Below are 60,948 nucleotides of genomic sequence, written 5' to 3' on the forward strand. Positions count from 1 at the left end.
ATTACTTCATTTTTATAAAATTCAATAAGAGGCAAAACGAATCCATGGCATAAGAAATCAGGATAGTGGCTACCTTGGTGGAACAGAGTAGTAGCTGGCAAGGGGCATGAAGGGGACTTCTGGATACTGATAATATTTACTTCATCTGAGTGATGATGACACAGGTATGCTTACTTTGTGAAAACCCATCAGGCTATACAGATATGATTTGTATAATTTTCTGTAAGTATGCTAGATTTCATTTTTTTTTTCAATTTTTAAAAAAATTGTAAAAGTCACCCATGTAATTGTCATGCACAGCCAGGGTTAAATTATTTTTCTTCTTTTGCAAGTCACCAGTACCTTCTTAAGGACCCAGCAGAAGACAGCTCTAAAATTCTCCAAAACTTTTCTTTTCATTCTGTCATACTGAGCAATACCCCCCCTCCCCCTGCCCCTCACTGTTTTTGTTTGTTGCTAAACTTATTCCTGTATGATTCTGCTCAGAGAAGCTTCCACTTTTATAGCCAAACAAGTCCATTGAGGTGTGTCCCTAACAAAAAGACAGTTTTTTCCCCTTAATGGATTTTTGCTACCTTTCTAAGTAGCAATATATTTTTTCTTTCCATTACATATATAAAGTTCTTAACACAATCACTAGCATATAATAAGCATCCAATAAGTAGGGGAGGAAGATTGAGATCAGGAAACTGGAAAAATGGGATAAAAAGACCTGGAGCCAGAATCAGCTGATGAAGCTTCAGAATGGAAGGAACCAAGTGGTAGAGAGGGAGAGAAAAAGAGTAGGGGTCAGCAAGTAATATTTCTAGTGTCTGCTTCCCCTGAAATCCAAGAAAAAGTGAAAAGTGACTCCTTTAGAACCTCTTCCTGTGTTGATTTGTGTGTGTGTGTGTGGGGGGGGGAATCCCAGGAATTGTGTGATAGTGCAGCCATTGCATAAAACTGCCAGCATCTGGAAAGGCACATTCTATTTGCATTACTTTGCATGCAAAAAGTGTGCAAGCAGGGGAGCTCCATTTCTCCCAGATGCTCGGCCCTTCCTGTTCTCAGGTTTAAATTGTGAGAAGGACTCTGGCAGGGACTGCTGGTGCACACCGGCATCTACACTCACCTCTTCCTCCTGGGCACACACCTAAACTACACTTCCCAGCCTCCCTTACAGTTAAGTGAGGGCTTGTGATTGGACTCTGCACAGTGGAACATGAGGAGAAGTGATGGCGACCACTTACAGACCCGACCCATAAACCCCCCTACGTGATATTCAGTCTCTTTCCCACCTGCTGGCTGCATGGAGAGGATACCAGGGACCCTACCAGGGTGAAGCCTCAGGATGAAACAGCCTGAATAACTCTGGAGGTCCCTCACCCTGTCTATCACCAAATGAGAAGTAAACTTATTCATTATGTTAAAAGTTTGAGGCTGTTTGTTCTTGCAAGTAACTCAGAGGCTAGGGTTATCTCTGTGTCTTTCCTGATCCAGGAGTCTCTCTGCCCAATCTCTCAGGCTCATTTCTCCTCGGACAGCTACCTGGTGGCCCAGAGTCTCCCACAGCTAAGCCAGCTTGACTTTAGAAGAACTCCAGGATCTCCGATTATTTCTCCCTTTTTCCTTCTATCCTATTCAAGTAACTAATCAGGCATAAAACCATGGGGTTAGGTGAGAGGAGAGTGGAAATCATTCCAGAGGTGTCAATTAAACTTCCTGCCCTAGAAATTCCACTTGTGGGAATTTATCCCAAGGAGGTTAATCAATAGAAGAAAAAGATGTGCATTGAAGCATTAAGCATACTAACAAAATAATTAGAACCTGCCTAAATACTCAGCCATGGGGGAAAATGTTAAATTATGTTCAATTCACTCAACTAAATATTATGAAGTAATTAAGCATGATAATTAGGAAGTCTACATAACAAGATAGAAATTTTATTAATGTACTGTTAAGTACAAAAAAGCAAATTATAAAATTGTGTTTTCACAATAGTTAGCACTATGTAAAATTACATATGCATGTGGGTAAGACAAGCAGGCAATGAAAAAATCAAAACAACTTGATTTGTCAAGATGCTTAAAATATGGGTGTGTTTTTTCTTTTATTCTGATAACTGGTAATGCATTTATAATGTTCTTTATGCATAAAATTAAATTAAACTTTTTCCTGAAATGGTATTAGTTATGAGTTAGATGAGGTGATTATCAAATCAAAGTAATTTATGGGGCATTACTTTCCCAGTAGGTATTTATGTTTTTAAAAGGAGTTTCAAATTGATAGAAAGCATGGGGTTTTATATTTGTTCAGGGAGACCCTTCCTTTCTGTTTTTACTTCCTGGAAAAAAAAAGAAGAGTTTTGGGTCATTGGGGCAGAAATAAGACTCAAAGATAATTAATTTGCCTGGACTACTTCAGTGAAGATTCAATAATGCAGGAAAAAAACAAAGTTTTAAGTTCTCAGTGCACCCAGTAAGACTTTTCAAGCCAGGCACTTTCTAATGGTCAGGAAAACACAAATAACTTTTTAGATATTTTAAGCAGAAGGGGATTTAGTCCAGGGAATTCGATGTTTGCTGTACAGTTGAAAGGGGCTGAGGAGAACAAGTGAGGGAAAGCCATGACTGGCTCTGAGACTAACTTCTAGGACTCAGAAGCAGGAAATCACAGAAGGTGGAGGAAAACTAGTGATGATCACAGCTGGCTGCAGCCCTAGCACTGGTGATTCCCAGGGGAAAGTCTGGACCTTTGAAGCACCTCCCATCTGCTAAAGCCACACGTCTGTTCATCAGTGCCAGAGGAGCAATACCATAGCCTCCACCAATTTTCCGCATTCCAAATCTTGTTCAAGCACCTCTGAGTAGTGCAGTCTAGCACAGAACCCTGGCAAGGGATTCTGGAATATTCTAGTACTCAGGCTTCCATCCATCACAGTACAGGGGAGAGTAGATAAGATGGGGAATGGTGTTGAACTGCCAATAAACAATCTAGCACAACCGTCCTGACAGTAGAACTTATTTCCAACTTCACCAACCTCTCCAACCCAAGAGTAGTTCAAAGAAACCTTGATTGACATTCAGGACCTTAAAATAAAAGCCCTTTGCTTAGATCCAGCTCTAGGACGGGAAATATAGCATACCCTCCCATTCTCTTCCTTTCCTAGTAGTGCAAGGGCAAACTTATAGTTAGGACTCCCATGGCTGTTGGATCTTCTCATGCAGAAAAGAGTAAATTCAAAGGCAGATGTTCTTCTCTGGATGCATCCTGGCTGGCTGGTCACAATGGGGGTCACTTACATAAGTGACTCGGGACTTGAATGGAAAAGCAGGGTTCCGTCTGAACCATTGTCTCTCAGGCAGTTGGAAGATGCCAACCACAATGGCCCCACTCCTGGCTTAATTAGACCAATTGGCCATTCCTTTGAACCTGCACTTTTAAAATCAGAGATGGGACTGGGGGTGTGTGTCAGGTTAGTATAGTCTAGGTTGTGCTCAGTGATAGGGGTCACTGCCCCAAATTGTCAGCTTATCTTTGATCCTTTCTTAGAAGCACTCAGATGCTTTATCAATAAAAATAAAACAATACCGGGACTTTCCTGGTGGCACAGTGGTTAAGAATCTGCCTGCCAATGCAGAGGACACGGGTTTGATCCCTGGTCCGGGAAGATCCCACATGCCTTGGAGCAACTAAGCCCGTGTGCCACAACTACTAAACCTGCGCTCTAGAGCCCGTGAGCCACAACTGCTGAGCCCATGTGCCACAACTACTGAAGCCCGCACACCTAGAGCCCATGCTTCCCAACAAGAGAAGCCACCGCAATGAGAAGCCCGCACACTGCAAGAAGAGTAGTCCCTACTCGAAGCAACTAGAGAAAGCCCGCATGCAGCAACGAAGACCCAACACAGCCAAAAATAAATAAATAAATAATTAAAAGTAAGTAAATAAATAAAATAAAACAATACCACTATAGCTCATATTCCTGAGAGCTTACCTGTACCAGGTGCAGTGCTAAGCATTTTACATGTGTTGTATCGCATTAATTTTGGAAACAACCTTAAGATAGACATATTGTTATACCTGTTTGAGAAAATGGAGATTTTAGTAATTTGCCCAAGATTCTGCAGCAAGTTAGTGGAAGAGCCACTTTGGAGTTTGACTGATCTTTTTTCGGTTTGTGCAGTAGGACTTCTGGTCCTTTTTTCACTTCCCCATACATATTTGCCTGACAGGGGCATGTTTCAAAGCATAATACAATGCAGTGGGAGCTAAGCTTATCCAGTAATACACTCAGGACAAAGTTAATAATAGGTTACTAGCAGTGAGATGCATTTTTGTGTGTTGTGAGGAAGGGGTGGTCCCTAAGTTCATTGTGTTTTACTCTAGACTAGGAGTTCCAGGAAGTAGACAAGAGCCTAGCCTCCATTCCAGCCAAGGTTAAGTTCAAGAATGACCGTTTTGAGCTTCATGCCCTTGAGTCCATCCAGCCTCAACAGAATTTGAGAGGGATACCTAATGGGTTGTAAATGGAGGTATTGGATCTTGGAGTCTGATGGACACAGTCCTTGATGTCCCAAAGCCTTCCATTGCCCAATCAGGCACCGTAGGGAGGGCGTGTGTGATACCGCTGTGTTCCTATGCTCCTCCTTCCACTTCACCCACGTGTACACATGTTTGTACCTCCCAGTCTTGAAGGGGGTCCGCCCCAGAGCTTGGGGTGGAGGGCCCTGCACTGCGTAACTCCAGGAGGTGGCATGCATATTCTAGTCCGTGTGCACGGCATCCCCACAAGCCGTGCGGTGGGGTGAAGCTGCTGGGGTGAAGTCATTCAGCCAGGCGTTTGGACGGCCAGCCAGACGGGCAGCCGCACACAGACATCTGTCCTCTCAGCTGTCTGAGACAGTTCCTTGTGAATGTGCCCATAATAAGCCTTCCTGGAACAGAGCAGACAGTGCCATTCTAAGGAGGAGCCCTGGGTCAGCAGGAGAGCTCTGTGGAGGAGTAGCTGGCTGATTCATGTCCCAGGAGGAATGCTGAAAGGCAACTTGGTATTCTCCCAGTAATCAGAGGGGAAGAACCAAAAGTTCACATCCTCACCCTCAGGCACAGCTGGGACCCCACAGAGACCACATGTGTGGGATGGCCTGCATCTTTCCTTCCCAGGTCAGTGATAGGTCAGGAACAGCATTTGCTCTGCCTCAGCTGAGACTGTGAGATGTTTCCTACACCACAGGTCTAGGAGCTGAGCCATGTACCCAGGACACAGCCTTGGAAAGGTCATCAGTGCTGTTCACAGTGGCAACAGCTCCACCTGGCTGCCTTGGGGTGAGATTCATATTCTGATTGGGGCAAAACCAGAATTGGGTTCTGGGCCTACTGAGGGTTGCAACAAAGACCAGACCAAGTAGAGTTATTTATCCAGAGGTGGTAGAACAGCTTTGCAAGGAAAGCAAAAGATGAGGCTGTGAGTGTCAGGTGTGACAGAGGAAGGAGGAAGATAAATCATGATGTGAGAAGGCAGGGGATTGGGAGCCAGGTGGGGAGCAGAGACAGGGCGAACAGGAGGCTCAGGCCTGAAGCTGTGAACACTGCAAGAAGGGGGGCAGGCAGGGATGCTTCTGCAGGGTGTGCGTCCCGCAGTGTAGGGCCAGGCCGCTGGGGGGGCATCCGGTGCAGATTCCTGCCTCTTTGGTCGCATTCCCCGCCCCTCTCTGTGTGCAGCCTGCACCTGGTCTGAGCACACCGCGCTCCCTCCTGCTTCCCCGGCTTTCTCTCTAAGTGCCTTGGCCTCTTGTCTGTCTGCTCAGCTGGTCCCAGCTCTGTGAAGTATTTCCTGATCCTCCCCTCCCCATCACCCCAGCACAGTTAAGGGGACTTTCTGCCCTGTGTCCCCACAGTACCATCCACAGACCTCATTATAGCAGCTATCACATTGCTGTAATTATTATAAATGCCTGTCTCCCCTGCTAATCCATGAGCTCCCTGGGGCAAGGGTCACGTTCCACCCCTTGCATGGGGCCTGACATATCATAGGCTTTCAAAAAGTCAAGTGAATGAATTTTTTAAGAATTTCCTTGGATTCAGCTGAAAAGGCAATTGCAGTAATTTGAATTGTGCAATTTCTACTGTGTCGTCTTTGAAAAACAGTTTTACTTTTCCTCCTACTACAGATGACTCATTCCTCGGGCAAATAATGCATTTCAGAACTTCACTACAGCCAATCTTTTGAAAATCTTTTTGTGAGTGCTCTTGCCTAAAGACAAAAACACGACGAGCTTTCGTAATCCCTCAACTGGGTTTTGAGTGATGGAATACTAGAGAGGTTTTGGAACCCCTTTGATTACTGCAAAGCATCCAAAGACGATTGGGTGGGTGGATAATGAAAATAACAATGCGAACATTGGCTCCATGTACTGAGCACTTAATAAATGGCAGTGAATTTTGGGCATTTGGATATGTGTGGTGTCCCTTATCTCATTCAGTCCACGTACAGAACCTTACAACATGAGCATGATTGTCTGCATTCAGATGAGAAAGCTGAGAATCAGAAAATGTAGGTAACTTTCAGGAAAGTGGCAGACATAGGATTTGAACTCAGGTCTATCTGATTCCAGAATGGTGCCATTTACAACAATGCCCTGTTTCTTCTAGACTGAGTAAAGAAGTCATACACTGAAGATGGATGCTGATTTTTGACAAGACAGCGTGAAGGTAAGGCATTCCTGGACAATTGTTTTAAGTGGACAGAGGTGAAGACAAACATCTGTCCCCCATGACACTCACATGATACCCAGCCACCTCCATCTAGCTGTCCTTCTCTGTCCACCCACACGTAAGGGCATAAAGACCCTTTTCTGATAGGAGCAAAGATTCTCGCTCACTGCTTAATTACAACTTACTGCTCCTTGTTCCAGCAATACCATGGCAACAAGTAGCATTGGCACAGGAATCGAAAGGGAGAAGCGTTGCCTAGTAACAGAGTAGTAGAAAGAGCTTTAGGATTCTGGATGCTGAGTTCCAGTTCTGGTTCTGACTACCTGGGGCACTGTGGATAAACCCAGCTCCTCTGAGCCTCAGTGTCTTGTCATCTGTAAAATGGGGATAATAGCAGCAATCTTGGAGGGTGTTGCCATGACTGCATAAAAAGCAAATCATTCCATGCATGTAGGATTACTGTCAGGATCATTATTTTAGGGAGAAAAACATTATGCACATGGATTAAATCAGAAAGGGAAATTTTTGAAGGACTTACTAGCTTATCTGACTTATTTTAGCTACTTTGTTATAAGGAATGTAAATTGATGGAAAATTTCTGGAAGGTCTTTAAGAACCATCAGTCAAAATTTAAATATGGGTACCCTTTGACTTGGCGACTTCCCTCCTAGGAAATACCTGCACGTGTTCATAAAGAGACATACAAGGTGAAAAACTGGAAACCACATAAAATGTGCACTAAAGAAGGACTACCACAGATCAACACGATGGAACATTGTGCAGAATTTAAAAGAACAAGGCAGGTCCTGCTTCCCCACCATGGAGAGATTTCTAAAATATAAAGTTTAGTGAAATGAAAGTAAGTCATAGATGCACATCCATCCACAAATATACTCATAAAAATGCATCTTGAAAAACCTGAAAGGATCTATAATAAATTGTTAACAGTAGTTACCAACTTCTTGCCGTTTCCAGAGTAGTCTGTAGATGTTTTGGCCTCTCTACTTTTTTTTTTTTTGCTATGCCTCGGGTAATGGAGGGATCTTAGTTCCCTGACTAGGGATGGAAACCTTGCTTCCTGCAGTGGAAGCTCGGAGTCCTAACCACTGGAACGCCAAGGAAGTCCCAGCCTCCCTGCTTTTGCATATGCCGTTCTGTCTGCCTAAAACGGTAGGCCTTCTTTCCACCTGTGAGCCCCCGCTGGTCCCCAGAGTGTAGGTAAATATCATCTCCTCTCTGAAGCCCTCCGGGTTCCACTGGTGGACTTCACATGTCCCTCCAGGGCTATATTGCTTATATCATGACACTGGCACTGTAATTATTTGCTTGTGCGTCTGACTCCCCGCCTAGACTGTGAGATCCTTGGGGAGCAGAATCACATCTCATTGTCTTGGTTACTCCAGGGCCTACTCAGGTGTTTGGTAGCTCACCGAATTGAAACAAGTGGCTAAACATTAACAGAAATAAGAACAGCGGGTGAAGGCTTTGAGCCCCAGTTTTCTCAAAGACACCATCCCAAGCCATGCCTTTGTGTCCATTCATAGCTCAGGAGGTGTGCTGTAGGAGAAAAGGAGAAAAAAGTCACAGATAGGGAGCGAGCTAGGTAGAAATTGCTTGAAATAAAAATTCAGAGGCATTGGTGTTCGCAAGCCATTCTGCAATCTGAACAGCAGGTGGCGCAAGTGACCTAGATTTCTCCGACCGACACCAAAGGAACCCACAAGGTAAGGTTTTGGAAAAATTGGGAAGATGGAAGCATGAACATGAGCCTCTGTTTTCCCTGCCTTGTTGTGGCACAAGACATGAAAGCAGATTCAGTGTTCTCCCCTAGGATTTCAGTTCCTAGATATCTGGCTTTCCCGCCTCTGTTCTCCACCGTCTTCAATCCATCCTCACTCAGTTTTGTTCTTTGAAAATGCACGGACCCTGTTGGGGAAATGAGCATTTCCATTTTCACCAGCGGCTGTGAATATTAGTAAAACCCATTTGAAGGGCAATTCGACAATGCCTGTGAAAAGGAGAACACTTAGCTTAGAGAAGACAAGCAAGCACTCAAGATTTACTTAAATACTGCACTGCATTTATGGATGGGATGTTTGTCACTATTTGAATTTTTTCTGGAGGCAATTGATTAGTCAATTCTTTAAATGGTAGATAAGCAAACAAGTCTCTGCTAACTATAATTAATGTTCAACTTTATATATTAATTAGGGTAGGTAGTTATTTTGGTAAATTTGGTAGTTATTGTTATAACTTTATGTAATGAATTTATTTATGGCAAATGCAGGCATGCAAGTGCATAATAGCTAGACAGGCTAAATAAATACCATACTGTTGCTGGGGAGGGTTGTTATTTTTGTTTTGTGCAAAATACATTTATTATTTCAACAAATATTTAGTAAACACATACTATTTATGCAAAAACTACTTATGGAGTGACTACCACATGCTAGGCACTGTTTCAGGTGCTAGAAATAAAATGCATCAGTGGCAAACAAATTCTCTGTCCTCGTGGAACTTTCGATCTAGTGAGGGAGATAAACAAATAAACATGTACATATATGGCAAGTGATTATAACTGCTATGAAAAAGGATAAAGCTACCAAAAAATAAGAGTGATGGAAGCTGTTATTTTAACTTGGGTGCTCAAGTTCTGTCTTTTGTGCTGGAGATTCAACGTTGATCAAAATCAGACATGATTTCTGCCCCCCATGGAACTCTTAATGTCAGGGGGAGAGAAAGCCACTACTCAAATAATGACGCATACAATTGTCTACCGCTATTAGTGTCATGAAGAAATACATGCATGGTGTTATGAAACCTTGTTAAAGGGAAATTTGACCTCTTTGGGGAGGTCAGGATGGATTTCTCTGAGAAAGTGATGCTTACACTGAAGTAAGAAGATGCTTGCACTGCTTGATGTAAAGCATAAGTAGAAGTTAACTAAGCCAGGAGTATAGAGAATATTCCAGGCAGCGGGAATAGCCATTCAAAGGCCCTGGGGCAAGAGGGAACAAGGGGGAATAGGGAAGGGAAAGAAAGCTAGAGAGGGGAGAATAGGATGAGGGGATAGATAAAAGGAAAACTATAGGCCATGTTAAGGGTTTTGTCACTGTTCTAAGAAGATGAAAAGTTATCTGAGTTTTAAGCATATGGCCGCATAATTAGATGACTAATTCAAAAAGATGCCTACAAGTGCTCTGTAGGGCCTGGACTCGAGAGACGCCGATTACATGTGGGATAGCCCACACCATAGCAATAGTCCCTGCAAATGATAATGTTGACTTGGACTAGGGCAGTAAGTTGGAGTTCAAGAGCAGTGGGTGGATTTGAGAAACTTTTAGGAGGGAAAAGAAATAGCCTTTGGCGATAAATTGGAGATAAGATGTACAAGATAAAGAGATACCAAAAATAACTCTGAGATTTCTGGCTTGTGTGATGAGATGAACAGTGGTGCTGTCCTCTAAGACAAAGAGCACTGAAAGAGGACCACATGTAGGGGGTAAGATTTGGGTCCTGTTGGTTCTGAGGTGCCTTTGAGACATCTGCATGGAAATATCAAGTCAAAGTTGGAGTTATGGGCCTGGAACTTAGAAGAAGAGGCCAAGTCTGAAGGTCTAAGTTTCCATGTTCTTTACAGAGAACTGAAGTTGTGGGTAAGGATGTGCTCACCTAGGAAGAGAAACATTAACATTTGATGGTGAAAATGAGAAGGATAGACCTGCAAAGGGTACAGGGAAACCAGAGAAGAAACCAGGAGAATATTTTGTCTTTAAAGCCAAGGGAGGAGTGTTTTCAGAAGGAGTGAATGGTCCAGTGGGAGCCCCTGCTGAGAGGGCAAGTAAGATGAGGCTGGGAAAACGTCCCTTGGACATTATCACAAGGAGGTAATCGAGACCTAAATGGGAGCTATTCTGGTGGTGGGCAGCGCCAGCATCCTACCTTGAGTGACTGAAGGGGGAGTAGGGGAGTAAGGAAAATGGAGACATTAAGTAGAGACAACACTTTGGAGGAGCTTAACTGCGAAGGAAAAGAAAGAAACGGATGGGGCCGTGGAGTTGGAGGAGCCATCCACGCAGATACTGAAGTCAACCAGGTAGAAAGCAGAGATGGGGATGTAAAGGAAGACGATAAGCCAGGTACTCAAGTCTTCAGTGGATGAGAGCTCGTGACTGTGGGCTGGATGACGATGGCAACAGGGAGGGAAGAGAGCAGTCTGGCTGAACAGCATGAAGCTCAAAGGGTAGAGAAATAATATTGTGGAAGCAGCATTTGGGAACAAGGACAATGACAAACCTTCCAACCCTAAGACTGCGGGTGTGGAGGGCGAACGACCACGACTGGAGAGGGGTGCAGGGTGTGTGGTGTCCCCAGGGCCAGCCAGCCTTCATTACTCAGAAGGAGAGGGAAGGAACACACAGAGGAAAAGTTGAAGAGCTTGGGTGGCTTGGTGGTTGTGGAACAAGCAATTCCTGAGGGCTCAGTCATAGGAGTTTGGGAGGTCAGGGGCTGGGTCAAAGGCAAGAAAGTCCAGGGCATGATGGAAAGCATGGAACATTAGCAAAGTGATGGCTAGATAACTTATACTTGGGTTGATGACTAATTAAAACAGGGATCACCAATAGGGAGGATTTTGTATCAACTCTCCCTTTGAGGAGCATGGGCACCAGGTACTGGCTGCAGATGCGGTAGACTCTTATCCCCTGAAGCTCTAGACAGATGGGCTGGTAACAGCTACAGGTGTGGTGACCACACACTGTCCAGCTTGGGTGATGGTAGACCCAGGAGAAGGGTGTACAAGATAGAGGCACTGCTCAACCCGTTAGAGAAAAAACTCACCCTAAAACCTCACCATCTCACAAATCAGAGCTTTTTTTGTTTCTTAGCTTGCCTTCCTCCCAGATTTGCACTGACTTTTTATGGACTTACGACATACATGTAGTCTGAGGCTTTGTCTTTTTCTCCTCTTAACATTACGTCAAGAATTCTCCACATTGTTCCATCTTTATCACGGTTAACCTTCAATATGGCAAAAATAATTGTTGCTCTAATCCAGGAGTATTTTTTTGAGCATGAATATATAAAGCGCACCACCACACACACACACACACATAAATAATAAATTCTCCATGCAGACATCCACCCCTGCCTGCATCCTGGGTTATCCATGGCCCACTAATGTATCTCAAGATCCATTGATCCCTTCTTAATCTTTTTTTTCTTTAACACTTGGAACAATTATCAGCAAGCTAGCTGCAACCCCACCCCTTTCTTGCCTACTCAGAAAAACATGCGAGTGAGTGAAAATGACATTATTGTAAGAATAACTTTGAATCCACTCCAGTTTATAACAAAAGCAGCTCATTAGAAAACTTTGGTGCTTTTACTATTAATAGTGCAAATTACGTGCTACTCCGTTCAGACCCAAGTGTAACACGCCAGCGAATCCTGCCACTGTTGCTGAGGGCTATTGGTCTACTGGGGAAGGCAGACGCTAACTCAGGAGACAGGAGCGAGGTCAGCAGCCCACAGCGGGTCACAGAGAGTGCAGTCTTCTCAGAGGAAGTGACATCTGAGTTGGCTCTCGAAGGAGGTTGCCGATCAGAGCAGGAGGGAAGCCCATTCCAAGTAGAAGGAAGAACTCCTATAAAGGCTTAGAGGCCCGAGTACATGCTGCCCAGTTAAGGACCGGTGCACATTCTGCAGTGGCTTTAACCTGCTGCACAGAGGGAACCGTCGAGATGGGAAGGGCCTGTATGACTCATTGAGGGATTTCAACTTTTTCCCATAGGTATGGGGGCCCTGGAAGGTTTTTTGTTTGCTTCAGCTTTATTGAAGTATAGTTGACAAATAAAAATTGTGTATATTTAAGGCACACAGTACGGTGTTTGGATATACACATACCTTGTGAAATGATCACCACAATCAAGCTAAATAACAGAGCCATTTTAACACTTAAGATCTACCCTCTTAGCAAATGTCAGGTGTACAATACACTATGTTAACTACAGTCACCACGCTGTACATTAGATCCCCAGAACTCATTCATCCCGTATAGCTAAGCTTCGTACGCTTTGACCAATATCTCCCCATTTTTTCACCTGCACCCCTCCACCCCCACCAAACCTCTGACAACCCCGTTCTACCCTGTGAGTTCAACTAGTTTAGGTTCCACATGTAAGTGAGATCATACATTTTTTGTCTTTCTGTGTCTGGATTATTTCACTTGGCCTAACATCCTCCAGGTTCATCCATGTTGTTGCAAATGGCAGGATTTCCTTCTCTCTTAAGGCTGAATAATATTCCTTTATATAAAGATACACTCCATTTTTTTGTCCATTCATCCATCAGTGGACAGTTAGGTTGTTTCCGTGTCTTGGCTATTGTGAATAATGCTGCAGTGAATGGGAGAGCAGATACCTTTCCAAGATCCTGATTTCATTGCCTTTGGACATATACCCAGCGTGAGATTGCTGGTAGTTTTTAAACAGAAGATGATGTCCTCTGAATACACCTTGGTTTAGAAAGTTCCAGTAGGAAAAGTATAGAGGAAAGAGCAGAGAAGCTGGAGGCCAGGGTAGGAGAGCAAGGTGGGGCAGTGGAGTGTGGAGGAGCAGGTGGGCGGACAGACTTGGCAAGTGACGATCCTCTGAACTCGAAGAATTGAAAGACAGACGCCTGATCTCTGTATTATCCAGGGCAGTACGTAGTCTGGTGACTGCGCTGTCTGCAATTTGCAACACTGCGTCATCACACTGTCAAAAATCACTCCGTGACTGAGGACAGGGTCATGCAGTCAACGAGAAGGTTTCCTATAGTGAGGGGCTGTGGGAGGAATTTATTTTCTTTTGCTGAAAAATAAACAAAAACAATGTGAGGACTAGAGATTCCCCCAAATAACTCTCCTGCTTTGCTGGTTAATAGAATTTTGCTGGTTAGTAGAATTAGCAGGGGTCAAGGAATCAGATGGACTCCAATTTAAATCCCTGCTCTGCCCCTCACCAGCTTTGTGACTTTGAGCAAATTACATATAACTTGCTTGACCCTCAGTTTCTTCATCTAGAAAATGGACAATAATTCCTACCTTGAAGGACTATGGTGAAGATTCAACAGGATAATACACGCAAAGGCTCCTGCCCTAGTAAACCTCAATGCATATCCTTTCCCACCCCCCTCCTCATCCGACATGGCTGTGCAAGGGTTAATGGACTGAATAGCTACCAACCTGGAGCTGAAAAACAAAGGGTTTGGAGGGAGAGGCTAGTGGGTGTACTTCCAGGCAGAAAGGGAAGTAGGATGAGATGCTACCCATTAAAGCTGACTAATTCCACTGGAATTATGTGCAGGACAAAGGATGTTAATTCAGTGAAATCTCTGGAGTGCTTCAAAGAACTCTGTGTGTGTGCAGTGAGTCCCCTTCCAGGGCTGGCTCGCCTACGCTGGCAGGGGTGGGACAGCTGTGGGTGTGACAAGTGTGACAAGGGGCTTCTTAACAATGCCCTGAATTCAAATCAGCGCGAGCTGCTTCCCCACGAGGCACCTAGAGAAGGGAAGTGGGCGGCGACCTGGGCAGGGCAGGCTTCCCCAAACTCCAGCTGCAGGCTGCCCTGCTGGGGTTGGGGAGGCTGGATCGAGTGACAGCCCACGGCTGACTCACAGCCCGAGAGGCTGGCAGCTAGCTAGCAGCAGACCGGCCGGCGGCCCAAGAGTGAGCTCATTAACCACAGGGACCATGAGCAATGCCATGTCACCAAGGCCCACTCCATCTGTGGGGCAGAGAGGCCCCATCCCTGCTCTTCTTAAAGACCACTGGCTCTGGGAGGTCCAAGGACCACTTGTCCCTGTACTCCTGGGTGTCCCTGACATCCTGCCATTTTACCTTCCATAAAGGCAATTCATTACGTGGCTAGTGACAGATGATGTCATTTGTGTGCCTTGGTGAGAAGGTCACATGACTACATTCATAAAGCAGAACTCAGTGCTCAGCCAGACAGTGTGCCCCTATTTGAGGTTTGGAAAATATGGTTACTGTTAATGTGCTAAACTGGGGCCTTCCTGTCTGTGGTAGAAAAATCCACCAGGCATGGCTTAATTAACCTAAGAAAATTATCTCCAGCAGGCCTGCCTAGGCTGCAGAAATTGCGTCCCTTCCTGAGGCCGACAGCAAGAGAGAAACAGAACACACACGCTCACATGCTATCTATAAAACCAAAAAAGCATCCTCCTGAAGAAAGGAAACCATTTCAGTCTTCATTCATCTTAATGGTCAAATTGGGTCACAGAATAATAGAGATTAATGGTATCTCTTAAGAACAACCAAACCCGGAGAAATGTTTCAAAAGAGGTACCTCTTGAGTGTGGGTGACTTTTAAGTAACCAATACTCATTATAATTTGCTATTCCAAGGAAGTGTGTCAAGACTGGTGAATAAATCCATTGCTGGCTTATATACCTGGGCTCTAGGAAGCTCTTTCTACTCCCAAGAATTTCTCCACCCACTTGCGATGATCTGGAGTTTCCTTTGATTCAAAGGTTTAACTTTCAGAGTCCTCTTTCACAATATTTACATAATGGAATATTTACATTACCAGCACTGATTGCGTTTGAGAGATAGCTGAGCATTATGGCCTGTTGGATTTCTTTTCCTCTGTTTCTTTCTCTCCTTTCTTTCCTTTTTTCTTCCCTCTGTCCCTCCCTCCTTCCTTCACTCGTTCCCTCCTCCCTTCACTCCTTCCCTCCTCCCTCTATTTCATTCATTTATTTATACTGTAAATATCTACTGAGCACATACTGTGTGCTGGAAGGGAGTATAGAGCAATGTCTAAGAGTCTGGGGCCGTGGATCCAGGCCTTTTGCTTTCTTCTTCCATGACTTACACGTGACTTAAGATTCAGTTTTCCTATCAGCCAAAAGGGAACAATAATGAGACCTCCCTCCTAAGACTGTTGAGGGATCGTATGACCTATCACACATAAAACACTTTTCTCCATCCCTGGTCCTTCCCAAATGTCCCACAAATGTTATCATTGTTATCAAAATAATAAAGAATGTAGACTCTGTAGTTAAACAGCTCAGGTTAAAATCCTGGCTCCTACCTACCAGCAATGTGACCCTCGGCAAGAAAGTTCTCTGTGCCTCAGTCTCCTCATCTGTAAAATGGGGCTAATAATAGGTATTTGTTTCATAGGGTTGTTGAAAGGATTTATTAAGATAATATTTGTAAAGTACATAAAACAGTGCCTGACATATAGTAAGCACTCAATAAATCATAGCTATTATGTTTGCTGCTCTTATTATTGGTGGTTCCAGAAATATGAAAATGGGAAATAAGAAAGACACTCACTCTAGTAGAGAAGGCAGGCATGTAAATGAGTAATGACAATGGTGAATGAGTAGAAAAGCAGAAGTAGATACAGAGCACAGGAGGAAGGTTTAGCTTTTGGAGAGAAGGGCAAAGAAAGCTTCACCAAGGAGGTGTTCAAATAGGACATTATTAGGACACGTGTGAAACCTCATTAGGAAACACTTTATTTTCTTCGTCTTCCCAAATTTATTCTTGAGTCTCAAGTACGAATATCTCTGGCCAGTTCTCAAAGTTCTCTGTAATCTGGCCCAGCTCTATTTTCTTGCACACTCAGATACGTCAGCCTGCCTTACAGCTAAACGTCTCCCTTACTGTCCCTCAGCCTGACCTTCTGACCTTTGGCCCCGCTGGTCCCATGTTCTAGAACACCCTCCCTCTCATGACCCCCTGTGTACAAATCGTATGTGGTCTTCAAAACCCAGCAGAACTCCACCTGCTCTGTGAAAACCAAATTCCACATTGCTGTGCCCTCTTCTGCCTCTTTTGCACTTTTCAAAACCCTGCAATTGGCATTGTCCCATCGTCCACTGGGATTTGCCTTTTTCAGCGAGGCTCCTCCTTTGCCTTCCGTAACCGATTCCCTATTCTTGGGGTCTCCATTCCTGACATTTTACATTTTACTTGCTCTGCTCCCCCATCCCCGCTCCTCACTTCCAATCAACCTCGTCTGTAGTGGTGGTCCCATCAGCTCCCTCGGTTCCTGCCTCCTCACACCCTCCCAGGCTCTGACACTGGCCTTTGAGCTGAGCATCTGACTCCTGTCTCCTATTCCCAATCTCTCCCGTGCACCGTTGCCTCCACAGAGATTAGCTGGGCCAAGAAGAGGCAAAAAAAAAAAAAAAAAAAAAGACTTACTTTTCATTGTCTGCTCTTGGGAATCTTTCCAGTTTTGCATCATGTGCATGGATTTGTCTGCTCATAAAAAAAAGAAAGACATGTTTAAATAAATGAGTATATTGAAATAAAGCCTCTATGCTTTGTCCACTTTGCCCCACCTGAGTTGGCAACTCTCAGGAATCTCCCCAGCCTAGGGGTGCAGAACCTCCTGGCTCTGCCATGCAATGTTTTCCTTCTCATTGGGCGCAGACGGGCTGGCTCCTTGGCCACAGAGAAAGGCTTCAGACGTGCTTTGAGAGAAGAGAACCGGTAATGACAGCAAATCCTCTGTCTGAAGTCCAGCTTTGTTTAGACACTTTATTTGCTTAATTTTTAAGTGTTTGAGAAATTGGAAAAAACTTTTTCATCCCTATCCAGATAAGGCAAGAGAAAGTTGTGTCCCTGTGAGCTTGTGAGAGCCTCTCTTTGCCAAGGAAGCCCTGCCAGGTCTGGGGTACAAGTTAGGGGCAGGAAGCAGTGTAGGGAAGGCTGGGCAGTAGTGGGCATTGATTTTGATGGGAAATAAAGGGAGAGCGAGACCCTTTTACCCATGTCCTCCTTGATGTTCACAGTTCCTGTTTCTTTATGATCAAAAGGCTCCTAAGAGTACACAGGCAGCGCAGATTTCGCAGATCCTAACGCAGCTGATTAAAGAAATAGCGTAACTGCCAGACTTTTACAAAACCTGCACAATATTAGCACAAAGTGACTAAACAGCAGTGCATCTGGGTTACCACCACTGAGTGCTGAGATGGTCAATGGCATCCCACGGGCAGTGCCCTGGGGCTGGCACAGGGGGTAAGAGACCCCTTGCTGCTCCTAAGCGAGGCCCAGCTCTTCCCAGACCCCACTTTCCCACCTCCAGCCAAGCAGACCCCAGGTACACTCCTGCCAAACGAACAGCCAAGAGGTGAAAGAAGGCACAGTGTCGAGTCATCGGAGACCACAGAAACAGGACAGAGGTGGAGTGCAGGTCTAGGAAAAGATCATAAAGTCCACAAAGAGAGTTATCTGAGCTGCAATCAGCGGGAAAACATGCTAGCAACCGCCCTCCCCGCTGGCCCCCAATCTTTTGCAGTTGCCAGTTTATCTCCAATCTTCTCCCTGAGTTGCCAACTGACATTGGTCAATCCAATTCCAGGTCACAGACTTTAGCCAGTTACAAGCAATCATCCCTGCATGGAGGGAAGCTTTGAGCCAATTAACAGGTCATTTAAAAGGGCTCTTTGGCTTCTAAACAAAGTTTTCTTTGCCCATTGCTAAATGCTTCAAATAAATTTTTTAAACAAATCAAGGTAGCAGCTCCTATGGAGATGCTGACTGACTTGAAGTGGGTGCAGGGGGCTTGCCCTGTGTCCTGAGACCTCGGTGCTCATCACACATCCCGGAACTGAGGGGTCAGAAGGCAGGAGCAGGGTTCCTTCAAGGTGTCTACCCTCAACTTCTTTCCTGAGGCAAAAAAAGTTCCAAATTAGTGTTTGTTTTCTTTCACAAGTCAAGGGCTTTGCATTTCCAATGAAGTGCCTTCTACCAAGAGGAATTTTATAATCCGATTCAAGGGGATTTCAGCTCATGAAAGAGGATTAGGAGCCATTGGTTGGGTGACAAGTTCCAACGTATTTCCTATCAAGAGCCTCTTAAGGTTCTTTTCCCTGTCTGGGAGCTCTGCTCTCTTTACCGTAAGAAGCTCAGAAGACACACATTAGACACTCAGGTAGTTTTCTCTCCTGAGGTGCCCCCACCTCCTTCTCTTGCTCTTTGCTGTACATCATTTAAAAAGTCCATGTTGCCTTTTTAAACTTTGAGGCAAAACAAAAATGTTTGGAAAATGAAAACCAAAATTGTAACCAATCCTCGGGCCCCTGGGCACAGGTAGTAAAATGAACAAGAGCTGAATTTAATCCTTCTGATTGCTATGTCTCCACTGGGCCAGTCACCTCATCCCAGAAAAGGGCAAGACGAGAACATTCTTTCTCTCCAAACAGGAGCAGTGTTCCAGGCTGGCTTCTTAAGCAGGAGCTATCAGACAAGGTCTGAAGAGACACCACCAGCAGGACTCAGGCAGCTGGAACCCAGTTCCCTGGCAGCTGCCTGCCAGGCCTGGCTCTGCACCAGGGCAGGGGCTCCCGTGGCATTCTTCTGCAAGATGTGTAAGCTGGGAGGAAGGATGAGCGGACAGCTCTTTCCAACCTCCCTCTGACTCACAGGACAAAAGAGGGCTAATTGTTTTTCTCTTGAATGAGCATGTAGGCATTAAAAAAAAGGCTGCCTTGTGAATGGGAGACCTTGAACTTGGAGTCAGCCATATCTGGGTCCCAGTTCTTGCTCTGCCACTTTCTAGCCGTGCATACGTCTCCAAGCCTCACACCCTTCATCCTTCACTTGTAAAAGGGAAAAGGAATAATACCAATTTAATGGGGCATTATCAGGATTAAAGGCAATATGGTACAGGATAGGGCCAGACTCCATAAATGTCTGCTAAATTGGAATCGTCAGTATGGTCAATGGACATATTCAGGAATAACAAACCTAATCTGCACAATTCAGTACTGCTTTTATTTATTTTTATGGTTTCTAACTCCTTTGTTAGAAGGAGATGGAAACTTCCTCCTGGATTTCTTCAACTTCTAAATAAGGCTCCTATTAAATGCATAACGAGAAAGGCCATTGTCTAGACAATATCCTCTTAGCAACCCCTAGAAGACCACTGGTTTCGTATGATAAATTTTTCCTCACAACTAATTTTCAGGCTCCTGAGAGCCAGGGTGATCACTTCAAATCACCATGCTTCTGATGAGTTTAGGTGACATCTTGGTGTCTTGGCCCCTGATCCCATCAGGCTTTTCTCCATCAGCCCCTACCCCCATTGCAGGTGGCCTCTGAGCTTAGGATGGTCAGGACAAGTGCTTCCTTCCTCCCTCCCTCTGAATGCCCAGCCTGGGGCTTGGCTGCAACCAGGACCCCAGAATCTCCCCCTTCTTTTACAGAAATTCTGAAGCAAGCCGCTCCCTCTGCCTGCAGCTCAGGTGGAAAATGTCCCAATGTTACTGGTACAATGATTACCCTTTTACTTACACGGCTTCCTCCGTTGGGTATCTCCAACGCTTTTTGAAAGGAACGTTTTTTTAAAAATGTCTTTCTGCTGCAATTCCCTTGCTTCATTTTACCTTCTCCCCTCTCCCCAGCTTTGTTGTTTGCTGGTTCAGTTATTAATGTATTGGAATAATAGCCCCAGTTACCAGTAGAAGTGTAAATGGGACATGCTTCCTTAACCTAAAGAGTTAAAATAAAGAAGCAGGTGTTTTTCACTCATTCATTCCAGCACATTTCCTGAGCAGTGACTGTCTTCAGGTTACTTTGCTCAGGAAATGAAGATGAATAATACGGCACGTCTGGCTTCAAAGAGCTCAGAGGTTAGAGCAGGGACTCTGACCCCAGGCTTCATGGGTATGATTCGGAGGACCTACAACCCTCTGAAATGATAGACATAGTTTATGTATACGTGCCTGGTGAATTTTTCAGGGAGAAAATATAACTCTTATCAGATTCTCAAAGGCTTCCAGAATTTAAGAAAAGTGGGGTTGGGGAGGGGTGGTTAAGAGCCACTGATCCAGATGGAGATACTGCCATGCAAACAAATTGTTAAGCTGCTGTATCTTGCAGTCACCTTTGACGGATTGCATCTCTCTCTCCTGTATCCAATCTGTCAGGAAATCCTGCTGGCTCCACCTTGAAAATATATCACAAATTTTTCCTCTCCTCATCCCTGCCACTGCTACCATCCTGGTCCATGCCATCCTTACTGCCTGGAGAATTGCTTCTACCTTCATACCTACAGTATATTTTTACCACCGAAGCCAGCCTGATGCTTTTAAAGAACAAAGCAGGTTATATCACTCCTCTGATTAAAATGCATCAGACGCTTCCCTGTTCATACAGAATAACCCCAAAGGCCTCATGCTGTTCTGGAAGGACCAATATGCTAATCCTTCACCTCTGTTCCTTCTCTGACCTTGACACTAACATGTTTTCTCTCACTCACTCCTCTCCAGCCTCATTTACTTCCTGCTGGTCCTCATACATCTCTGGTAAAGGCAGCAGGGCATTTGCACGCCCTTTCCTCTGCCTGCAACACTCCTCCCCCAGGTGTCAGCTTGGCTTCCTCCTCTGCTTTATTCAAATCTCTGCTCAGAGGTCACTTGATCAAAAACATCTCTTATGACCAACCTAGCCAGAGCAGCACCCCACTTCCTCTCAGCCTTGGTTTTCTCTTTCATCTGACATTAAATGATATATTTGTTCATTTGCATATTGTACACCCACCCCACTCCACACACGCACATGCATGTAAATCCCTTGAAAGCAGGGACTTCGGCTGTTAGGTTCATCACTCTATCTCCAGCCGCCTAGAACAGTGCCTGGTTTATAGAAGCTTCTAAATAAACATTTGCTGAATGAATGAATGAACAAACTGCACATAGGGTTAAAGGCAGTGAGGTGAGTAATAATAGCTTTGTCTATAAAACACTATGGAAGAAGAAACCACTAACTCTGTTTTGGGAAGGTGAGGGGGAGAAACCTGCCAGCTTAAAGAAAGCTTCTGGAGGAGGTGATACACAATTTTAGCATGTTAAAGGCAGGGGCCTAGAGCCAGGGCTGTGGAGAAGGGTCTATCAGGGAGAGGAAATAGCATGGGCTAAAACCTGGGGAGGCATAGCCTACTGGGAGCTATAAGCAGCTCCTGTGCCTGGAATATTTACCTAAGGAAGAAGTCAGGGAGTGACAGGAAATGAGATGGAACAATGGACAGGGACCAGATCATCAAGAGTCTAATATGTCTTAGCTGAAGACTCTAGATTTTATCCTGTAAGTGATGGGGAGCCAGTTGAAGATTTTCAGCAGTGTGGGAGTATGCCTAGAAAAATTGCTCTGTGGCAGTGGGCAAGATGGCTTAGAGCCGAGAAGATAGGGAGCCTGGTGGTACATGTGATACAGATGATACAGGTAGGTGAGAATCAAGGAGGCCAGAACTAAGAAGGGACAGTAGAGATGGAGAGAAAGGAATTGGAACTAGGGAAGCAAGACTCTGTAACCCACTGCATTGGAAAGGTGAGAGAAAAGAAAGAGTCCAGGTGACTCTACATCAGGGTCTACTGACACAAGGCCCTGGTGTCCCCAGGCCCGGCCCGTCCCTTGCTCATCGCAAGGATCACTAACCATGGGACTCCTTCCCCCTGAGACATGACTTGGCCTCAGAATCCTCCTCAACACAGTGTACCAGGCAGACATCACCAACTGATTGGAGTCGATGTCAAGTGTTAATCTGTTTGTCAATCCTGATGTAAGGTTCTAGTTTGAGTGACTCTATGGTGCTATCGTGAATAAAAGAAATAGTATAGAAAAAGAAGAAGGCTCTGGCAGGAAGATTTAAGTTAAATTTGCCCACGGGGTCCAATGCATGCAGGAATTGTTCAGATGGAGGACAGCGGAGAGGATAGCTAAACAGCTCCCACATGCGTCCTAACTCAGCTTCCCCACATCTCCTTCCTTATCTCTGTCATCCTCCTATTGAGGACTGAGAGCACAGACCTGTCAGCCTCCAACAGTCGTCTGAACCTGCAGCCTCAGGCCCTGAGGCCTGTCCTGTTTGGGATCCTTCCCTCCTCTCTAGCTTCATCATGTGCTTCTTACCACACAGTTTATGTTCCAGCCCCCCTCTCTCTCCATCATCTTATTCCTTTCCCCTGGAACATTCTTGCCCTCTCCTCCACTCCTCTAGCTTGGTCCAGTTAATGCCTGCTTATCCTTCCCCTGCCAGTTTAGATGTTGCTTCCTCCAGGAAGCCTTCCCGGATGCCCTCTCTTAGCATTCTTGACTTCCCCATCTTAGCACCACTCCATCCCACGGTGTTGCAATTGCCTCGTGATTTGTCTGTCTCCTCCAATAGCCCCCAGTAGCCTATAAGCCCCATGAAGGCAGGGGCCATGCATCTCGTGTTTCTAGTTATAGAGTCGGAGTCTCTCCATACTGTGGTTTCCTCCTCCACGTTCCCAGATGAGTTCTAAGCCCACCCTTGAAGCCTAGTGTCACCTCTCCACACACAACAGTAGGTGTGTTCCCATCAGCCTGCCTCCCCACCTGGCACCCCGGGGTCCCTCCTGTCCCAGCCTGAATTGAGATGGAAGGAGATGAGGATGGGGAGTGGGTTTTGGGGAGGGTCTCAAACAGCTTCTGCGTCTCCAGACTTAAGGGAGCTGACACTCATGGCTGCCTCTCCACGTCCCAGGGGGAATGAGAGCTTGTTGGAAGCTGTTAGGTCTCTCAGGTACTATTTCCATAAATGGGTTGATCCTTCACTCATTGGTAGAGCAGAATTCATATGGTCTAAAGTATGAAGCAGGGACTTCCCTCGCAGTCCAATGGTTAGGACTCCACCCTTCCACTGCAGGGCACACGGGTTTGATCCCTGGTCAGGGAACTAAGAGCCCACAAGCTGCGTGGCCAAAAAATAAAAATAAATCAATAAATAAAATAAAGTATGAAGCAGAATTTAGATTCTGGTTGGTTCCTTGGGAGACATTTGTTTCCTAAGCTGGCCTTTCCAGATCTGGTGACAACACCTTCCATTTTATTCTTCCCAGGTAAATGCCTAAGGGTGCCTATTGGGAGAGTAGACAACCAAGAACACAGTTTCTAGAAACTGCAAAGAACATCCTTCTCTAATTCCTGTAAGGAGGCATTTCTCTAAGAAAGGCTTGTTGGGAAAAAAAAGGCACTGGGGCCTAGGGACACCAGCACCTAGTGCATCGGGCATCGTTTTTGTAGAAAATAGCAAAATAAGAGGATGCTACTTTGGGCTGGGGAGAATATCTGGGGAGAGTAGGAGGGTACACAGAGACAATGACACAGAAAACAAACAAAAAGGAACTGGCTGGGAGTTTATGAGTCACTGTAATTAAAGGGGATCCTGAGAATCTAGCTGGTATTCACCTTTTGTATGCCTATCTTGGGTGAGACATTGATTCAACAAACATTGCCTGAACACCGACAGTGTGCTGCGCACGGTGCCAGGTGTTAACAAGAAGCAGCAGCCGCGTGTGTGGCTGGAGATGCCTCAGTACAGGCTGAGCATGGTGCTTCCTGCTCAGGGCTCTCGTTCAAGAACATGCGTGCTGCAGTGTGACAGATAACAGTTCAGATCACAGCTCTGCCCCTTACTGGCTACGTGATTTTGAGGCAATTAGCAATCCCAGGTTTCTAATTTATAAAATAGAAATAATAGTACTTATCTCAAAATGTTGCCGTGGAGAATAAGCAAGGTGATGGCACCTAGGAGGCCTCCCGCAAACGCGTGCTTTGATTTTTTCATTCAGTAAATATTTATTGCTATTATTCTGGTCCACATTCTTGCTCTCTGAACTCCATCACCTTTTGTCTCCATTATTTCAACATCTCTGTGAAGACAAGCAGAGACAGAAGAACATAAGCCAATGTAGAATAACAGCTTATACTGACTTGTCTAAATAGGCATTTTACCTGCCAAATAATTTGGATTTTCCCCCCCAAAAGGATAAAAACCTCTCTCTAATTAAATCAGTGGGCAGAATGCCTTCCTCATCAAGTGACGACTGACATTGCTAGCAGCACTTCTGTATGAGTGTCTGGCAGGTGACCACTGAAGGCGGCCACAGAGGTGGTTAGTGCGCCCTGACGTGAGTGGCCTGGCAGCCTCGGCAGACACCAGCTGCTTGGAGCCCTCTGCTGCTGGCAGAGGTGACCAGGCAAGATCACACATCCAGACAAGGTTCAGGTTTGTCCCATTGTCACCCAAGGCCCAGGAAGTCTGACTCCAGTGAGAAAGAATGCTCAGGGCAACCGTAACGCACTCTGCAGGTTTGCACAAGCTCACACACAAACATACACACACGCACAGAACCAGAGCCAGGCTGGTGTTTCTAAGCAAATTCATTCTGCAGTGAACCTACAGTGGATCCTGGCTAAAAAAATAAATAAGCTATAAAAGACATTCCAGGCACTATTGGAAATTTGAGTATAGGTAGAATGTTAGATGATATTGTGCAATTAGGGTCAGTTTGCTTAGGTGTGAGAAGGGTATTGTGCATGTGGGAGACTGGCCTCGTTGGGATATGTATATTGAAGAACTAAGGGGCAAAGTGTCATGCCGTCTAGAAAATAATTTAAAATAGTATAGCAAAATAGAGAGATAAACGGATAGATAAACAAAGAGATAATGCAAATATGGCAAAACATTTACAGTTGTTGAATTCAAGTCAAGGGTTTATTGGATTATTCTTTCAACTTTTCTTCTCTTTTTTTTTTTTTTTTCTTTTTTTGGCAGTGGGAGCTGCGTTGGGTCCTCACCGATGTTCGGGCTTTTTTTCTAGTTGCGGCGAGCGGGGGCCACCCCTTGCCGTGGTGCCTGGGTCTCATCGCAGTGGCCTCTCCCGCCTCGGAGCACGGGCTCCAGCGCGCAGGCCTCAGCAGTTGCAGCACGTGGGCTCAGTAGTTGTGGCTCACGGGCTCCAGAGCGCAGGCTCAGCAGCCGTGGAGCATGGGCCTACCCGCTCCGCGGCATGCGGGATCCTCCCAGACCAGGGATCGAACCCGCGTCCCCAGCACGGGCAGGCGGACCCTCAACCACTGAGCCTCCAGGGAAGTCCCAACTTTTCTTTATGTTTGAAAATTTTCATAATAAAAATAGGGATGGAAAGAATTATAAAGTAAGAATTAGCCGCAAAAATACTAAAAAGCTGAAGTTTTTCACGACCATCCTGATTCACCTGAGTTGTACACAGGGTATTAGTGTGAATAAGGATGAGAAGAGTGTAGAGGATACTTAGGGGGCCTGCAGACAATAGGGGAAGGGACAGAGCCACACAGAACAACACGATGGCCATCTTTAAAGACCTTTATCCTATTCAGTTCCTCCTCTTACGTATTCTCACTCAGGCTTTACAAACGACCCAATGAATGAAGTAAGTGTTATGCTCTGGTTTTTATAAAAGTTACGGGAACTGTAACTCAGGGAGATTGGAGTCAGTTACCTAAAGTCATGTAACATGTGACAGAGCCAGGACTAAACCCAGGTCTTCTGCTTTAAATCTTGTGCTCTTTTCTCGACATCGTGTCTCTTACTGTGGGTACTCCCAGAAGCAGACCTTGAGACAGGAATTCAGGTTCAGTGAGCGTATTTGGGAGGTTCAGGGACCAGCAGTGGGAGAGTGGGAAAGATGGGAGCGCGTATTGAGCCAGTGACCACAGCGGCCAACTGAGGCTTAAGCCCATGGGAAAAACTGGGAGATGCAATATAAAACACATGCCTCATAATGATCCCACCAGGGGTGAGGAAGCTGGGATACTTATTCCCCTGTTACCAAGAGTCCTTGCTTGAAGGCTGCTCCTCGGAGTGTTAATTCCCTAGCACTTCCAGCCTGCTGAAGTTCTGAAAAAAAAAAGTCCTCAGACACAGAAGCACAGATAGAAGGTTGACCTGTGCACCCTAGCTCAGTTAGATTCAAGGGATGTAAATAGCATACTGACAGTCTGACTTTAGGGAAGCCCAGCCTTGGCTGCTGCCTTCCTGTCTTTACCAGCCAAGCACAAGAAGTAGAGATCATCTCAGACTCTAACACCAGCCAAGGAAGTCCAGCCCCTGCTTAGGGTGAGGTAAGATTTAAAGCCACCCATTCATTCAGATGGAGCCACATCTGGGAATTACAACCTAAGACGAGCAGCAGAAGACATACATGTGTACACAGCGTTGCTGATTTTGAAGATACTCCAAGCCATATAAGGCTAAGAATGAACCACTCAGAGGGAGAAGTTCAACAGCTGCTTACCAGAGTGTAAAAGCAAATGAATTGGGCTCCTCATACATTCAGACACTACATCAAGCTCCTTATTACAACCCAGAGATGGGTTACAGCCTGGAATGAATATGGGACCCAGTGGCATGATCCAGCATCCCTTTCACATCTCATTATTCGTGCTGCATGCAGTGCTCTGAACAATCAGACACATCCAGCTGAAAATCGCTTACAAATGGGAAAATACTGGACAACAATAATTTATTTAAAATCTTTTTTTTTTTTTTTAATTTTACAGCCACTGTAGCTCCAGCAACAGAACTCAAAATATTTCACTCACAATTCTGCAACTACCAATAAATCAGTCTGCTGGGTTTTTTCCATGTATGCTTCCAGAGAAATAGAAGTCTCTCAAGGAACTAAATTGTAGAGACAATACATGTTAGAATGGGGCAGGTCACGCAAAGGAGCTGGGATGTTCACACGTTTGGAAAGGAACCAGTCAATCTTGGAAGTGCTGACAAAGGGCAGTAACAAAAGCAAGCCCCAGACACTCTGCCCAGCACCCTCTTGGGAGGTACAGAGCTTTAGTCAATGGGTTTTGAGTGTTTCCAGTTCTGCTGGCAGGACAACCCCTACGATAGAATCAGGCTGTTTTAGCTGGAAACTACTAGATACACGATTTCTCTTAACTGCTTTTTTCTGGTTCCATGTTTGTCAAGCAACCTTATGACTCCCTGTAGATCTGCCGCACAAAGATAATACTCCAGTCCCGCTGACTTTGAGTATTTCTGAACCGCATCATATTGATTTCTCATGAAAAACCACGAAAGTTACTTTTTTTCTTTTTTTGGCTAGCAATTGTATGGGACTATGTGCCCAGCGTTGTTCTAGCACTCTGAACTTTACATAGACCTACTCATTTTAATCCTCATGACGACTCTAGGAGGTGGACATTGTTATGGCCCCCATTTTGCAGATGAGTAATGAAGAGTGTAAGTAATTTGCCCAACAATACATAACTAGTAAAGAGGTGGAGCCAGAACATGAACCCAGACAGCCTGGCATCAGAGCCCGTGCTCTTAACACCGTGCTACATTGCCTCTCATTAAGTTTTGGGGATTTTTTTCATGACAAAATATATATAACATAAAAATTTAAATTTTAACCCTTTTTAAGTGTACAATTCAGTGGCATTAAATACATTCACAATGTTGTGCAGCCATTTCTACCATCTATTTCCAGGAGTTTACCATCATCCCGAATGGAAAGTCCATACCTGTAAAACAATAAGTTCCATTCCTGCCCCCTTCTTCCCCCGACCCACCCCAGCCCCTGGTAACCTCTATTCTACTTTCTACCTCTAAGAATTTGCCTATTCTAGGTACATCATGTAATTGGAAAACTACAGTATTTGTCCTTTTGTGTCTGTTTTATTTAACTTTGCATAAAAATTTCCAAGGTTCATCCGTGTTGTAGCATGCCTCAGAATTCCATTCCTTTTTTTTTTTAAATAGATCTTTATTGGAGTATAATTGCTTCACAGTACTGTTAGTTTCTGTTGTACAAAAAAGTGAATCAGCCACATGCATACACATGTCCCCATATCCCCTCCCTCTTGAGCCTCCCTCCCATCCTCCCTATCCCACCCCTCTAGGTCATCGCAAAGCACTGAGCTGATCTCCCTGTGCTATGCTGCTGCTTCCCACTAGCGAACTATTTTACATTCAGTAGTGTATATATGTCGATGCTAATCTCACTTCGCCCCAGCTTCCGCCTCCCACCCCGTGTATGCTGAGTAGTATTCCATTGCATGTATATACCACATTTTTTTAATCTATTCTTCCATCGATGGACACTTGAGTTGCTTCTCTCATTAGGGTTTGATGCTCCCTATAATTTTTTTTTTTAAGATTTTTTTTTGATGTGGACCATTTTTAAAGTCTTTATTGAATTTGTTACAGTATTGCTTCTGTTTTATGTTTTTTGATTTTTTGGCCACGAGGCATGTGGGATCTTAGCTCCCCGACCAGGGATCGAACCCGCACCCCCTGCATTGGAAGGTGAAGTCTTAACCACTGGACCATGAGGGAAGTTCTGATGCTCCCTATAATTTCATCCCACATTGTGGCTTCTCCTTCTGCTTTGGCTTCCTCTGTTCCTTGCCTCTGGGAGAGAAAGCATCATAGTGTTTGGTCAGGTGTCTCTGTACCACATGATATTTATATTTCTCTCAGTAAGTAAATACATTGTCATTCTACTGTCTATCCCAGGCATTCATTAATTTCATTTAAAGTAAAGAGAGACTCTAAGTCTTGACACCTCTGGGGATCGACATGACTGAGTCTCCTTGTCTTGAAACTGGGAAGTCACAAAGTCTATCCTGAGACAAAAAAGATACACAGTTCCAGACACAAGCATTCTCTATGACTGACAGGCAGGTTATGTTTCTGGAGGCAACTTTTGTTTATATCACACTAATTTCCATAAGTGCAACATATACTTTGTATACTTAGCTGCTGTTTATTCAAACCTGATCATGTGTCAGGCACCATCTTAGGTACTTTTCAAATATTATCTCACTTAATCCTGACAATAAGCCTGCAATAACAAATATTATTACCCCCATGTAATAGATAAGAAAGGTTAAATAATTTGCCCAAGATCACACAGCTAGTAAATAGCAGATGGCTACATGTTACTCTAGCAGGTAGCTATACAATAATTTACTTAACTGTTGACTATTTTCACTGAGTAAAAGTTTCTGTTACTTTAAGTAATTCTGTAAGGAACATCTTTATGCACATAGCTTTATCTTTCCTTGATGTTAGTTCCTTAGGATGTATTTCCAGAAGTACTGTTACTGAATCAAGTAGTATGAATATTTTTCTGGCTCTTGAATTGCTAAGTTATTTTCCAAAATGCTGACAAAGATGGCTGCTCTAAGATTTTATGCCAAGGGTCCAGAATTGGTAAAATTGCAGACCAGGAAGGCAAATGTTGAAGCCTTCCCACCTCTGCTGTCTGGGTTTTTGTTTGTTTGTTTGGGGGGCTGGGGTGTTGTTTTTCTTGTATTTGATCCAACATCCTTAGTCTGATCCTAGAATTCCCAATTAATCCCATGGCACCAAGTCTTACCTTCCTCTATTGATGTTTTGTTTTGTGCCCCCAAGACGTTCTTCCTTCTGTTCCCTTCTTCTCCCAAACACCCGCCCACCCTCACCTGCAACAAACCTCCTTTCAGGACTCATAACTGTTATTTAAAAAAAGGAGCCTCTGAACAAATTCACACCGAGCTACTAAAGAGTGACTACAACACCTGGTGGTAATTTGTAATTTGTTTTTAAGATAGGGTGCCTGGGGAATTTGTTTTAAGGAATAATGGGACAGGTGCTCAGAGTGGTGTATATGAGGAATGTCCTGGAGGTGTTGATGACAACAGCAGCTGGTTAGGCAACCTAAATGTCTAACAACGCTGGATTGTTAAATAAATTATGATAAGCCATTCATCAAAAGACCACAGAGGTATTTAAAATGATGACATAAATGTGTACTACTGACTTGAAATGGTAGTATTAAAGGAAGGGGGACAAATTATAAAACATTTAATATAATCACAGTTTGGTAAAGGAAATAAATACAAACATACATGCATATACCTATACGTGTATATATACACATATATATCTGTGTGTATATATTACATCATATGTGTAACATTGTATATGTATAATATCAATACATATATAATCCACAACCAAAAAAAAAAAAAAACTGGAAGGCTAGACACCAAAATGTTTTCCTTAGGAAAGTGGGAGTAAGGATGATTTTTTTTCTCCCTTTAAAACCTATTTTCTAATTAACATGTATTACTTATGTTATCTTTCCAAAAAAACTTTTTCGGGATAGTTGCTTAGAGTTGGCACTGCCTTAGAGAGAATGAGCATGTAAGGGCATATTTCAAACGATGTGGCAGGTGGGTGGGAGAGACGTGAGGGCTGGGAGTTTGTCAGAGGTTGGGGGCTGGGAGCTTGGGACCCTCCAATCCACAGCACTGATACTGGCTACTCCACCTGCTCCTGAGCCTGGCCTCTCCTCACTGTGCCCCACCCAAAGGAGAAAAGGGCTCGCACTAATTTGCCCCTCTCTGAATGGCTATAAAAAGCAAGTTGAGGGCTTCCCTGGTGGCTCAGTGGTTAAGAATCCACCTGCCAATACAGGGGACACGGGTTCGATCCCTAGTCCGGGAAGATCCCACATGCCATGGAGCAACTAAGCCCGTGCGCCACAACTACTGAGCCTGTGCTCTAGAGCCCGTGAGCCACAACTACTGAAGCCTGCGTGCCACAACTACTGAAGCCTTCGCACCTAGAGCCTGTGCTCTGCAACAAGAGAAGACACCGCAATAAGCCCACGCACCACAGCGAAGAGTAGCCCCCGCTCGCCTCAACTAGAGAAAGCCCGTGCGCAGCAATGAAGACCCAACGCAGCCAAAAATATAAATAAATAAATAAATAAATAACTTTATTAAAAAAAAACAAAACAAGCTGATTTAGGATTCCATGAATCCCTACCTACTCCAGCATATGTTGAACATTTCTGTTGTGTGCTTTTGTTTAAAAAGCTTTTTAAGTGAGCTGGTGCCCATATGCACCAGGAACCTAAAATGTGGCTAGGTAGGCTGGCACAAGTCATGTTTCTTTAATTCACTTCCATGGGTTTCTAATGAGCTCAATCCCAAACATGCTGCAAACCGGAGAATGATGATCTTCCCTTACTTCCCCTAAACCCTCCTGGGGAAAAAAGGAGGAAAGGTGGAGATGTCTTACAGCAATTTTCCATTTACTAAGCACTGGGTTTTTTTGTTTGTTTGTTTTTTATTTATTATTTATTTTTGGTTGCATTGGGTCTTTGTTGCTGTGTGTGGGCTTTCTCTAGTTGTGGCGAGAGGGGGCTACTCTTGGCTGCGGTGCATGGGCTTCTCATTGCAGTGGCTTCTCTTGTTGCAGAGCACAGGCTCTAGGTGCATGGGCTTCAGTAGTTGTGGCATGTGGGTTCAGTAGTTGTGGCTCTCGGGCTCTAGAGCGCAGGCTCAGTAGTTGTGGTGCACATGCTTAGTTGCTCTGTGGCATGTGGGCTCTTCCTGGACCAGGGCTCGAACCTGTGTCCCCTGCAGTGGCAGGCGGATTCTTAACCACTGCACCACCAGGGAAGCCCCAGAACTGGTTTTAAACATGGTTTTGTTTTGTTTTTGCTTTTTGGGGTTTGTTTGTTTTAGCATATTCTGGAGCATGACAGGCGTTGGTGCAGGGGGCACTTAGCATGGTCTTAAGAACATGGGCCCCAAGTTAGACAGAGCTGAGTTTGAATCCCCGTCCTGAAACTCACTATCTGGGTGATCTTGAACAATTTATTAAATCTATTCTATTCTGTTTCCTCACCTGTAAAATGGGAATAATAAAACCTTACCTCATAGGGTCATTGTGGAGATCAAATAAGATAGTGTGAAAACCACCTAGTATGGACCCTGGCACATAGTAAGAGCTCAATAAATATTACTGTTCTTGCTCTAGTTATTGATGTGTCTGCAAGGAATTACATCACAGAGAGATGAGTGAGTGACGGAGGAAAGCCATGGTCCTGTGGAAAGACATACCAGGGGCACTTTCCACAGATGTGAGGGAGTCAGGGAGCACTTGCAGGAAAGAGTGACATCAAAGTTGGGATCTGAAGAATTGGTAGGAGAAGTCTGGTGAAAGGGAAGGGGCCAGGGGAGGAGAAAGGGTAAAGGTCACAGAAGTGTAAATATTCAGACAACAGGAACTTCATGATCCTGAACTTACAGTCATTTACATCTTTGCAACAACACTACCTCCATTTTACCAAGGAGAACACAGGCTCAGAGAGGTTAATTCATTTTTCTTTTATCACACAGCTAGTAAGTGATGGCTGCATTCTACCTTTGTATGAAGATACCCTCCAGCGCATCTTTATACTAAGTATGTAGATTCCTGTAGCATCCCATGGGTGGTGGCCCTCGCTCAGGAATCTTCTTCAATTAAGATGCAAGGACTGGGTAGCTTCTGAGGACACAAAGATGCTTAAGATATGTCTGCTGTGCTCTGGGAGCCCACAGCCTGACAAAGGAGAAAAAATTTTGATTTGTCATAATGCCAGACAGACTCTGAAAAGTTGTAAGTAGAAATTAGGAAGGTCTTCACAGACTTCAAGTCTCCATGACTTCAAGTGTAAACCTACTTGAGGGAGAAGGATGATTCTGAAAGTTGGGGAGTATGTCAGAAGATGCAGTCTAAGTAGAATGAACAGTCAGGACAAAGGCGTGGTGTTGGGTACATACATGGTGTGGTATGGACATGATGACCGCATCTTCATGGCCAGAGATTGGGAAGAGATGAACAGAGTGAAACAAGAGGCTAGAAAGACTGTGGTGCCAAGTCATGGAGGGTCCCGAATGCCAGCCTAAGGCAGTGGGACTTCTGAAGCCAATGAGGGGCCATTAAAGGTTGTTGAGGAAGTAAAAGATCTGATCTGTCCTGGATGTTAGGGAGGCCAGAGGGCTCGAGCTAATGAGTGGAATGTGGAGGGCAGGGAGACGAGAAATCACTGAGGTACAATGGTTAGGACCCTGGGACTGAATGGAGAAGTGAGAGAAGGGCTAAGGGGACTCCACGCCCCTACTTTCTCTGCCCTCATACCGCGGCACCTGACCTCCGTTCGTGTTCCAGGGTAGATGCTCAACAGGCCTTTGGAAGCTCTGCTCCAGGCAAGAAAGGTCAGGCCAGGAGCGAACAGGAAAAGAACCACAGTCCTCTTCCTGTCACCCACCTAGTTCCCGGTGCTCAGGGCCTGTCATCTCGGCATCTTTAAACTCATCACTGTGCTTAGTTTTTGCAGAACAGAGAGCAGGTGAAAAGTGATTCATAATTACTGTTTTTTGCCCCAGGAGCATTACTTCCTTTGTACTCCAAGACACATGGCAACTTTCCAATAAATACTTGTTAATGGTTTGATTGATTGGGTTGTTGGTTGATGGAAGGGACTAACAAACAATTTAGTCAACTCCTATGAATTTTTGAGGTTCTGGAATACTAACCCACTTAATAGTCCTGCCATTAAAACAGGTTTCCCTTATTATCCTTATAATGGCATGAGAACACTCACGCATTATGCTGAAGTTCCCAGGCCAAGACCACCAGATAAATAGACAGGTTTTGATGATTTGCCCAAGACTGTAAAGTGAATCGATGGACAAATTTGGGATAAATACTCAAATCCACCACACCTTATCCTATATCCAGGTTAATGGGCTGCCACGCATACCCTATTCATCCTCCAAACTGCTGTCTATATGATCTGAAATTTCCACTGGGAAAAAGAAAAGTCATTAACAAAGAGCACCCGTTTCCTAGAAAGCCTAGAAAAACATCCTTGAAACAGAAATATCCTTTCTGTATTTTAGCTAACTTCGTAGATCACTCGGTGGTTCTTCCATTTCAATTTTATTTAACAGGCACCCAGACAAGTTTTTAAAACTTTCACTTCTTGATTAAATTTAACAATAGCCATCAATTCAATTCTAGAAATGATAATTTTTGGAGTCAGAGAGAAGTATCTCCCCCCCCCCTTCCAGAGTGTGTATATCATATCTTTTGGCAAGTTATACAGAGGAGTGCTTAAACTTGAGCACTTTAAGAGGCTTCTTAAACTGCAGCCTACCCAGGAGTCTCATTAAAAAGCAAATTGTAAAAAAAAAAAAAAGCAAATTGTAATTCAGTAGGTCTGGGTTGGGGCCTGAGACTCTGCATTTCTAACAGGCTCCCGATGCTGCTGGTCCACAGACCACACTTTGAGTTGCAAGGGTATAGAGGACACAGAGCAAACCACGAATTAACTCTAATTCTCCTTAAAGCCTGCTGGGGAGCCACAGAGGCAGCTTGGTGTGAAGTTGGAGAGATTCAGGCTTGAATCTCAGTTTCTCCACTCGCTAACTTCTCTGAGTCTAAATTTCATTTTTTTGGAATTAAATTAGACAATACACACAAAAAATGTAGCACAGTGCCTGACACGGAGACATTGGTACATCAGTGGTAGCTAGCAATTCTACTTTTGAAAATAACAACAACAGGAAGGTAAGTTGTTCTTTTTCCATTTACTCCACTGTAGAATTTTGAGGAAAGGAGTACTTGTGGTCACAGTGTGCCCGCTATTACTTATTGAGTACCTGTTCGAGGCATCCTGGAACTCCAACTCCTCCATCCTCACTGCCCTGACAACACCTTGCCCCATGGCTTGCTGCTCCATAGCCCACGTTATCTCTACTTGCTCTAGAGGAGCAATGTGTGCCATCAAAACCCTGACATAGGGGGCTTCCCTCGTGGCGCAGTGGTTGAGAATCTGCCTGCCAATGCAGGGGACACGGGTTCAAGCCCTGGTCTGGGAAGACCCCACATACCGCGGAGCAACTAGGCCCGTGAGCCACAATTACTGAGCCTGCGCGTCTGGAGCCCGTGCTCCGCAACAAGAGAGGCCGCGATAGTGAGAGGCCTGCGCACCGCGATGAAGAGTGGCCCCCACTTGCCGCAACTAGAGAAAGCCCTCGCGCAGAAACGAAGACCCAACACAACCAAAAATAAATAAATAAATAAGCCTACACCTTTAAAAACAAAAAACAAAAAAAACACAAAGTATGTATATTTTTAAAAACAAAAAAAAACAAAAAAAAACCCTGACGTAACCTAAATATTGCAGGGGAGAGAATAGAGGCCTGCTTGGAACTGTCACAGCTTAATGCACCGACAGGCTTCTCAAACCCTTGCCAAAGGCCTGCCCTGAACGTGTCTCATGCTGGTGTGATCTGAGACGGAATAGAAACCGTGCTCTCAGCCATCCTTGCATTCTTCCTGTTCCTCCACCTCCAGCCCATCCAGCAAAGGTGAACTTTTCACCAAGTCACAGAATTGATCTGTGTTATTTGTCCACCAGAATGTAAGCTCCTTGAAGCCAGGAATTGTTGCTTATTTTTTCCACTGCTATATCACGAGAGCCTTGCACAGTGCCTGCTACATGGTAAGTGCTCTGTAAACAGTTTATGCTGCAGAGGCAGGAACGGAGAATATGAAATCAAAGCGGTTTGTGTCCCACCTCAGCCACTCTCAGCTGGGATGACTTTCGTGTGTGTGTGTGTGTGTATGTGACTGTGAGCAAGTAGCTCATCTCACTGAGCCTCAGTTTCCCCTTCTGTAGAGCGAAAATAATGCATACCCATCCCACAGTTAAGTAGAATATTGCATATAAAGTGCCTGACGCATGGCACATGATCAGTTGCTGGAAGCTGAATATTCAGTCCTCCCCTGTACCATTTGATATTACCATACTTCTAAATTGCACAAACATTTAAAAATAGATGAAATGCAAAGATCTTTTGGAATATCTCCAAGTTAGAAAAATAGCCTTTGTTCGCTGGGGATTTAAATTATGCCTGTATATGTATAGAGACCTAAGAACGCATACGAATCTGACACTGACAAATTCGGAGCATGTGGAAATGCCAACCACTCTGTAATAAATCTGCTCTGGAGGAGGAGAGCGACGTTGCCTGGAGATTTTTATCCACTTGAAAATGTTACCATTCACCCAGGGAAAGCCAGGAAACGGTGGTGGGACAGTTGGATCCAAGTGCTCTGACATTTCATCACCAACTGACACCATCAATGAATTTAGAAGCCAGAAGAGATAGCCATGTTGCTTCACATGGTGTTGAATTAAGAAAATGGCATATCACAAAGACAGCAAGGGAGCTGTCAAAGCCTAGGTTTCTGAGAGTTTTCTTTTGTCACAGACTGTTCCAGAATAAAGATTAAGTATGGAAATGTCAGTGGCTGGGAACTTTAGTTGAGAAGAACCCAAGAGCCCACATTACAATAATAGCTTAATACCCATTGAGTACTTTTCATGTGCCAATTAGGCTAAACAACTCTACCTGGAAAATATATGACTGAATTCCCACAAAATCCCTGTGAGATATACCATGCTCCGCTTCAAAAATGAGCAAACTGGGTTGTAGGGGAAGTGACTTGCCCAGGTCACACAGCCAGGGCTCCATTCCAGGTCCCTGTGATGGCAGAGCCCACCTTGACATCACTGGAAGGTTGAGAGGTAGGGCTGGAGTGGGAGGAGGAGGATGGAGGACTCTGCTTAGCTTGGGTGTTCTATGGATTTTAGAGCCTCACAGACAGCAAGTGATTTCTGCCACTTAGTAGCTCCATGGTTTGTGTTACTTAGCCTTCCTCATCTGAAACAGGAGGGATTTAATAATAATAATAGTAACTACTAACTTTATATTATGTGTCAAGCACTCGCTGTTCAAATATTTGACACATAGTGTCTCATAAAGTACCCACAACAACTCTTATAAAGGAAGTACTATTATTACTCCCATTTCCCAGAGACAGAATCTAATGATGATGAGGCACAGAGCCTAGCATACAGTAAGTGCTCAATAAATGACAACTATTACCAGGGTGCTGCACTGCCTTCTTGCTCACATTTTGCAAGCTCTCCTCTATCAGAACCACACCTGCATACCCTGCTTTTTCCTGAACCGCCATCTCCTCCTTCCCTTCCTTTTCTGTAAGTCCCTCTCCCCCTGCACAACTTGCCTGCCCCAAAATGTCTGAGATAAAATTCGCCAACACTCCCTCTTGTGGTGGTCCAATGGCTCCCTTCCCCAACTCCATTTTATTTTTCTATGAAATACCGAAATTTAATTCCTTAGCATTAAGGTCTAGAGGAAAGATGCAACCAATTAGTGAGTAAACTATACATGCTGAATGTAAAATAAAGACCATCATAAGAATTGGTTTGGGGACCACCACTAATAATAGGGGACAATTACTGAAAGCTTGCAATGTGCCAGATACCATACTTAGCCTTACTTTTTAATTACCACACTTGATCTTGAATTAGACACACTTATTGTCCCCACTCTACATGTGTGGAAACTGAGACAGAGAGTATATGCAATTTGCTCAAGGTCGCGGTGTCAGAGGCTGGCAGAGCCAATGCTGTAACAGCACTTTGACTCCAGAGCCTGGGATCCCGGCCTTTGTGCCTGAAGAATCCTGACTCAAGCAAGACATCTGGGTTCCAAGACTGTTTGCACCACTCTGGACTTACCTTCCTCCACTGTAAAATAATAGGGTGCAATGAATAATGAAGGGGATGCTCTTACCTAATCCTCTCTACCTATGAGGTTGAGATTATGCCTTCTGATTCTACAGCTATGGAAACAAAGATGCAGTTCTCCAAGGTAGTAGAAGGTAAAGAACTATTTTCTCTGACCCCACACTCATGCCCTTCCCTCTGAAGAGGCTGCCTCTCCAGGTTCAGGATCCAGTCATCAATCTTTATCTAACCCATCCATTTCTGGAATCAGTTTGGATTATGGATGGAATCTGGGTTCCATTCTAGAATCACTTTTGTGATTTCAGCCATTCTTCTTTTTCAAACTCATCCATTTCTCATTTTACTTCTGAGCTAGACATATTAATGAAAACTAAAATCAAATTTTCTATATTTTTCTGAAATAGCTAGACTTTTATTCATTAGTTTCTGTCTCTAGAAATCTACAGGAAAATTGGGCATCTTTGGGTCAGCTTTCAGTATAGCTCATAGGTCAAAGAAAAGAAATATAATATATAAAAATGTATATTAAATATATTACAAAGTATGAATGATCGTCCTAACATCACATTGTCCAGAAAATATATTATTCAAAGGTTTGTGAATGATTTTTTTTTTAAAATAAATCTACTCTTTAAGAACATTAACATAAGCAAATAAAAAAGACCAGCAATCTCAAATACCAAATTCTCTATCAGGAGAATACCAAAGTGTGGGTAAACCCATATGATAAGTAAGTAGTACGGGAAATTTATTAGGGTATATAGTTTTTAAAACATAGAAAATTGAATCTCCAAATATTTGTGTATTGTATGGAATAGTCCTTCTTTGTCCTTTTTCTGTTTAGAAAACTCTCTTAATAGAAATAGATGTTGAATGCCTATTTAAATTAAAAAAAATTTTTGACGAAGAAATCAACTTTAAATCCCAGTTTGCTAACACAACTATTTTAATGTTTGCACATCCTCTTTCATCCATGTGTCTGCATATACACACATTTTAAATATCTACTAAACTAATAGTTTATATTTTTAAATTTTTGATTTAACAAAGCATAAACATTTAATATATTTTTATGGATTTTAGTATTACTGTTGGTAATGACTTTATACAATTCCAGAGGCTGATATACCATAATTTTCTAAATCATTCTCACCATTTGATATCATTGTCTATTTCCCACTTTCTGCTATTCTAGATCTGTCTGTGCTATTCAGTATGGTAGCCACTAGCCACATGTGGCTATTGAGCACTTAAAATGTGTCTAGTCTGGATTGAGATGTAATTTAAGTATAAAATATGCACCAGCTTTCCAAGACTTAGCATAAGAAATAATAAATGCAAGTGTTTAAATAGATGATTAATAAGAACCTGCTGAATAAAAAATAAATTAAATAAAATTCAAAAATTCAAAAATAAATAAATGCAAGTGTTTATATTGATTATTGATGCTGAAATTATATTTGAATATATTGGTTAAATAAAATAAATTATTTAAATTAGCTTCACATTTCTTTTTACTTCTTTTAATATGGTTCCCAGAAAATTTTTAATTACATATGTGGTTTATATTATATTTATACTGGACAGGGCTGGTCTAGATAACAATTCAGTGAACAACTGCCTACATATAGATTTCTGCTTCTGTTGAATTATTTCCCCAATCTACATGCCAGTGAGGGAGCTTACTGGAACAAAACACGTATTTTTTTTTATTGAAGTATAGTTGATTTACAATGTTGTGTTAATTACTGCTGTGCAGCAAAGTGATTCAGTTATACATATATATATATATATATATATATATATATATATATATACATTCTTTTTATATATATATGCTTTTCCATTATGGTTTATCATAGTTTATTGAATATAGTTCCCTGTGCTATAGAGTAGGACCTTGTTGTTTATCCATTCTATATATAACAGCTTACATTTGTCAACCCCAAACTCCCAGTGCAGTCCTCTCCCTTCCCACCCCCCCACCCCCGCCCCTTGGCAACCACGAGTCTGTTCACTATGTCTATGAGCCTGTTTCTGTTTTGTGGATAGGTTCATTTGTGTCATATTTTAGATTCCACATATAAGTGATATCATATGGTATTTGTCTTTTTCTTTCCACCCTTAGTATGATAATCTCTAGTTGCATCCATGCTGCTGCAAATGGCATTATTTCATTCTTTTTTATGGCTATTATTCCATTGTATATATGTACCATATCTTCTTTATCCATTCATCTGTCAATGGACATTTAGGTTGTTCCCATATCAAAACATGCATTTTTATGGCTCTTGCTACCTATCACTATATTGCTTTTCAAAAGAGTTGTACCAGTTTATAAAGAAACCAGCACTGGGTCTCTCAAGAACTTTACTGGCACGGAATATTCAAAAAAGTAAAAATACTTTTAAGTATTTTTATTTTTGTTAATTTCCTAAGTGTAACATGGATGTAAGAACCAAACTGTCTGGATTTAAATCTCAGCTATACCCTAACTAGTTGTCTGATTGGAGCAAGTTACTGAACCTCACTTGGCCTCGGTTTCCTAATCTGTGAAATGGAAATAGCACCATCTCCTAAGGAGGTTTTTGGGATTAAATGAATTTATATATATTAAGCACTTAGTAAATGTGAAGAATTATAAAATATTAAATGTTATTATGATGATAAATATTATTTTAATCTATAATTCTTTGATTATTACTCAGGAAAAATGTTTCTCAGGCTAAGTGTTTAATATTTGTATTTTGTTCTCTAAGTTTTCTCTTCATGTCCTTAGGTCACTGATCTATTGAGATCTTGGGTTTTATTTTTCTTTTAAAATTTGAATTATTTCTTCATATACATATATCATGTAGTTGAATACTTAATCACCTTTATACAATTATTTTCTCAGTTTGTTGTCTACCTTTTAATTTTATGTCATTGTTTTACATTTTAAATGTTTTGCACTCAAATAGTTCATCATTTTTTTTTAACGTAATTCTTCCTTTACTTCAAAGCTATGAAGGTTATCCCTCAGTGAGTGATACCTATGTGTTCTGTTTCTGTTGGCTCTTCTATAATTTGCGGCTGGTTAATTTGTTTAGCAGAGGTTGGATGTTGCTAAAGTTTTAGACTTTGACATGCAGAGGATGAAACAGAAACTCTTCCATTTGGGTGCCTGCAAACATTAGGTGCCTTCCCGGGGATGTTACGGTGACTTCATTTGAAACAGTGGGGCTCTATGAAAACAGAATTGTTCACTTCTACTATAAGCAAATCGAATGGATCTGGTCTAAGTCCTTGCTGCATGCAAAAGTGCCTACAGGTAGAACCAAGCAGTGCTGGGTTCATATCCTCACTACTTACTAGCTGTGTGGTTGGAGGAAAGCACTTAACCACCTGGGAGCCTCATTTTGTTTTACTGGAGATTAAATGCATATGAAAATGCCTAGCACAGAGCCGCCAAAAATCAAAGTCAACCTTTAAATTCTTTATTTTAATGCAATATTCAAGATTATCTCATTTTCTTAGTGAGTCAGAAAAGGGAGTGGTTCTATATTAAATTTTTCCTTGTTAATCACATTTGGCTGGATGTACCAGAAATTAGCTACCCCACGAAAGATGCCTAGAATATGCCTGCTGTCTGTTCAAGGCAAAGCAGTAGCTTTCGTCCTGTTCCACTCCTTATATTAGGCCTTAAAACAAACCTATGAGGTAAACAGAGCATTAACTCTTCTCTTCTCTTGGAAGAGAAAACTGGGGCCCAGGAAGGTTCAGTGACTTGCCCAGTGTCATACAGAAGTGCCTCCAACAAAACAAAAACAGTCTCCTAGTCCCATGTACTTTCCAACTGCAAGTTGCTCCCTCTAGGTGTACAACTGATTGAACTGGATAACCTCTGATCCCTTCCAAACCAGTTAACATAGTTATTAAGTTCTGTGGCTCTGGATTCCAAGAGACCTGGCGGGGTGCAAACTCCAACTCCACTACTTTCAAGCTGTGTGACCTTGTACTGGTCAATTAGCCTCTCTCAACCTCAATTTTCTCATCTGCAGTGTGGAGCTAATAATTTTACCAAACTTATCAGGTTTCAGGGAAGACGAAAAGAAATGATGCAAGTAAAGCACTTAGCACAGCAGCTGACCGGTAGTAAGTGCTCAAAGCTAGTCAGCTGAAAATGAAAAAAACTAAACTGTCTAGGAATAGTTGGGTTTAGAGGTCTGAACTCAAATTTGGGTTAGGGCATCCAAGTGGTTGATCCATTAACTAATGCATACTATCATGGAGGCTTTTGGAGGTTTTCCAGTGCTGCGTCTTTTGGTCCTATTTGGAATTTCAGGCACACAGAGCCATCCATGTCAACTCTTTGGGCAGGTGCCATGTTCCTTACCTGTCCCAGCTGGAAACAGCATAATTGGGTACAACATGAGAGATGATGGTAACTTCCCAGAGATGTGCAGTGATTAGTGTTAGTTTATCTACTGCTGGCACTCCTGAGGGGCAGACACAAGACACTAGAACCTGACTGTATTGTACTGTTTAACTCTACATTTAGCAATGGCAATATTCTGATTCTCTCTAGCTGCTCCCAAGGCTGCTTTTGCCTCTCTGGCTTCTGTGTACCCAAAGTGCCTTTCTCATTGAACCTCTTACATTGGGCCAGATGTGGCTGGCCTCCTGGGGTCACCACTACTCTCACCAACCACCTAGAGCCCAGACTTCACACTGCCTCGCTAAAAAAGCCGACTCCAAGCAGCAAAGAGAGTGCAGAGGACTCCACTGGGGACCTCTTAGGAAGGTCAGGAGAGCGCTGTATCACGCACCATAAAGAAAAGTAGATCAAAAGTTCAGCTTTGAAAACTCACTTTCCTTGCCAAAGCCCTCTGCCCAGGCATTGACAGTCTGATCTCCTCTCTTTCTCTCCCACAGACCCATTCCTTGTGGTGTTGTCAGCAGTTTGGCTCTAGCCACTGCCTTGACTATCCCACAAAAACTTGAGAGCTAGCTGGTCCCAACACCCCTAAAAAAGCATTTCAACCACCACATCTATTCTCCCTCCAATAATGCCTCTGGCATCAAAGCCCCATCCTTGAGCATCTCATCAAAAATTTTACTCAACAAATCTAGAGCCCTTCTGCAGGTGTGTGTGCAGATTCCACCAAGAAAATAGTATTATCTCAGTAATGACTCTCTTGATCCTCAGGTGACTTTAAGTTTGCTTGACTGTGAGCTCTGTAATAATAGCTAACATTTATCCCATGCTCACTCTGCCAGGCACTAGTCTAAGTACTCCACAAGGACTTTTTCATTTATTCTCGTGACAAAACTTTATGATTAAGGATCATCGTTGCCCTAGTTTTACAGATGAAAACCCAAGGTATGGAAAGTTAAGTAGCTTGCCTGCGATCACACAGAAAGTGGCACGCCTGGCATTCCAACACAGTTGGCTCCAAAGCCCACAGTTTGAAGCAATAGGCCACAAGGGCAAAGACTGGGTGGTTCTCAGGGCCCAGTTCCCAGCCCTTTGCACAAAGAAGCCCCCCACAATAGAGGGGTGTCGACTATTTGCTGAGGAACCAGATTTGGTCGGTCTTATTTCCTGTCTTCTATTTTGGAACACCTGTTCCCCTCCCTTCCATTTCATCATTCAATTCAACTCAAAAAAAAAAAAATCACATATGGAGCTGTGTATCATGTGCTGGGCACTGTGCCTGGCGGTGGAGAAACAAGGAAGTATAAGGCAGAGTCCATGTCCTTTTGTGTCAATGTCGCTGCAGGTAAGAAAGACACAGTATCCAATAACGTATATCACAACATTGAAAATGCCACATGGGAGACATTAGAATACAGAGGTGACCCTGCAGGTGAGGGCATTCCCTCTGGAGGGAGAGGCAGGGAATGGTGCCTGGAAGAAGTGGTAACTGGGCTGGATGTTAAGCAAATGGGGATGGAAGAGAAAATAACTCTCAGCTACAAAGTCACAGCATTGTGTCCCAGCTCCATCCCGCTGTGTAATAAAGATTGAGTGGAAGAAGGAGAGCTGTCAGAGGTGGAGCTCAGGAGAGGCTGGCTTGGAGCAGCCTTGATACCCAGCTAACAACCTGACACACCCCCTGAGGGAGACCGGGAGTCAGAGAGGCACCTGGGCAGAGGGCGGCTGGGGTCCTCCTCTCTGTCTGGGCCAAGCACGCTGAGGACACCGTGGAGAATGGGCGGGAAAGTGTCTGCACCATAGCCCACAGACCCGTGAGAAGGCTCGTGGAATGGTCCACAAGAGGAAGAGACAATGGTCTGGATTTGGGAGGAAAAGCAAGTGTTTGAGGGTTTCTTAATGAGATGTGGAAGTTTTGACATCATAGATTCCACTCTTTTAGTTTTGGTGATAGCACTGTTGTTTAACCACATCGATAGAGTTTTTCTTGGTTAATTCTCTAAATTCTCATGACTTGAGGTAAGATTCCTTGATTTATCAAAGTGAGGAATCCACTTTATTCTCTGGATATATTTCCTAAAGCCCAATCAGGGTAAGAAGCCACCCTTGCCCATCAGCTATTTCTTTTCATCTATCTTTCTCTGATCTCATTCTCAGAAAGACAGAGTTCAGGATCTCTGATCTCAGATTCACAATTTCTTGCTGAGATTTTAGAAAATTGGGAGCTTGAAAAAGTGTGGCACAGGGAAGTAATTTTCCAGCAGGACTGTCTTCATTGGTCCATGTTCTCTGTCCAGCTAATTACCTTCCACAAAAGCCAGGAATGAGTTGAACTGACCCATGGGAAGCCTCAGTGATGTGTGGGCCCTGGGAAGGGTTGGCATCGCTGTTTTTTCAAGTTCTGATCTATAAAACCACACAGATGGGAGAGTAGGCAATTGTGTCCGCCAAACCCTTGCAACCCAGGTATTGGTTGACCCTCAATAAATGCTTGCCTGATGAATGAATGAATGAATGAAATGGAGAACAGGAGTGAGACAGATTGTATGTGGTCAAATAAACTTGAACTTGCTTGAATTGTGTACCTTCAACCTTATAGAAACTGAGGGAGCTAAGACAGTTCATCATCCAGTCTTCTCAGAGAGGTCCAGGTATTGGAACCACAGGCTATAGCCCAGAATCTGGAACCTGGTAATGAGAATGTAACCCCCTGAAACTGAAGCTATTAAGATTCAACATTTATAGCTCAAGACCAGCAAAGCAGCCTCCCGAGTGGAGTCTTCTTTCTGCCTCCAGTCTATCCCTAGTACAATCTGTTGGAGCTGCTGTTCTAAAACAGAAATCAGATGGAAACTCTGCCCTGTGGGAAACAACTCCCCCTCACCTATCCAATAAAGGGGGATTAACGTTCACGAGAGCCTACAGTATGCTGTGAGTGTGCTAGGAATTTATACTTCACCTTGTTTCATCCTATCAACAGCCCTCTGGGGCAGGCGTTATGTCCCCATCTTATAAACATGGATGCTGAGACTCAGAGAGGTAAAGTAATTTGTCCTCAGTCATATAGCCAACAAGTAATGGAACTCAGAGTCAATTCACTCCAAACCCCAGGACATTTCTCCTCATACTGCACTGCCAGAAATCCTTTCCATTATACCACGCTGTCCAGAAGCCTTTGTAGGGCTGTAGGCTCTTTATGAGCTGACTCCATCCCACATTTCCAGCCTTATCTCCCTCACTGCACGCCCTCTCTCCCTGAGCTTCTGCCACAATCATCCATGAGGTATTTCAGGAGTGGTCACGTGCTCCCAGGTCACAGACCTTTTGCAGTGCTGTTGTCCTCTGGTCTGTATACCTTCCCCCTTTCTCCACCAGACAAACTCCTATTCATCCTTCAAGATCCAACTCAAATATCCCCTCCCTATGAAACTTTCTCTGATCATTCTCCCCCGCCTAGGCAGTTGGTGGCCCCCTGCCCAGAGCTCCCATTGCCCTCGGTACCTACCTCCATCACTGCAAGCAGCTCTCAGTCTCTTCCTGTCTGACATCCCATTAGCCACGACTCCATGTTTAAGAATCCATTGCAGGCAGATTCTGTGTGCTGCCAGCCCTCCAGGCAGGCAGATGCCACCCTCTCTCTGTAGAAAGCACTCACACAGCATTCCCTACAGTGAAATCAGGCAGTTGTTTAAAAACAAAATCCTTCCCGGGTAGAATTAACCATCCCGTGAGCTGTGGTTTTATTCACAGTGCAGTATGTGAGTATGTGGTGCCTTTTCCCATTTTGCACAAGGCACTACGTTCCTCTTTTTTTATTATGACTATGAAATATATGGGCTATGAAACCTTGACATTAAATTAGCCTCACACTGTCCCTTCTCTTCCCACTCCTGTTCTATGAATAGTAGACTGTGCTGAGAGCAGGACAAATGAATCAAACGTGACACCACTTTACTGGAGAGGCTAAAGCTCAAGATTATGGAATAGCTGGCTGAGGGGTTGTGATCTGCACATAAGCCACTGCATCATTCATTTTCTGCTGATCTTGTTCTTTTGGCTAGAATAGTACATTGCCATCTGTGCACATGATTGTGCATTCTGGTCATGAAGATAACAACTATGATTACTAATACAATAATAAATAGCTATCATTGATTGCTTACTATGTTCCAGGAAATTTTATATGCTTTGTCATGCTCCCTTCACCACACACTTGCAAATGTAATGGCTTTGTAGTTAAAAACAGGTTCTGGAGTCAGACAAATGTGGATTTAAATCCTAACTCTCCTCTTCCTCTCTGTGTGACCCTGAGCAAGTCATTCAACCTCTCTAAGCCATAAAATCCTCATGTGTATAAAATAAGAGTAATAAATATGCCTGTCCTTGAGTTGCTGTGAGAACTACATTCATCACTGTTTGGAAGAACTGATAACTATTTATCATCTTACTACCCCTATTCTGCAGGATGAAGAAACTGTGGCGCAGAGAGGTTAAGTAGCATGCCAGTTGTTACACAGCTATTAAGTGGTAAGGCTGGGATTTGAGCCCAGATCTGATTCTCTCCAATGCAGCATAGCAACACTGCACAGTGGTTAAGAGTACAGCTGCCTGGGTTCAAATTCTGGCTCTGCTGCTTGCTAAGCTTTGTGATCTTAAGCAAATCACCTACCCTTTTCTCTGTGACTCAGTCTCTCTGTTTGTAAAATAAGTGTGATGGGTTTGTTGTGACAATTAAATATGTTGGTATATGTATAGCTCTTAGGAGAGTGCCTGAAATACGGTAAATGCTGTAAGTGTTTGCTATTACAATGACTTTCTTAAATTTCCAACATTGGGTCTGGTTGGACTCCCATTGCAATAGTTAGGGTGAGCGATGGTGGAAATTTGGGCAGTTGCTCTGGACAGTTCAGTTCTTTTTGCTGCTCTAAGATATTTCTCAGGCCCTTAAATCTCCTCTAGTGTAAATATTCCCAGGTTCTTCAGCTGCTCCTAGTGACACTGTTGTAAAAACTGTCCCTACCACTAACCACGCCCTGGTTGCTTCATCCTCTAGAGCATCCTCCAGACCAGGTATCAGTCCTCTGTCAATTAGAGGACTGATAGCTGGTTTGGATAATTCTTTATTGTGAGGGGGCAGGGGAAGGAGCCGTCCTGTGCAGTGTAGGATGTTTAGCAGAATCCCTGGATTCTACCCACTAGATGTCAGTAGAATTCCCTCCCAGTGTGACAACCAAAAATGTCTCCAGACTTTGCCCAATGTCCCCTGAAGGTCAAAATCACCCCCAGTTGTGAACTGCTGGTGTAGAGCTTGGCCCCCAAATTGACAAAATTCTCAGGATATACTCTGGAGCTGGGTATGCAACACTGACCATCTTTTAAGGCAGCTGCAGATTACTTTAGCTCCTTTGACTGTTAAGCAGCTCTGTTCTGTCTTTGAACTTGCTGACTGCTAAGACCCCTAAGTCTTTTTCACGGTACTGCTCCCTGTGCAGATGGATTTTTGGCCCAAAGTGCATCTCTTCCTCAGAAATGTGTTAGAGACTGCTCATTGGTCCAGCCTGTATATGATTATCAGGGTAATGCTCTCTAAAAACCACCTTCCCCCAGTCCCAGAAGTGGCCACCCTCTTCTATTCTTCCAACCCCACTCATCTGCAAGGCCTGTTCCAAATGCCACAGCCCTAGAAAGTACCCCAGATCCTTCATTAAAACGCTTCTTTCCCAGCTCGGTCTCCACTGTGCTTTGTTTGCATCCTATGGGCTGTTTCTCCCAGAAGACTGTTAGCTGTTTGAGAGCAAGGGCTTACTCAGGGAAATCCTACAGTTCCATTCATCTGCTTAGTGCAAAATCTGTCCCAGTGAATGTTCTTTGAATGGAGTTATGTCCTGACCAGCTCATACACCCTTCAACCTCTCCTTGTGTTCTAACACATCAACACTCAACAATGCTCCCTGGCATTGAATGCCCTCCACACACTGTATCCACTTACCCACCCAACCAGCCTCCAGATATATCCACCAATTTAGTCAGCTCACTGCTGCTACCCGGGAACAAGTCTGCCTTAGAGTCCACAAATAGCTGCTTTCCTAACCTGAAACACCTACCTCAGCCTTAACTCCTAGTCATCTTCTCAGGCATAGCTCATCTCATATTTAGCTGCTTTAGACCCATTTTGGAATGAGACAGGAAATAAAATGCAAACCCTGTTTTCACAGCTGAGCCTTTCCTTTGTGTGAGTACTGGGGTTTTCTATAGGTTAGGATTGCTATAGGTTAACCAATTAGACAGGCATGGGTTCAAATCACAAGTCTGCAGATTTTATAACACTGTGACTTCAGGGAAATTACTTCACCTTCCTACCTCAGTTTCCCCATCTGTAGGTGAGGCATTTACTTACATGTAAGTGCCTGTAGCACAAGGTAGATGAGAAGAGTGAGGTAATGCATGTAAAGCATTCAGCCCAGACCCCAGCACGTGATAAACACTCCAGAAGCATCAGTTGTTATCAGGTCTTCCCTGACCAGTCCACTGCCTACTGACCTCCCTTCTAGATTCCTCTGGTCCATAGACTATGTGCCACCTGATTTATCCCTCCATTATATACTGTCATATTATTCACTTGCATGGGTTTAAGACTTGGTTGTGTCTCTCCAAATAGACTGTTTAAATACTCTGATGCCAGCAACTCACTCATTGGACAAATATCTGTGGTGTACTCACTGTGAGCATTGGGCTAGGCCCTGTGGATGGAAAGCACCCAGATATATATCCGAGTTGGACCCTGACCTCTAGGAATTTATGATTTAGTGAGGAAGATAAGATGTGTACAATAAAGAGTTATAACCACGTAGAGAATAACTAGTGTCATTGGAAAGGTGTAAGAGTCCAAATGCAAGAAGAATCCCTGATGCCTGGGATGATCAGGAAAGAGTCAGGAAATCTGGAATATACAGAGATGGATGATGGTGAGAGAATCCTTCATGAGAAGATGGAACAAGTTAGGCAAAAACTTGGAGATGGGAAGGCAAGAAGCTTACATGGGAAACTGAGTGGTTCTCTGTGACTTTAGCATGGGGTATGTGAAAGGCAGCAGTGAGTGATAAGGCTGGGAGACAAGAGGGGCCTTGAATATGACTGAAGAAGTTGGGTATCCCTGGTACCGCAGTGGTTAAGAATCCACCTGCCAATGCAGGGGACACGGGTTCGAGCCCTGTTCCAGGAAGATCCCACACGCCGTGGAGCAATGAAACCTGTGCGCCACAACTACTGAGCCTGTACTCTAGAGCCCACGAGCTACAACTGCTGAGCCCGTGTGCCACAACTACTGAAGTCCGGTGCCTAGAGCCCCTGCTCTGCAACAAGAGAAGCCACTGCAATGAGAAGCCCGCGCACTGCAACGAAGAGTAGCCCCCGCTCACCACAACTAGAGAAAGCCTGTGAGCAGCAACGAAGACCCAACGCAGCCAAAAGTAAATAAATAAATAAAAAGACTGAAGTAGTTGTACTTCATTTCTATGGGGTGCGGAACCACTGAAGGCTTGACCAAGGGAAAGGCTTGCTCTGGAAGCAGGCAGGAAGATCATTTATGAGATCCCAACAACAATTCCGGTATGAGATGGAGGGGGTTAGCTTAGGGTAGTGGTTATAAAGGTGGGAGAGAGGGATGGATGTGGGCAAGACCCTGTGATATGGAGAGGATGTGGATTACTATGTGGTCTTCACTTTGCCCCCTATAGTCTATTCTTCTCACAGCAGCCAGAGGGACCCTTTGGTCTTTGTATATCAGATCATGTCACTTTTCTGATCAAAACCTTCCAAAGGCTTCTCATCACACTTAGAACTAAATTCCAAACCCCTTTCCATTCTTTACAGCACAGTCTGTATGTGCCGCTTCTCTGGCTTCATCTCTTTACTTTCAACCTGTCACTTGATGCGTTCCAGCCACTGATCTTTTTGTTACTCCTCAAGCATGCTCCCACCCCTGGACCTTGCATTTGCTATTCCCTCTGCCTGGTACATTCTTTCCCAAATATCCACATGGCTTGTTCCTTCATCTCATTCTGGCCTCTGCTCAAATCTACTTCCTCAAAGAGACCTCCTCTGATGAAAATAAGCAGCATCTCCACCCCTCACTTTCTATCTGCTTTATTTTTATTGATAGCATTTACTAACTGACATTATAATACATGTTGATGTGTTTATTGTTTTTTAAAAAATATTTATGTATTTATTTGTCTGCGCTGGGTCTTAGTTGCGGCACGCAGGATCTTTAGTTGCAACATGTGGGATCTTTAGTTGCGGCATGCGGGCTCCTAGTTGTGGCATGCAGGATCTAGTTTCCTGACCAGGGATCGAACCCGGGCCCCCTGCATTGGGAGCGCAGGGCCTTAACCACTGGACCACCAGGAAAGTCCCAACGTGTTTATTGTTGGGTGTCTCCACAGAATGCAAGTTCCATCAGTTTGGGTCCCTGCTGTATCCTCAACATAAATGAATGAGTGAAAAAAAGGGGGAAGTCAAGAAGACACCAGCATTTCCAACCTGGGTTAATGGGAGGCCAGTGGAGCAATTGACCAAGATGGGAAATACAGGAGAAGGAAGGATTTTGAAAAGAAAAATGAGGTTAATTTCTAACATTTAATCTGCAGTATCAGAAAGAGACCCCAGTATATAATCTTAGATGGTAGCTGGGAAAAGGACTGGAATTCAGGAGGGTATTAGGATTTAGGAATCAACCACAGAGTAGTGATTACTCAGCCATAAGACTGAATGGGCCAAGAGCAGAGCAGAGCACCAAACCCATCTGTGAGGCACACCCAAAATGAGGAAACAGGCAGGGGAAGAGAGGTTTTCAGTAGCTGCCCATTGTTCTTGGGAGTAAATCCCAAACCTTCTCCATGCCTCACAAGACCCTGCATGATCTTTGTTCAGGGCTCCTACCTCATCTCCCCACCACCTTCAGCTATACTGGCCTGCTTTCAGTTTCTTGAATTTGCCAAACACCTTCTCGCCTCAGAGCCTTCACAGCTTTCCTTCTTTTTTCCTGGAAGCCACCCCTCCAAACTCTCCACTCCTCACCCAGCTAACACTTATTCATCCTGCAGATCTCAGCTTAAATATCACTTCCTCAAACTGTCCTTCCTTGGCTTCCCCTCTCTCAGTCTTCCTCCCTGTTATATGCTTTTGTAACATTCTTGCAAATAGGTGAACACACACACACACACACACACACACACACACACGGATGCAACAGGTAACTGAGACAGAGAAAACAGATGACTGTTTGTCTGATGTCTGCCCTCTTAGACCATACACTTCAGGGGCCAGTGGACCAGTGACGATGCCTGTATAATTCACCACTGTGTCCCCAGCACCTAGCACAGTTGTGGTTCATAATAGATGCACAATTTTAAAAATGCTGAATGAATGAACTGAAAGAGTAGAAAGAGAGGTAGGAGGAGAACCAAACTCGTACAATGACTTATAGTCAAGGCAGATTTCTCAAGCAGAAGCAGGGCATTGGCACGGTCCAGTGCTGCAGATGAGTATGGCAGGCTGAAGATCAAGGAAAACCAAGAATCCAAGGGCCTAGATTATCATGGCTTTAGGAACCCTATTTAAGTACAGTGATGAGAGAGGGAGGCGAGGTGTTGAGGCCTGACAGCAAAGGATGAAGGAGAGTGTGGGTGGGAGAGAAACAGAATCGGCTAGTGTAGACTACTCTCTCAAGAGATAAAATTAAGAAGGGAGGGAGAACGCAGGCTGGAATTGTTAGCAGAATCACAGAAAGGAATTTGGGGGTAAAGGAGAACTTCACATTTTTATGTCAACAGAAAATATTTAGTCAAAGGGAAAGACAAAATATTTAAAAACAAGTAGGAGATAATTGATGGGGCAAAGTACCTGAAGAGAAAGGGAACGGGATTGGGGACTCAGGTGGAGAAGCTGGATATGGGAGTGGGGGGAGAAGACTCAGAAAGTCTGGGCAGATGCCACATGCTTCATGTGCATCAGGCCATGCCGGCCTCTCTACAAATCCCTTTGAGGCAGATACTATGTTCACGCCCACCAAGGTGCAAGGAAAGTAAGACCTGAAACATTAAATAGATTATTCCAGGACACAAAACTACTTGATAACTGAGCTGGAATTCAAGCCCAAGGTTGTCAGTTTTCAAAGCTCATATTTTCCCATTATTCTTCATAAGCATCCTAAAAGATGAAGGGGAAGAGAAAGATTTTTCCCTCTGAGATGGGAAAGAAGGGAACGTGGAGGAGTGCAGGGAGGTGGTGAGAGCTCCAGTGAGATGGCCTCCACAGTCAAGGAGGAGACACAGACATCTTTGGGAAGTGGCGCTCAGCTCTAGGAGATGGGAAGGTTTAGAAGACATGCTAGCGAGTGGAAGAGGAAGCGAGGTGCAGGTGATGGGAGGCTGACCAAGCAGCGGAGAGGATCCTTCTGAAGCTGCACCAGAGGAATTTGGAATGGATCCAAACAGCTTGCTTCCCTGAACTTCCCCAGCAACATGGAGGAGTGGAGACAATAGAAGGGGTTTGGTCAGGCCCAGAAGTTGGCAAGGAGGGTGAACGGGGAGGCTGCAGCAGAAAGACAAGAGAGCCAGACAAAGAGCAGCATCTTTGCAATGACTGAATCTGGGGTCAGGACTGGGCTGATGTTACAGACGTTAGGAGAGGAAGGATTTTTGATTGTGAAAATGGAGGGTTTGAAGCCAGCACAGTGGAAAGATCATCAATATGAGGGTGGGAATCTTTAAGGGAGGCAATGGGAGCTGGAGAGGGGAAGACCATGAGCCTGGTGGGGAAATTCTTGAAGAAGGAGTGGGACCTGCCCAGAAGTCAGTAAGTCTTGGCACGAGGGAATGCTAAATGGATGGAGTGGACTCCAGAAGAGGGAAATCCATTGAAGGACAATGATAGGACTCTGGCCTATGAGCTGGCGAGGAAGTCATATGCTTATCGCTTCCCCAAGAAGAAAGAGCACAGAGAGGTGGAGCATGAGTGGCCCCAGGGGAGAACTCTGTGAAGGGAGCAGGGTCTTGACAAGGCAGTTCAGTTCCCTTGCAACAGTGGTAGTAATGCTTGAGGAGATCACTGACCACCCAGGGAAGCTCATTCCCAGGCAAAAGCAGAAGCTCTTTGGGCTTAGAAGGAAGGTCAAGACTGAATTCGTTAAGGAGTGAGATAGCGAAGGAAGCGATAGGAATAGCAGTATCTGAGGTTGTGCTCTGGATGCTGAGTTTAAGTAACAGGGATTAATTCACTCTAAAAACAATTGTTGAGGACCTATGTGCTCGAGTCAGAATACAGATAAGACACAGTTCTCACCCTAGAGGAGCACCATTTAACAGAGAAAACAGATTCATAGTTTCATGGTTAGGATGCAGTCAGATAGCTCAGGTTCAGATCACAGCTTTGCCACTTGCCACTTGAAGTAGACAAGTTATTCGAACTCTCTAAACCTCAATTTTCTCATCATTAAATGGAGATAACAATAGGACCCACCTCATTGCCTTGGTATGAAGACTAAACAAGATAATAACATGAAATGAACTTAACAGTTCTCATCAATGCTAGTCATTTATATTAATTAGAATAAAAAGGAGAACTGCTGAGATATAGGTATGACCAGAGTACTTTTATTACCAGAAGAAATCAGGAAAATACTTGATTATTTCAGGGTGAGGAAGTTCTTCAAAGCAAAACATAAAACTCAAAAGCCATAAAGCAGATGATGTTCATATTTACTGACATAAAAATGTGAAGCTTAAAAAAAAATGTGCACCTTCTAAATGACAAGACTTTATAAAGTTAAAACTAAAAATTTGAAAAAATGTTTAACCTCTTTAACAAACAAAAGTTAACATGCATACTCTTTTAAAAACCATGTCAGTAGTCAAATTCATAGAAAGAAAAGATAATGGTGGTTGCCAGGGACTGGTGAGAGGGGGGATGGAGAGTTATTGTTTAATGGGTACAGAGTTTCAGTTTTGCAAGATGAAAAGGGTTTTGAAGATGGATGGTGGTGATGGTGCACAACAATGTGAATGTACTTAATGCCACTGAACTGCACACTTAAAAAATGGTTAAGATGGCAAATTTTATGTTATGTGTATTTTACCGCAATTTTTTAAAAAGCCATTACAAATGAGTAAAAAATGAAATTGAACACTTATATAGGAAAATGAGCGATGGATGTGAATAATCATTTTCAGACAAAGGACACAGGTGATGATTAAATATGAAAAACTATACAACTTCAACAACAATTGAAGACAGGGAAGTTTTTGACCAATGAGATAACAAAGAAGAAACACAGTGATAATATCCAGTCATGGCTGTGAAGATTCAGACATTCTTACCAGCCGTGGATGGGAGTGTATCTGGGCACTGCCTTTTTAGAAGACAGTCAGGCTGTAGCTATCAAAATACAAAATGGGATGCCATTTGGTGCAATAACAGAGAAATAGCCACTCGAATGTGTAAAGGGATTTATCTCAGTATTGCTTGTAATTTAGAAGAATAGGCGCTACCTAAATAGCTATCAAGAAACTGATTTTTTTATATGATGGTACAAGCACACAATGGACCAATAAAATATCCACTGAAAGATCAAGGTTGTTATCTTCTAATGTGAAAAGAAAAATGAGAGATAGTAATTGAAAAATGTCACTCCATAGTATTATTGTATGATCCGTTTTTTTTACTTTCCTTTCTTTATTTTTTAAAAAAAGAGTTAATGTATGTTTGTAAATGCAGAGAAAAGAACTCAGTGATACCAATGGCCACCTGGGAATGGGAAGGGAGGATTTTGCTTTTGACTTTATGCACCTCTCTGATGCTTGCTTGAGTTTTCTAGGAGCATTTTCTAATTTTGTGGTAAAAGAAACAAACATGTGAAAACGTGGAAGAAGTCAAAGTGTTTTAGGATCCCAGAAACAGGAGTAACTAACAGCCTGGGGAAAGTGTCACAATGGAGGTGAGGTATGACAAGGTGCTTCGACGTGAACAGGAATGTGTTAAGAGGAGAAGGTGATGAAAGACACCCCCAGGATGAGGGAGAGGGCGCCTGGGAGACAAGGGGGAGTGAGGCCAGGGAACTGACCAGGCAAGACAAGTCACTGAATTGATGAAATCAACTCCCCCAAATTACAAGCAGAATGTTGGCTTAAAAGACTACAGTTGGCCCTCTGTATCCACGGGTTCCGCTTCCCTGGATTCAACCAACCGCGGATCGTGTACTATCCCGGGTTGGTTGAATTCCCGGATGCGGAACTGGGGATACGGAAAGCAATTATAGGACGTGAGCATCCAGAGGATTTTGGTATACATAGCGGGTCCTGGAACCAATTCCCCGCGGATACCAAGGGTCAACTGCGGCTTCATTCACCCAAAAGTATTTATTGAGCACATGCTATGTGTTTTGGACACAATAATAAAGAAAACCCACAGGAATCCTCTTTCTTTCTAGTTGCTTTCAGTCTAATGGGAGAGGAAGACATCAAATACATTTAACTAAAATAATAAAATAAAATAGTTGGCAAGGGCTTCAAAGAAAATACCGACCGTGCTAAAATGGAGACTATGAGGAGGCTGGGTCTAGGCAGACCCTTCCAAGGCAGTTATGTTTAAGCTGAATCCTGGAGGATGAGGGCACTCGATTAATAAAGGGGTTGGGGGAGGGGCCGAGGCTTTTTAGGCAGAGAGAACAGCATGTACAACACTGAGCAGAGAAAAGGCTTGTTTAAGAATGGAAGACAAGTTAATTTCCAAAATAACACCATGCACCTAGCTCCGCTGAACACCTGGAAACACCTGTGAACTTATCAGCTTTTTAAAATTTTTATTATATGCTGAATTTTGTACTGTAAGCTTTATTCATGTATCATTAGGAATTTCTATCTTTGTGGTGCGTTTGTGTGTGTGGGAGAGAGAGAGAGGGAGAGAGAGGTTTGGAGTATAATATAGGTGTGTTATCTGTCTCTATCTTAAACAATTAAACACAGAAATCAGTGCACCCTGAAACCATTACCCTTTGAAACCGAATACCATAAGTTTCATGGTGCAAGCTGACTGTTACTGAAAGTCAGATTGAAATTGCAAAAAGTTACAAGGAAGGAGATCATGGAGCTGGGGTACAGCATTTTAAAACTCCTGGCCATTATCTGAATAGCAAAGAGGATAATAACTGATATGCAAAACTCTCCTTCATCCAATGAAACACTGTTGATTTTTTCAAGAGCCAAAGATGCAGCAAACAGTGCCTGCCCTCAGGGAGCTCACAGACAAGTGGGGAAGGCTGACACATGGGACAACCCCAGGCAGGTAGTAACTGTTAGAAGGGAGCCTACCTATAATGCAACAGAAACACGCATCCGGGAGCAATGCACTCAGCGAGGGGTGGGAATAGGAGCCCTCCTGCAACAAGAGGTGATGTTGGGGGGCTGGGTAGGAGAGAGTCAGTAGAGGGGTGGCCTTCCACGTAGAAGCAGCAGCGTGAATAAAGAAAGCAGAGCTGAGAGTACACAGTGTTTTCAGGAAATAACTAGCAGGCATTTGTGGTGAGAAGGTCAGGGAGTGGCTGGTGATGAAGCTGAAAGTTAGGCAGAGAGTCAAGGAATGAAAGGCCTTGAATGGCCTATGAAGAACTTTAGAATTTCTCCTGGGGGGGGGTCCCCTCAAAGGTCTTTAGGAGGAGGGAGGTGATCAGAGCAGTGTTTAGGAATCACTCTAACGGCTGTGTGGAGGAGACACCCCCCCCCCCCTCACCCCAGCCTGGCCTCTGTGCCCCAGCGGTCTTAATGGGGGATGGAGGAGAATATCAGCCGGTTCTAGCTCTTCCTCCCCAGTAGGGTGGACTCTCCACACACCCACCAGCCATTTTCTCTAGGGATGACGGGAACCAGGGGGGCGGGGCAGTGTCCTCATGAAGCCCCGTGCACACCACTGCTCTCCCACCACCCCCAAGAGATGCCCGTAGTCCCTTCACAGGCTCAGACAGAGCTAAAACCTGGCTTCAGACTCCTTCCTAGAGGGAGCAAAGAGGAAGCTTATCCTTTATGTGCCCAGGAGACAGTCCAGCTTGATGCTGGGTTATTTCCTAAGCTGAGCTTTTTCGATGACTTTATATTTCAATTTGGGATAAGCCTTTGTCATTTAGGAGTTATTTTTCTGGCTGCAGGTCAAAAATGGCAAATATGGACACCGGGAACAGGCCCAGAGTCCCAAAATGATTAATATCCTGTGCTGTGAGATGTCAAAACGCAATGATAGCCAAAGCTTTTAGAGAGCCAGGCAGTTCAGTGTGATGGCAGTCAGCCCCTTGAGTCATCGGGCAGGGGGTGGAGGGGAAGATGCTATAATTCCAAGATACTAGGTCAATGAAACTGAAAAAAGGATCTGAAAACAAACCTCCTCGTGGACGTTCATTTTCAGGAAACGCTCTGTGTTGGTTTGCTGAGCTCCAGTTATCCATGGATTCTCTAGGGAAGCTCAGCCATCCCAGGTTTACTGTCCTGTTGCTCTACACTCCATCACTTGCTTTGGCCAACTGCAGTCCTGCCTCTCCAGGCTGTCACATATCAATCGCTCTGTTTATCTTATTGTTGGCCTGTTTTGGAAACACTCTCCTAGACTCCTGTCTGACTCATAGGTTAAGGAGCATGAGTAATTCTTCTGGAACTCACTTGGAACAGGAGGGAACCCTTCCCATTTGATTTCCGGTCCTAAAAAAGACAAGATAGTTCACACAGGATGCTAATTAGTTTTCATCTTCAACAGTTAGTGTGGCCTACCCCTGCTTGGAAAACTGCCTTTTGTACCATAGGGTTTAGAAATTTGAACACCTCCAAGCTTTTATTAAGAATTATAAAATGACACCAGAATATCATTTTGCTGTGATTAATATTCTGGCTGAAGTTGCAGTTTTTGTTACAGAGGAAACCCAAATGATCTCTCTTAATGAGATGTGAAAATCAGGGGGAATAAACAACAATATTTCACCTCTGAACTCTTCTTGTTGGGTTGTTGGTGTAGGGAATCGCGCATTGTCCTCTCTGCTGTTTTTGGCCTGTCCCTCCAAGCAGTGATGTAAACTCCCTAAAGTTCTTTCACCCCAAATGGGTGTGGCTTCTTTTGGAGCCAGAACAGTTTGGCGTCCACTGCCTGTAGCAGAGATGGTAAGAAAGTGGCTCCGTATCCCTCTGTTTCTAAACCAGCTTCAGAGAGAAGTAGCCCCTTCAGAGGACCTGGGTACTGAAGAGCTTTTCAGCATTGCCAGTGTGAAGTATTAGCATTGCTGGGGGCAAGACCGTGGTGAAAGACCAACTTCATACCTTAGGGACAGGATTATAGAGAAGCCTAGCTTTCTAATTTGTATAGTTTTGTACAATTTGAATTTTCCACAATGAGTATGGAAAACAGTAAGGAACAAAACAAACAAACAAAGCCTGACCATGTTTATTTGGAAATGGTCTCTTTATTCTTTTTTGTCTTAGCAGCTGTGTGACTTTGGGCAAGTTAATTAACCTCTCTGTCCTTACCTGTGAAATGATGATCATCATATACTACTTAGAGCATTGTTGAGCATTAAAACATATGTATAAGTATTCATATTACATGCACATGGTAACATTCAATAAGATTTTCTATCGTTGCTGCCGATGTGGTTCATTACCAATGCCCAAGACCCTCTCTCTCTGAAACATAGCTATTGAGTGGTGCAGAATGTAACTCTCATCCTTTTGGTGGAAGGGAGAGTATCAATCCTAATTAGAAGGTCATTCTATCGGGAAGACGCTGAAAGATAAAAGTAAATTCCCAGGTTTCCTCATGTCTCCAATCCTTCCCTCCAAAGAGCTGGAAAGACTATGGCCCACTCCATGTTTCCTCCAAGTGTAAGTTAGATTAGGCCACTCCTCGTGTGACTCTTTCTGAAGGCTTCCACAGCACTCTGAATGAAGTCAGCCTCCTTACTTGTCCCCTTGTTCCCCCATGATCTGCCCCTGCCCATGTCTGTCCTGGTTCTTCCACTCTCCCACCAGTTCATAAAGCTCTGGTCCCCAGCGGGGCCTCACGTGAGCAGCGGCCTCACGCCATCCTTCCATGTTCACTGTTCCTCACAGGTCTCAGCTTAAATGAAAGAGGCCCTTCCTGGACACCCTTTTCAGTATTCTCTACATAGCCCCCCACTGTGTATTTATTTCACTGTACTTATCACAAGCTGCAATTAGTTTATATGCTTGCTTGTTGGTTTTCTCTCTTTTCTATAATGTAGGCTCCAGGAAGGCAAAGACAATGCCTGGGCTGACACATAGTAAGTACTCAATAAATATTTGTGGAAAGAGGAGTAGGTGAGAAAGGGAAGAGGGAAGAGGTGGGGGGAGGAAAGAAGGAAGGAAGGAAGGAAAGAAGGAAGGAAGGGGGGGGGAAGGGAGGGAGGGATGAAGGAAGAGGGAGGGAGAGAGAAACCACAATGGAAGGTAAAGGCTAAGTACTCAAACGGGTAGGTTTAAAAACATGATGACTGGGAGAAAGTGATGCCAATGACAAAAACAGTAATAGTTTGGGAAGGAGATTAAGGTTGGAGAATAAATTGATGAGTTCAGTTCTAACATGTTCCACTTAAAGTGAAGGCAGGACACCCAAGTGAAACATCCAACAGGTAGATGGGTGCTGTAGTGAAACTCAGGGCCAGGCCAGGGCTGGAGCTGCCAGTTGTAGAGTCATGAAAATGTCAGCAAAGCTCTCAGAACGGAAGAAATCTTTAAAGGGTAGGGAAGGAAGAAAAAAGAGAAGCCGCTTCTGGAAACACAAATCTTTGGGTTCCAGGGGGAATGTGATCACAAAACTGAAACGTAAAGGAATTCATGAAGGGCAGCATGAGGAGTGGAGCCGGAAGCTTAGCTTGACCCAGCATGGAAAACCTCACACAGCCTAGACGTGGACAGATCAGCAACTCGATGCCTCCATTCAGGGTCAGTGAAGGTGCCTGAGAAGGAGATGGTGTGATGTCAGGGTGTGCCGTCAGGGCCAAGGGCGAGGAGGAGGGTTCTGAAGAAGAGACCGACAACAGTATAACATGCCCTAGAAGTCACTGCTAATAGGTTAAGACTCTGCTTAGCCTCGTGTCCTAAACAGACATGTGTGCAGGTGATGGTGATGATGAGCAAAGTTGTGGTGAATGAGGTTTGTCTTTCCCTTCAGGGTTTTCTGCTTCCAATTGTCCCCTCCCTGGCTGCTAGTGGTAGTGCCACGGAGAAGACAAAAGAGTAAGGGCTCTGGAGCCAGAGGGCCCTGGGTTCGTATCACCACCACCAGCTGTGAGACTCTGGGAACAGTTCCTCTCTGAGCCTTAGCTTTTTCATCTTTCTAGTGAGGATGGTGACCCCTGCCTCTCAGGGTTGTCGTGAAGATATCAGAGAGCCTCTGAAAAGCCTCTCACTCCACAGATGTTAATTCTCTTTCCCTCCCAAGGCCTCTCACTTTCTGCCCCCTCCCATTCTTATCAGACATTGAGATTGAGGTGCAGTTAGGTTAGCTCTTCAAGG

General features: G+C 44.0%; 1 protein-coding gene across 3 annotated transcripts; it reads right to left on the bottom strand.

The window, feature by feature from the left end:
* Window positions 1–11,796: 11,796 nt before the first annotated feature.
* Window positions 11,797–59,760, bottom strand: LOC309667512 (uncharacterized protein). Of its 3 annotated transcripts, XM_082476063.1 has the most exons (6): window positions 57,812–59,760; window positions 45,891–46,050; window positions 18,262–24,390; window positions 17,056–17,187; window positions 16,916–16,972; window positions 11,797–13,547 (listed from the first exon to the last, which is right to left on the bottom strand). In XM_082476063.1, exons 3-6 carry the CDS (start codon window positions 18,317–18,319, stop codon window positions 13,462–13,464), a joined length of 333 nt encoding a protein of 110 aa, XP_082332189.1. In that variant the 5' UTR covers window positions 18,320–24,390; window positions 45,891–46,050; window positions 57,812–59,760; the 3' UTR covers window positions 11,797–13,461. The 3 variants fall into 3 exon arrangements, with proteins under 3 accessions (XP_082332189.1, XP_082332191.1, XP_082332190.1); XM_082476065.1 differs by lacking the exon at window positions 11,797–13,547 and having other exon boundaries at window positions 15,395–24,390; window positions 58,087–58,125; window positions 58,403–59,760; XM_082476064.1 differs by lacking the exons at window positions 11,797–13,547; window positions 16,916–16,972; window positions 17,056–17,187; window positions 18,262–24,390 and adding an exon at window positions 34,550–44,791 and having other exon boundaries at window positions 58,087–58,125; window positions 58,403–59,760.
* Between the last annotated feature and the right edge of the window lie 1,188 nt (window positions 59,761–60,948).

Source organism: Balaenoptera physalus (assembly GCF_965194825.1).
Source record: "Balaenoptera physalus genome assembly, chromosome: 10".
Lineage (NCBI taxonomy): Eukaryota > Metazoa > Chordata > Mammalia > Artiodactyla > Balaenopteridae > Balaenoptera > Balaenoptera physalus.

What these genes read in the sequence shown, in the direction of transcription:
- LOC309667512 (XM_082476063.1), bottom strand. Translation starts at nt 18,319, where the DNA reads ATGTGTGATGAGCACCGAGGTCTCAGGACACAGGGCAAGCCCCCTGCA. An exon ending in GCCCCCTGCACCCACTTCAA is followed by an intron (nt 17,188 to 18,261) that starts GTCAGTCAGCAT and finishes CTTCTCTCAAAG; the next exon opens with CACGTCTGAAGCCTTTCTCT. An exon ending in CCTGAGAGTTGCCAACTCAG is followed by an intron (nt 16,973 to 17,055) that starts GTGGGGCAAAGT and finishes TTTTATGAGCAG; the next exon opens with ACAAATCCATGCACATGATG.